This window comes from Rhinoderma darwinii, chromosome 10 (assembly GCF_050947455.1).
Source record: "Rhinoderma darwinii isolate aRhiDar2 chromosome 10, aRhiDar2.hap1, whole genome shotgun sequence".
Taxonomy (NCBI): domain Eukaryota; kingdom Metazoa; phylum Chordata; class Amphibia; order Anura; family Rhinodermatidae; genus Rhinoderma; species Rhinoderma darwinii.
In genome coordinates, this window is record NC_134696.1 from 97,359,362 (window position 1) to 97,420,309 (window position 60,948).

The following is a 60,948-nucleotide window of genomic DNA, read 5'->3' on the forward strand; positions in this document are numbered from 1 at the left end:
CTCTCCACAATGAACAAATAAAGAATCGGAGTAAAGCAACTGTTGATGCAGTTTAGACATGTCGATAATACTTGCAGTGATCTCAAGACGCTTTGCTGAATCTTGTCCTTCTCTGCACTCAATCCATACCAGATATGGTAAGGTGTCCAGGAGATGAAAAAAGATAGGATAGCAATTAAGATAATTCTGTAAGGTCTACTGGACCTTGTGAGATGTTCTTTCTTCATCTTGATAAATATTTTTACGTAACAAAACGTAATAATGGAGAAAGGAATCACGAAGCCTATGCACAAGCGAATACCGAATAAGACCCACTTCACCGTCTTATGGTCCCACTTCCCTGAGAGGGTGTAGTCATTGTAGCAGATGGTAATGTTGCTCTCATATCTGACTCGACGAAATATCAAGTATGGAGTCGTGAGGCTGAAAGCCAAAGCCCAAAACAAAAGGCACATAATGGAAGCAGAACGGGGGTTCATGTACCTTTTGTAGGCATATGGGTGAAAGACCAAGCAATAACGATCCACACTAATCACGGTCAGGAGAAACACTGACACGTACATACCCAGCGACACAAAAGAGTTGATGAGCTTGCACAGGAAGTGACCAAATACCCAATGTGGTTCCATGATAAAATATACCGCCGCAAAGGGAAATACAAAGGTAAGCAATAGATTGGCCAAAATTAGGTGGAGGAACAAGGTGGTGTTGACATTTCTGATCATCCTGAAACAAAGCACCCAGAGATACAAAGTGTTCACCACAAGTCCGAATGCAAATGTCAAAAATAAGAGTATAGCCGATGTTAAGTTGAGGTTCGAGGAGGACAGTCGGTAGGTTGTTCCATTAGTTGCACTGATGTTAAAGTTGGAGGTTGGTTGAGTTGACATCTCCTGTGAAGTATAAAAATGTCTCCTGATATAATAATCTTGACAAGTTATCAGAGGGAAAAAAAAAACAAATGCTAAGATCACACCAAGCCTAATGTTATGTTACTGTAAATAGAAGATAAGCTTTCCATGATTATTCCACCATTGGTCTGGGTGTGCCCGAAGTTACCGGAATTTTTGAATTATTAGAATTGTATTAATGATCTTGACAATGAACCTTGCTCACCCAAAGAGGTTTCATGTTTCTTGCCGTCACTCATGTAGACTCCATGTCTACCTCTCAATACCAGCTCTCAGATGTGGGACCGCTAGGAGCTTCAAGCTTTCGGGGGGTGTTTTCTAAGCAAATTTTGCATAATTTTTGCGTCTCGTGTTTTTTACACTTACAAATATTCAGCAGCACTCTATAGGCGCTAATATATATGCAAATCTTGAATATTTGAATCAATTAAAATAGCATTACTGATATCCCTACCATCCTTTAAAGGGGGGAAGTTCTTAGTGCACAAAGTGTGTGAATCCACTAGCCCGACTAGGAGACCTTAGTCAAATGGGTTCCTAGTCTAATATAATACTTGAATAACCGAAGACTTGTACTCAATATAGTTAGGAACAAGCTTCGTTCTACATGGATTAAATCCATGGATGGAGATGGAGACAATCACCACACTCAATAGTTCAATGCAAAAACAGATTCTGCACCTTCTAATGAACTAGGGAACTGACGAAAAATGGGGGTCTACAGATAAACAAAGATAGATTAATGAATCTATTCATTGTTAGGGCATATGGACTAATAGAGAGGGGGTCAAAGAGAGGGGGATGCTCTTCTTGGGAACCCCCACATTGAGCCAAAATCGAAGAGTTGCAATGTTATACTATATCTGCTCTGCAGTGGTCGCTGCAGTGGATATGTTTGGCTGGCTGTGTGGCAAAATTAACTATTTGCCCAGGAGGCAGCCATTTCCAATCTAAGAAGTGTTGACTCTGATAAGTCAAACCCTTTAAGTCAGTGGCGTAGCTCTAAGGGTCGCAATTGCGACCGGGCCCCTAAGCCTGTGGGCGCCCGTAGCCACACAGCGCTAACCGCGCTGGTCCCGTTTACTGAATGCTGGAGCAAGGAGCTGACGACTCCTTGCCCCAGCATTCACTCTGCCGTGAGCGGCTCGGTGCAGGCAGGCGCAATGTAGTGATGTCATCGCCTGCACAGACCGGAGGAGAAGGATCCGCCACGCGTCGTGGGAACGGAGATGGGTAAGTAATTATGTTATTGTTTTTCTATTAGGCACTATGGGGCATTATACTGGGTAGAGAAGGGGACTGATATGGTGGCAGCTTTAGGAGCATTTTACTATATGGGGGGCATTATACTGGATGGGTGGCATTATACTGTATGGGGGGCATTATACTGTGGGGACAGCTATGGGGGCATTATACTGTATGGGTGGCTTATACTGTGTGGACAGCTATGGATGGAATTATATTGTGAGGGCAGCTATGGGGGCATTATATTGTGGGGGCAGCTATGGGGGCATTATATTGTGGTGGCAGCTATGGGTGGCAATATACTGTGGGGGCAGCTATGGGGGCATTATACTGTGGGGACAGCTATGGGGAGCATTATACTATGGGGGCATTATACTGTGGGGACAGCGATTAGTGGCATTATACTGTGGGGACAGCGATTGGTGGCATTATACTGTGGGGGCAGCTATGGGGGTATTATATTGTTGGAGCAGCTATGAGGGGTATTATACTGTGTGGGGCAGCTATGGGGGGCATTATATTGTTGGAGCAGCTATGAGGGGTATTATACTGTGTGGGGCAGCTATGGGGGGCATTATACTGCATGCCACATCGATTGTCCCTCTTTGTGATATTTGAAAGTATAGCATTGTCTACAGGGGGCGCTGTATAGCACTGTATGGGAAGGCTGTATAGCCCTGTCTACAGGGGGCGCAGTATAGCAATGTCTACAGGAGGGGGCTGTATGGCACTATTTACAGGGGGGGCACTATCTACAAGGGCAGGCTGTGTGTGACACCCAGGGGAGGCGGGCCCAGTCAAAAGTTTTCTATGGGGCCCAGTATTTCCTAGTTACGCCCCTGCTTTAAATATTGCATGGGCACCATCAAAGCACCCCCAGATAAGTTCCTATTAGACCCCCTCCTGTTAGAAGTTCATGAGAGAATGGATCACTGGTGATTGTCTACTTGCTAGACCTTCCATTAACTCCTGTATATTAAAGTCTATGAATCTACAGGAGCTAAGTCACATAACTAGTAATATATGATAGTTATAGCAGAAAATACCATGATATAAGAATAACAGAACGCAGATAGAAGAGTAGACAATATTCTATATGACTTACCTGGAAATGTTGAGATCCGTTTTCTACTGACCTCAATATGTTCAGCATCGGAAATGCAAATGTTTCAGCTTTTTGTTTCTTTTATAATTTACGGTGTACAAAAAAAAAAAAGTGTTTACTCAGGAAATGCCGAAAATGTCATACCAGAAAATTACGTCTACACTAAGAACGAGATGTTTGAGTTTGTGGTTGACTTCAAAAGGAAACAAATACTAAGCACAAGACACAACCATGTATTGTATATAGATACATTTGTGTCCATGATGACCTAGGGTGTAAACAAAGCCCTAAATGACCCATTCTGCCCCTTCTTGCTCTTGCCAAAATTATTAAACACCGCTTAATTTATATATTTAATTTGGAAAATTGGGTCATTTCTTGGGCCAAGCAGAAGAAAGAGTACTAAAAAGGTAGCCATTCAAAAGAATGGGCCAACCAAGTGGCCTCCACAGAAAGTCGAGTGGAGCCAAAAGTAAAAAAAGTGGCGCTAGGCTATCCTGGTGTTGTTATCACTTTGTTCTAGTATTTTTGGGGTCAACTCGATTGCAAGAACATCTGGCGATCAAAGATTAATGGCATATTCGAACAATTAAACGGTTTCTCTGGGAAATAAACAGTGATGGCCTTCCTTAGGTCAGGCCATCAATGTTTGATCAGTGGGGGCCCATCCTTGGGGACCCCGGATGATTAGCACAATGAAGGTCGGAGATTGGGTCCACACCTATCAAATATTGATGACCTATCCTAAAGAAAGGTCAATAATGTTAATGCCGTAGAGAAACCTTTTAATGCCATCAATGTCTGTCTTGAGACAACACCATTAAGACAGCCAACCTTTGACGGGGCCCCTGTTTAGTTTCACAGATTGCACAAATGGTATGTTTGCCCCTAGTGGCTTGTTATGAACTAGCACCAGTACGAGGACACTTTTTTGAAATGGGTCTCCCTCTACACATCGCACATCCTTATCTATATGGAAAAACAGCCCTTTACAAACAATTTAGTGTCATTTTCTGTGTGATGATGTCATTCATAAAAATAACACATCTCTAGCGCAACCCCCCTAATATCTCTGGTCTAGATCAAATATTTATTTGTCAATTTATGAATTACTCAGCAGGGAGCGACAATAAGCACAGATTCAACATATACAAATTTCCTTTAACTTTGTGCACCATCCTGAGGCATGAGGAGAGTGAAAATCAGAAATAAATGTTACTCAGGCCTTTTCACATGGACGTATTTCTTGGCCATGCGCTGTCCATGGATGTAGAGTGGCCCATCACCAACGTGCAGAAAAGGCCTGAATTGTGGGACACTGGGGTTGATACCACGACCGGGTCAAAAAAGATTCAGCGTGGGAGGAGACCACCAAGGACCTATTCCATCAGCAATGGGAGAGAAGCAGGCCTCGAGAAAGAGCGAAGATTGGTAAGTGTAACCAAAGTTGTGTCAACTGAGAGGATGAAGAGAGTGCAGAGGGGAAGAGAAAATCTCACAACACCCCAGGGCAGGACTAGCCTGAGCAGGAAGACCCAGCACATCTGGGGACATCTCCATCAATAACTGTGTTCAGCCCTTATCCTGATGAAACCCAGGCAGCAAGAAGACCAGCCAGCTGGAGAAAAGGGAGGGCTCTTTCTGTTGCGAGTGTGGTGGACTCTTGGGTACTGGAGTACCTGAATCAGATCAGAGAAGAAGATGTGGCAGACACTTTAACCAGGAGCATCACGGCATATCTCAGGCACATCCCCAAGCAGCTGGATCTACAAACTCAATACTCATCCTCTTGGAGGTTGCTTCTTCCCCCAATGACACCCGGAATTTCTTCAGTGCACTTCTTCACACAGACCACCACAACTCCATAAACACCTCTATATCTACCTCCTAACCACTATCACCACCGGCAATATGAGAGCACCCCGCTCATGTTCACCCAAGATCGGCCACAGTACAGGGGCTTCTTTTATAGCCCACAGGAGCAATACTATGGCCCTCCAACTCCTGGGCTATCTTCAGGCCAACCTCCTTATCCCCCTTACTGGTCAGAGTCAATCATTGCTGGTAGGACCATATCTCCCCCCAAACATTTTTATTAATTTATTTATTCTTTTTAATTGTATTTCTGTTTATTTTGGCGCTTTGTTTGCTGGTGCATTTTTGTACATATTCTTTTTATTTGGTTCAGATCCAAAAATTCCATGTTGTGCACCATGCCGGCTTACAGCCTATCGGTGAGACCCATGCTATAGTTAGATAAATGTCCAGCACCTCCTAATAGTGTCACACCATCCTCCCCCACATGCTGCATCTGGCAAAATTAAAGATATACGTAATTCGATGATATTTTGGCCAAAATACGAAAGCTAGCAACCTACGTAAAGGGTCCTCATTGTCTTGCAAGTCCCTACACTAACCTAACAAAACAAAATCTATGAAAACAAACTGCAAAATTAGATGCAGAAACATCTGTAAACTGTTAATCAAAAAGCAGAACTAAATTATCTAGTTCCCTGGATATAATCCTGCTGCCAGGAAACAGCTCTCTCGGAACTTAAAGGCGGCATGTTGGGGGCACTGTCTACAAGGGGGAGGTGGGGGCACGATCTACAAGTGGGGACTGTATGGCACTATCTACAGGGGGCAGTACGGCGCTATCTACAGTGGGGACTGTATGGCAGAATCTACAGGGGGCTATATGGCAGAATCTACAGGAGGGGCAGTATCGCCCAATCTACAGGGGGGCTGTATGGCACAATCTACGGGGAGACTGTTAAACACTATCTACAGGGGGGACTGTATGACACTACACGGGGGGCTGTATTGCACAATCTACAGAGGGGGCTGTATTGCACAATCTACAGGGGGCACTATCTACAAGGGGGGCTGTGTGTGGTACCCGGGGGAGGAGGGCGGCAGTCAAAGGTTTGCTATGGGGCCCAGTCTTTCCTAGTTTCGTTCTGGTGGACATGAAGACCCTCCATTTATTGGCTAGAATACCAAAAGCGCATTTAACAAACTGACGGGCCCTGATGAGCCGAAAGTTAAGATGCCCCTCGTGCTGTCCAAACCTCATCTGGTGAATGGGCGCATGACATGGGTGGAAAATCCAAAGCCCTCGACAAAAGGAGCTGGTGGTCCATTTCTCAGTTTTTCGTGGCTGCTGAACAGACACGCTCGGGTGAATGAGGACTTAGAAATGAGGACCCTTTTTCAAAGTTTCTTTGGCTTTCAGCCACCACTATGGGGAGCTTACTGGAGACTGGTTAATCATTGAGATCAATAGGAGCTATTTAAGTTCTTCCTTAGTTAGCTCCCTCTAGTGGTCAATGCAGGCAGCCAGAATTTTATCATGGATGATAAAATAATGAAAAGATACACTTTACACTTGCACATATCAATAAGCCAATAAGCTTTTGAGGCTTTTTTTCTTTACGTGTGCTATTATGTGGCATTTCCCTATAATCAGATTAAGATTATTAAACAATCAAAAGGGTGAAGATGATGGCAAACAGTTTCACTCTAAAGAGCTTGTATAGGAGTGTTGTGTCTGGTATTCAATTGAATGGGGCTGAGCTGCAATACCACACACAGCCAATGGACTTGGGTGGCGCTGTTTTATGGGGAGGAATAAGGAGACCTCTCTTTCTAGTGACATATATCCCATTTAACACTTCGTTTCCCAACCCCACCTGAGAAGAGGAGCATTCTCATAGTTACAATTCTAGTATATTTGGGAATTATATAAATACCAATATAACTATTAGTCCATAGGCAGATTCCGGGCTTGGGGCCAATAGCAGATGTGGTAGAAGCAATAAGATTCAAACTAGTCCTTTAGAGATGTATAAGGACTCTTATAGACAGTGATGGGAGTGGGACATGCTATCATTGACTATAGAAAGTTTGGCAAGATATAAACCGTACGCCCTATCCCCAAAGTATGCTAATCTGTGTACCCATAGATGTAGACTGGGATAACATGGAGACATTTGGTAACATGTGGGAAAGCAGTAAAATTGTGGAATTACCACAATACGACCTCAATGTTTCCCAGTGATATCATGTTGCATCTTCATGATGCTCACAATGTCGCTTGTGACCTTGTTTTCCATTGAGGTTGCATTATGGTCATCCCAAAATTTTATTGAAACTTGTATGCGACCAAATGTAGCCCCAGACTTCATGTCCGTGTTGCTGGTGTTCTTGATTAAAAAATAAAGGGGTTTTCCGAGACACTGCTCTGCTGTTCTTCTGCTGGACTCTGCACTATCTGCTGCCCAGCATGTGAAACCCCATCTCTTTAGAGACAGGAAGGGAGGAAAGTAGATAGCAGTGGAGATAAAAAGTATACAAACTCTGCCATCCTATACTACAGGGAAGGGGAGAAGGGAGATAACCACATGTTCAGTGTACAAAGAGACTGCCTGCGAGACTGGCTGAGACATTTCAGCTACAGGCAGTATAGTAATAAGTGACTTATCATTCTGCTGTTGAACCCTCTGCAAAGATTGGAAAGCCCCTTGTGATAATCTCCAGTAATAAATATTCGTATAGGGTATGAACACTTTTGCAACAATTTTGTTATTAATCCATTGTATCTTAACTGAAAAAATGACGCTACCTTGCAAATAATTTTAAATTGTCCTTTTGTGTATACAGCTTCTATGCCGACTCATGTGTCTCCATAGTTACATACTACAAACCAACCCTGTCCCTGTGTGTAGTCTGATCATGCGGTCATGTGTTACTCCCCTCCCTCTGCTCCCTTGTCTACTGTCTGTGGGTTATCAAGAAGAAGGAGCAAAGGGAGTGGAATAACCCACGACAGTTGGATCAGACTACAAGCAGGATTGTTTTGTAGTCTGTAAACATGGCGACACATAGGTCTGTATAGGAGCTGAAGATATGAAATATTGTCGTGCGGTGTACTTCAGCCTGGAGTCCGAGCTCATTTTTTTCATTTTTTTGGCAAAATTGTTCGCTGGAAACAAAAAAAGAGGAAACTGTTCCAACATCATAGAAGTTACAATTAAAATAACACAAAGTGGTGATGACACGCAGATCAAGTCTGATAAGCCAAGATAAAGAAACATGTAACTGTGGGAAACCTCTAGAACGGAGGCTCAACAGGCAAAACATAACTCCAAACCCAAATTACAAAATGCAAACCATAATAACCAGGATCACAACAGGCACGATCAAAGAGATCAAGAGGGTAAGACAAGGGTGTCCTACCAGGGAGGGAAAGAGAGAAAAGAGGAAAGAAAAGGAGAAAAGACAAAAAAAAAAAAGATGGGTGAAACGGATTAGGCTCCATTCCAGGAGCAAGCCACATGAGGGAGTTAGAACAGAGTCCCGAGCAGTAAGGAAAGGATAGAGATGGCAGTCCTAGATTAGGGTGAGTATAGGAGATCCAGGCTTATTTTACACATAATCGACATAAGATACTTTACCAAGGCTTAAAAGAATTATTCCAATTGTATTGCTCCCTCCACTACTGAAATTGTATGTAAAGTATTTTTGATGATTAATTGATGATTTTTGGGGTAAAAAGTAAAGAAGGGCTCAACCACCTCTTTTGTGATGTCTATGTTGTATTTGCTGAAATAACAAGTGATGCTAGGATTATCTCTTTCCAAAAATATAAGACGTGAAATAATAGCATCTGCACACATAATACAGTGCTCAAAAAATACTGCCATACAATGCTAAAATAATACTGCCATAACATGCCCAAAAAAATACTGCCATACAATGCTCAAATAATACTGTCATAAAATGCCCAAAAAATACTGCCATACAATGCTTAAATAATACTGCCATAACATGCCCAAAAAATACTGCCATACAATGCTCAAATAATACTGCCATAAAATGCCCAAAAAATACTGTCATACAATGCTCAAATAATACTGCCATAAAATGCCCAAAAAATACTGCCATACAATGCTCAAATAATACTGCCATAAAATGCCCAAAAAATACTGCCATACAATGCTCAAATAATACTGCCATAACATGCCCAAAAAATACTGTCATACAATGCTCAAATAATACTGCCATAAAATGCCCAAAAAATACTGCCATAAAATGCTCAAATAATACTGTCATAAAATGCCCAAAAAATACTGCCATAAAATGCCCAAAAAATACTGCCATATAATGCTCAAATAATACTGTCATAAAATGCCCAAAAAATACTGTCATAAAATGCCCAAAAAATACTGCCATACAATGCTCAAATAATACTGTCATAAAATGCCCAAAAAATACTGCCATAAAATGCCCAAAAAATACTGCCATACAATGCTCAAATAATACTGTCATAAAATGCCCAAAAAATACTGCCATAAAATGCCTAAAAAATACTGCCATATAATGCTCAAATAATACTGTCATAAAATGCCCAAAAAATACTGCCATAAAATGCCCAAAAAATACTGCCATATAATGCTCAAATAATACTGTCATAAAATGCCCAAAAAATACTGTCATAAAATGCCCAAAAAATACTGCCATACAATGCTCAAATAATACTGTCATAAAATGCCCAAAAAATACTGCCATAAAATGCCCAAAAAATACTGCCATACAATGCTCAAATAATACTGTCATAAAATGCCCAAAAAATACTGCCATAAAATGCCTAAAAAATACTGCCATATAATGCTCAAATAATACTGTCATAAAATGCCCAAAAAATACTGCCATAAAATGCTCAAATAATACTGTCATAAAATGCCCAAAAAATACTGCCATAAAATGCCTAAAAAATACTGCCATATAATGCTCAAATAATACTGTCATAAAATGCCCAAAAAATACTGTCATAAAATGCCCAAAAAATACTGTCATACAATGCTCAAATAATACTGCCATACTGCCATAAAATGCCAAAAAAATACTGCCATAAAATGGCCAAAAAAAATACCGCCATACAATGCCCAAAAAATACTGCCATATAATGCTCAAATAATACTGCCATACAATGCTTAAATAATACTGTCATAAAATGCCCAAAAAATACTGCCATAAAATTCCCAAAAAATACTGCCATATAATGCTCAAATAATACTGTCATAAAATGCCCAAAAAATACTGCCATAAAATGCTCAAATAATACTGTCATAAAATGCCCAAAAAATACTGCCATAAAATGCCTAAAAAATACTGCCATATAATGCTCAAATAATACTGTCATAAAATGCCCAAAAAATACTGTCATAAAATGCCCAAAAAATACTGTCATACAATGCTCAAATAATACTGCCATACTGCCATAAAATGCCAAAAAAATACTGCCATAAAATGGCCAAAAAAAATACCGCCATACAATGCCCAAAAAATACTGCCATATAATGCTCAAATAATACTGCCATACAATGCTTAAATAATACTGTCATAAAATGCCCAAAAAATACTGCCATAAAATGCCCAAAAAATACTGCCATATAATGCTCAAATAATACTGTCATAAAATGCCCAAAAAATACTGCCATAAAATGCTCAAATAATACTGTCATAAAATGCCCAAAAAATACTGCCATAAAATGCCTAAAAAATACTGCCATATAATGCTCAAATAATACTGTCATAAAATGCCCAAAAAATACTGTCATAAAATGCCCAAAAAATACTGTCATACAATGCTCAAATAATACTGCCATAAAATGCCAAAAAAATACTGCCATAAAATGGCCAAAAAAAAATACCGCCATACAATGCCCAAAAAATACTGCCATATAATGCTCAAATAATACTGCCATACAATGCTTAAATAATACTGCCATACAGTTTCCTAACAATACTGCCCATATAATCCTTTAACACTGCCACCTAGAACTGGGTGGTTTTGTGGTTGATTTTAATATGCATAATAGTCTAGGTAGTTAAGAGGCTAATTGTAATAACCTTGTTGGTCAAAGGGGGAGAAGGGTCAATGGTCATATCCACGGTGGATCGGTGAATAGATTGAAGAATCACTATTAGTATAGTTTTTTTTATTTCTTATTCAAGTCTGATTATTTCTGTACATTACAAATACAGATGTTAAGACAATATTATAGCCAAACATTATCTGAGTTCCAGTTATAACAGATAAAAGTCAATGATCTCTATTCAGTTTCCTAAAGAGTCCATAGAAATCGGCCATCAAGTTGGTAGAAGGAACAAGTTTTTGGAACCATTTAAAGAGATTTTCTTCATACTGTCCGGCCTTCTGTTCGGGATTTCCGAATTCTTGATTGGACCATATCTTTATCTTTCCTTCTAAACATAAATGTATTTTCCAAAGAGCTGGGTCTTCTCATCATAATACCCCCAAAACAAGATGATCAAGCTTCAGTTTATTAGGGTGATCAGGGGTGTCGGTAGACTTTGAACCTGGGGTACCATGAGGTACCAGCGGAGGGGCACAGTCCATATACAATTGAATGTGGCAATTGGTGGGGCAAGCAGATCTAAAGCTCTGGGTGAAAGATCTGGGGCACGTTTTCCTAGTGCCAGAAACATGCCTGAGGGTGTATAGAAATATCTCCCCAAGGTCCTCCATCATCCTTTGAATATGACTGTTGTTCTTTATTTTCAATAAGAGTCTTGGTTGGTTGAGGTGAAGGTTTCGTTAAGGACTAACTCAATAATGTCCAGAACAGACTTTCTGAACATGATTTTGAAGTTATCCACAATGAACAGATAAATTATGGGGGTAAAACAACTGTTGATACAAGCGAAACAATTGGTTAAAAGCTGCAATGTATTCAGGAGACTCTCCGAGTACCTGGTTTTCTCCAAACTCATCCCATACCATGCGTGGTAGGGTGCCCAGGAGACAAAGAAAGAAACAATAGCAATGCAGATTATTTTATAGGGTTTGTTAGACTTTGCCAAGTTTTGTTTGCGTATCTTGAGAATGATTTTGACATAACATATTATAATGACTGAGAATGGGATTATTAGACTCAAAAACAACCGGGTAATGAACATAAACCACTTTACTTGCTGCCCGTTCCACTGCCCAGAAACCGTATAGTCATTGTAACAGATGGTAATGTTATTGTCATATTTCACTTGTCGGAATACAAGGTAAGGTGAGGTGAACAAAAGAGCCAAAAACCATATTAACAGGCAGATAAGAGTAGCATTTTGTGGGTTCATGTATCTTCTGTACCAGTGTGGGTGAAAAACCAAGAAGTAGCGGTCAATGCTGATCACTGTGAGGACAAATACGGTCAAATACATGTCTAGTGAAAGCAGAGAATTAATAATTTTGCACAGAAATGGTCCAAATACCCAATGTGGTTTCGTAATAACAAAAGCAGTGAAAAAGGGAATGGAGAGGGTAAAAACGAGATTGCCCAAAATAAGATGAAGAAACCAAGTTGTGTTTATGCTTCTTCTCATCCTAAAGCCAAGCACCCAGAGGTATAAAGTGTTCACAACCAATCCAAACACAAAGGTGAGGAGCAAAAACACCGCTGATGTCAGCTTGAAGGCTGAAATGGTCTGATGGGTCGGTCCATCGCTTGTGTTGAAATGAAAGCTTGATGAAATGTTAAGGGTCATTGTCTCCTAAAAGACAAAAGAAACATAAATGAATGATATAAAAATGATATAAAACATCACATCAAAAAAAGTTTTTTCTTCTCTCTGTAGACCTTGGATCCAAAGCCGAGTCTCAAAATAAAACCTTTATCCTAAATTGTATGCCCTGTGCGTTATCTACACTAGTTTTCTTGGCACAACCAACACTGGTTCCGTCAACTGTCATATCTCCTGTGATATAGACGGAGTAGCACCCCCTATAATGTAATCTGTACCCATAACCCCTCCATCTGTGATGTTTTGCTCCCCTATTACCCACATTAAATAGCACTACATAGACCTACTGTATGACTAATTAAATTTTTAGTAGTAGACTGTTGTACCATGTTACCCATCAAGGCTTTCGAGAAAACGTACATCTCTTCCTCAATCATTGTTTTCAAGACTATCTACTGTACATCTCCTAGATATTTTCCATGGGCATTGATTTTGAGAAAACTTATGTCTCGTAGGTCTCTTCTTCAGACATTTACGTCTTTTAGATCCCTTCCTCGGGCATTGTTGTCAAGACTACCTAAATTTCTAGATCTCTTCCTCGGCAATTGCTTTCGAGACCACTTACGTCTATTAGATCTCTTCCTCGGGTATTGCTTTCTAGAAAACGTATGTCTCTCTTTGGTCTCTTCCTTAGACGTTGCTTTCGAGACTTCTTACATCTTTTAGTTCTCTTCCTCAGGCATTGTTGTCAGGAATACTAACACTTTCTAGATCTCTTCCTCAGCAATTGTTTTTTGGGACTACTTTCATCTATTAGATCTCTTGCTCGGATATTGCTTTCTAGAAAACGTATGTCTCTTTGAGCTCTTCCTTAGACATTGTTTTTGAAACTACTTATGTCTCTTAGATCTCTCCCTCGGGCATTGCTTTCAAGGAAACTTACGTTTTCTAGGTCTCTAAGTCTTGCATTTTTGTTTCTGCCAATAAAAAGGTGTCATATAACTTCATTTCCTAATGAGATTCTTAACATTTGGTTTCTACTCACCATTTGTGCTCTAATCTAGGGTTTAACTGTTACACTTCTCATGGAATAGCTCATATGTGCTAGAATGTTTACCATCACAGATATAATGGACTTGGGAACAGTGGTCCTCCATTTTTCCCCCACAAAATCTCATCATAAGTACTATATACATACATATATATATATGTATATATATAATATATATATATATATATATGCATAGTATATCCACCTCAACCCAAGTCAATCACGAATCAGACAGGTATGAGTGCAAACATAGTGATTAAACCATGTATATAGCTTAATTCCAAAAATATTGAACAGATAAAAAAAAAATCTGATATAGTCACATGAAGATGATATAATGTCCCATTCCGGAGTAGTGGCTTTTATTTTTGTATTACGCCCAAAACGTAAGTAACAATAAGAGTATACAACCCGTACAACAAACTTTAGTCAAGCCTACAGACGGTATTGTCATCACTTCACCCTTAGGGTATGTTCACACGGCTTATTTTCCTGAAAAACGGATGAAAAATCGGAAGTTGAACGCGTCCAAACATCTGCCCATTGATTTCAATGGGAAAAACGGCGTTCTGTTCCCACAGGGATTTTTTTTACACGGTCGTTTTGAAAAATGGCCACGTAAAAAAACGCCTACGAAAAAGAAGTGCATGGCACTTCTTGAGCTGTTTTTGGAGCCGTTTTTCATTGACTCCATAGAAAAACAGCTCCAAAAACGGCCGTCAAAAACTACGTAAAATACGCGAGTTGCTAAAAATACGCCTGAAAATCAGGAGCTGTTTTCCCTTGAAAACAGCTCCGTATTTTCAGCCGTATTTTGTTAAGCCGTGGAAACATACCCTTATTCGAGGCAGAACAGATTGAATCCTTGTGAAACGGATGTTAAAGTCTCACATGCGCGTTAGGATATGTTCACACGCTTTCAAGGGAATACAGCTCCTGGTTTTCAGTCGTTTTTTAAGCAACTCGCGTTTTTCGCAGCGTTTTTTACGGACGTTTTTGGAGCTGTTTTTGTATAGAGTCAATGAAAAACGGCTCCAAAAACGTTTCAAGAAGTGACATGCACTACTTTTTCGCGGGCGTTTTTTAACGCTCCTGTTTTCCAAACGGCCGTGTAAAAAATGGCCTGTCGGAACAGAACGCAATTTTTCCAATTGAAATCAATGGGCAGGTGTTTGGAGGAGTTCTGCTCCCGATTTTCCGGCCGTTTTTCGGCCGTTTACGTCCCGAAAGACGTCCGAAAATAAGCCGTGTGAACATACCCTCACAAGTAGCATTGACGTTTTGTTGCAATTGTGAAATTTTTTTGAATTCTACAGGTTAAACCAAGATGTTATGAGTAGGGGGTTCCAAAAAGTTGAGCTCGATGGGTCGTATCACCCTTCCCATATTTCTATGTACTAGCGCCTCCATGACCTCCTGTATATAAATAGTTGATTATTTACAGCTGTTCTGTCTTCGTACTATACTGCCCTATATATACATACAGATAGAAGGCAGCCATCAGTCACTAGTGAGGAGGGTGGGGGAGTTAGGGGAGCGCTCGTTTACCAATACAGTGGACTCATAACTATAACGGTTGGACTCTATTACACAATATTTTTTGTGCCATTTGGGCTAATGGTGTCCTATACTATACTGCTCTTACATAGGAGACCATAGAATGATGACTGACGCGTTTTAACGTTTCTGCGGATATTTTTTTATTTATTATTTTTGTAATCGGTACAATACAATAGGGCTGTTTGCTTAGTTCCCCCATATCCAGAGCCCGTGAGCCATTTTATAACATTGCCTTTAGAACTTTAACCCCATAGGACACATAAAAAAATTTGTGATATCTTCGCAGATGAAGATAATTTTTTTTCAAAAATAGGTCCCAACAATAGACAAAAACTCAGTACACGATACCTTTCAATATTTTTTGGAAGCTTTACCTGCCAGTTTTCCAGGGTCATCTCCGCTTAATGCTTCATCACCATCGTGAGTGTCGTCTTCAAGATATAAGAGACTTGTTCCTTTTTTATATAAGGACGTTGCATTGTAACAAACCACACAATCTAAATAGGCACTGCCTCGATGATGAGAGTAAAACAGGAAATGATCAAACTTCTCTATTAACTATTAGAAGAAAAGATCTGACTGTGCAGGGTTGTTTTGTATTCTGTCACCATGGAGATACATAGGCCTGCATAGGAGCTGTATACACAAAACGGTTGGAGATTTTCAATCAAGACTATTTGCAAATTTGCTTAATTTTGTATTTTGGAGCAATGAATGAAATGTTTGCAAAGTTGAACATACAGTTTACAACTTTTACCGACTAGAGTGATATTATCAGGTATCTCTAGATTTATTTATTTTTAATTGTTTGTGGTAATGTAGTTTTTTAGGACTATAATATTGATGGCCTATCAATATTGGAAAAGTGGGGGTCCGCTTCCCAGAAACCCCTGCTGATCAGCTGACTCCCCTTCATTGGCGTTAAAGTCAGCTAATCGGCGGCGGTGACAGGAGTCTGACTTCCCATTGATCAGATATTGATCGCCTATCCTAAGGATGGACGATCAATATCTTAGTCCAATAATACCCAATAATTGCAGTCCTATGTAAAAGTTCCATGTAAACATTTATTAGTAACATGAATTTTACCACATGACAAACTCAACTCTGCTACATCTGTTTCATTATCGAAATGTAACTATACATAAACAACTATCTATACGTTTTTTCCTGCCTTGTGATCCAACAGTATGTTTTCAGTTTCTCTATGAGCAAAATGAATGATCTGATGTTATGCCCCATGTTATGATGTTATGTCCCATGCCGGCCCACAAATTCTTTTAGTTGACCAATATTATGCAGCCACATAATCAGATGTACAGATTCCCAAAAAGAGCCTTCCCCCCATCATTCATGTCTGGGAATAATTATTTCAACTTTGACCATTTTATGTCCCTATATTTCTATGCACGATTGTCCCATATGACTCTGAAATTAGTAAAACTTGTGATTTAAGAAATATTGTGTGACCAATAACAAACCACAAGCTCTAATTTTGCAAGTAAAAAAACAATGATCTTAAAGGATTGTATCAGCCGAAAAAAAAGATTTTGTTTATATCAGGTTTTTATGCTAAACATATTTTAATAGAAAAATATTTTTTTTAGTTTTTTTTAATTATCTACATAATAAATATTTTTTTTTCCATATTGCAATTCTCACACTGTCCACTATAGCAGACACAATAGGATAACGTTTCCAGTTTCCTGTAGCTCACATATCAGCTTTGCCGTATAGACTTAGACAGAATGAGCAGAGTCATCTCATTAGTTAATAACAGTTCTATTGTACTGATTGAGGCATAGATAAAAGAATAGTAAATCTATCCACACAGATAAGGCTCTGTATGCAGCTCTCCTGTCACTCCATGGTCTCTGGGGGGAGCGGCTGTACATCTCTTCCTGGAGAATATATACATTTCTCTGTCAATTCACTCCCATTCTTCGCAGCTGCCATAAAGCACACACCCTGCTCAATGTCCATACAGAGCATGCAGCAAAGAAGTGTGGGTCAATATGGATGCCGCCAAGGAAGTTTTCTGAACGGGATTCTTGAGATTGTAGATCTTGTGTACCCTCCATAACGGCTATCGTTTCCATTTGCTGTCCCCATATATAGTAGGAAGTGCAGCTGAGTGGCACAAACTACTGCTCACACAAATGAAATCCAGAGAACAGGAACGTTAATAAGCACATGACACGTTTCTTGTTTTGCAGTAGAGCTACATTGAAGTGAATGTGCAATACCGCACACAGCCTGTGGACAGGCGTGGCACTGTTTTTGGAAGTAAGCAGCCATGATTTTCTAATCCTGGCCCGCTCCTTTAATACTCATATAGTATTCTTGATGGAAACCACAACGGAACCATCTGCTCAGTAATGGGGTCCATTGGGCACCATTGGAATCGGTCATACAACGGCTGTGGGACAAGCCATACACATTCGGTTCTGTTCACATCCCATTTTAGCCATTCATCTGACATATACCTCCGACGGATGCTGCTGTATACCATACAGTGATAGATGTCACCTATAAGTCACAATTGTAAAAAAAAATACTGAGCGCTATACGTTTTTTTTGCGGCGCTCAACTGTATAGGAAACTGAAGCATGCAGCTCTTTTCTATGCATTGAGAAAAAAAGGTGTATTCGGCCAGGTTCCCACGCAGCGTAAACGCAGCGGAATTTCCGCAACGGAAGTCGGTGCAGAAATTCCGTAAAGTTTACAGTAGCAGCAAAGTGGATGAGACTTTCTAAATCTCATGCCCACGCTGCGGAAAAAAAACCGCAGCGAAAACGTTAATATATTGACCTGCGGTGCGGAATTTAATTCCGCAGCATGTGAATTTATGCTGCGTTTTAGTTGATTTTCCGTTGCGGGTTTTCCTCATCGAATTCAATGGGGATGCAAAACCCGCAATAGAAAGCCAAGTGCTGCGACTTTTGTGGCGTATTCGCATCGATATTGCCGCAAATATCGCAACTACAGAAATAGAAAAAAAAACACTTACTTACCTAGAAGTCTGCATCCCATGTTACATCCCATGTGACCGCTGCAGCCAATCACAGGCTGTAGCGGCGATCACATGGGATAAAACGTCATCCCAAGAGGCCGGCCTGGATGACATCATAGGGTCGGCCTCCTGGGATCACATTACATCCCATGTGACCACCGCTGCAGCGGTCACATGGGCTGCAGCGTCATCCAGGGAGACCGGACTGCACAAGAAGGACACGTCGCCATAACAACGGCCTAGGTAAGAATTAACGTTTTTTTACCGCTGCTTTCCACAGCGGAAAATCCGTACGAAAAAACGCACCACGACGTGGTGCGGTTTTTCGCGCGGATTGTACTGCGGGTTCCAGGTCGGATACGCTGCAGTTTTTAGGCACCGTATCCGATCCATGGGAACGCAGCCTTACTTATAACAGCCCGGCGGATATCAGAAGGCACTCCTTATGGCATCAGTCAGGCCCATAGGGATCTACAGACGCATTGGGCACGTGTGCCGTTTGTGTGTGCATGATGTGATTGGCTGATTACGGCCAATCATTTGTCTCTTTGAGTAAGGGCAGTCTTTTACCAAGTTTTTTTTACATACCATGTCGTTGAGCTGCCAGTACAGTCTGGCATGTTGTCAGAATCATCCTCTCAATTGATCAGCCGCTTGCACTGCTGCATGTTCGTAACTGTGTATGGGCAGCTTTATTGGTTGCAGTCGTCATATTGTTCTCATTTGTATAGATTTACTTTTGTAGTTGATTTGGATAGAAATTCAGATAATCAGATATTTTCCCACCAACCAAAGAGGAATGTGAGATTCTCATGACTCCTCTCATATGATGTGTACATGTGACGGAAGCAGTTTTGTGATCTATGGAGAATGTAAACTTAGTCATTGTCGGATAAAAAAGAGGTCTGCAACTTTCTTATAAACCCTGTGCTTCAAATTCTAATATGGAAACCAATCCTGACCTACAGTAGTCACACAGCTGAGGGTTTGTTACAATGCATCAGTGTGGGTCAAAGCAATCAGCTGAGAGTCCAGGACAAGAGAGAGCTCACACGAGGACTTCAGCTGCTTTGTTCTAGTGATTGGTGGGGGTCTCAGTGCTCGGACCCCCACCAATCCAAACTTCTGACATGTCACTTGATTTTTATTAAATCAATGTGTTTTGGTTTTTCTCGTTTTGGCTTTTCACTCCCTGCCTTCCAAGAGCCATAACTTTTTTATTTTTTCATCAATTGATAGGTAAACATACCATTTCGTCACATGTAACCCCTTAATGACCAGCTACATTTGTCCGTTTTTACCTCTGTGCATTTCAGCAGCCATAACTTTTTTTATTTTTTTCATTGACATGGCCGACTGAGGCCTTGTTTTTTGCGGAAGAAATTGTATTATTTTTTTCATCGTTTGGAGGTAGAAAAAAAATATTTTTACGGCCTAAATGTAAGAAAAAGCGATTCTCTGCATGGTTTTTCTTGTTTATTTTTTATCCCGTTCACGTTTCACGCTAAATAACCCATTAAATTAATTCTCCAGGTTATTACGGTCGTTTAGATACCTAATATGTGTAGTTTTTTTTTTTTGTTTTTATTCAGTGTAGGGGCAATAAAATATATTTTATACAAAATAATCACTTTTTGTTTTATTTATTAATTTTTTTTGTTACTTTTTTTTTAAATCCCATTAAGGGATAACTTTATTTCTAACTATATTTTTTACTTATAATGTATTAGCATACTCCTGTATGCTAATACATCATACTGTGTCACTATGACATCACATAGTGTGCCCGAACAACAGGCAAACTGAACAGACAGCCCTGGGGTCCTTTGTAAGTCCCCAGTGCTGACTGCAGAGGGAATCCCGGAAGTTCCCTTTGATCTTGCCGCGGTCACGGCGATCAAAGGGTTAAACAGCTAGGGTCCAAATGTTTTCCGACCCCAGCTGTATTCAGCAGGCTGCTCTGAGATCAGGAGCTGTAAGTTATAGCACCTGCTTAGAGGATGAGCGCTCATCAGCCTCTTCTACAGCGATGCCAAAAGACAGTGGGCGGTCGTTAAGGAGTTAAAAGCATTATTATTTTTTCAAACAGAGTTTATGTCCTTTTCTACTTCATGGCCGGTCACTTTCCACACAAACCAACATTAAAGTAATATCGAAAATGCTACAAATTGTTAAATGACCCAAAAATTGTTCCATCTAAAGATGTCAAAAAGAATTTCTGTTTCTGAGGACCAACGGCAAAGTGTTCATTCTGTTATATCTAAAGCTTCCAAATGTATTAACTATCTAGAGAACGGTAAAAATTTAATTATTTTTTGGTATTTGACACCAATAAAATTGAGCCAGATTTACCCAAGATTTTCAAACCTATGCTGGAAATGTAAGAAGGAGGTGGGAACATTTTATCATCTCTAATATCTGGTCCCGATTATTTCACATTTTATCCTAAATCGGCAAATACTTCCCAACCCCCAAATGGCCCTGATAGGCCTTGATTTAGACTCATTTCCCCCAGACCAGAAAAATATATTGTCACATGCATTCATTGCATCGAGATTAAAAATTGCCCAATTTTGGAAAGAGAATAACTCCCCACCACTGATGGTTTGAATTGATGTATACTAACGCCCGTAATAACAAACATTTTGTTCCAATTGGAGTCTTTGGCTCGAAAGCTCAACAACATTCATCAACATTCTGAAAGATTTGTCTGCACTTTGATTTCTAATGTATTTCTAAATTTTGTACGTTTTCTTCCGCCCACTTATGGTTTTATTGTTTTACTGTTAAGCAAGTTTGGATATTATACTGACTTATGACTCATACTCTTTATATTTTCATATTGCGCTTGTATAGCTTGAAAAATTTTGAATAAAAATCAATGTTAAAAAAAATAAATAAAATAGGTCTCAAATGCGCATTCTGCTCTTTCACTCTTGAATCCTGTCATATGTCCAGGCAAATTATAAATGCCTTGAAGGGTGTAGTTTCCAAAATTGGGTCACGTCTCAGGGCTTTCCACTCTACTCTGGCACCTCCGAGGCTTTGTAAATGAGACATGGCGCCCGAACAACAATCCAGCAAAATCTGCGCTCCAAAAGCCAAATGGCGCTGCTTCCAATTTGAGCCCTGCCATGTGCCAAAACAGCAGTTTAGGGTCACATATGGGGTATTGCCGTACTCAGAAAAATGTGTATTATAAAGCAAATCATACTTCCCGTTGGCTGGATTTGGTCTCTCCATCTCCTGTTCCCATACATGTAGATATAGAAAAGAGCTCTTAGGATCACGAGCCGTCCCCTTTCTATGGAACTCAAAATTAAATCCCCGGAAACGGGATGCACTCTGTGCTAGGACTGGGGCACGATTAAGGTCAATTTAGACCTGACAAAATCTTTTCGGAGGTTCCTGCCTCTTACAACTTCTCCACTTAGAAATTTGAATTGGTTGGCGAAACTCCTTGACAATACTTCACCTCGAGCCACATCTATCCCATATTTACTCTTTATTGCTATTACAGAACTCTGCCTCAAAACCACGCGATGTAAGGAAATGGGAAAACGAGTTTGTTAAGCAATTCCCAGAGTTTGAACTTAAAACCATCCCGTCTAACTCTACACAATTTCTCGAGGGGTGTTAAGATTCAAGAGAGTTCGCTGGTATAGAACGCCGCTATTTTTGCACAAGATTAGTCTTTGAGACTCTAATCTCTGCTGGAGATGTTATTCTGCACCAGGTACATTATCTCACATTTGGTTAAGCAGCCCTGGAATAGTGGCTTTCTGGGAAGCAGTTAAGAAGGAGATAGACGGGATCTGTGATGTTAACTTTTTTCTTAGTCCTGAAACGATCCTCCTCTGGGTCCCCTCCCCGGACTACAAACCGTCCACGCATTGTTTGGTCGCCTGGCTGGTGCAAGCAGCTAAACTGCTTATTTCCTTACACTGGAGGGACACAGAACTTCCTTCGATCCAACATTGGTGGGAAAAGATCCATCAGTTATACAGTTTCGAAGAATTTTTGGGGTGGGAATCTGGTAATAGACAAAAGTTCCTCCGCACATGGGACAGATAGATTAAGTAGAACAATTTTCATAATGGGACCCCTCATGCTCCTTCTCTCGCTGTCCAGGCTGATTGTTTTATAACCTGTATGCCACACTTCTCACCTACTCATATATCAACATTAGATGATATATTTTTGGGTATTCTAATTCTATGTTTATTGCCTCTACATATTTACCTTCTACTACTTCTAATAATCTTCTAAAAAAGAAAAACTACTCCTTGATTGGTGGTAACCCTCCATCTTTTTATTTTGCATTTGTTTCTTTTCATTATGTTTTATTAAGCGGTCTGGTCTCTACCACATTTTGTATTTTGTCTTCTGTACTATATAAAATATATGTCTATACAATTTTGTTTTTTTGTATTTTTATTTTTGCTTTTGTTCAGCTACTGTTATTGGTACATTAGATTTCTTACCTACACAGGCTTTTGAGATATAATTTGTTCTTTAAGTGGCCCTGCGTAGTCAGCAATTGGTTTTGTGCTCGATTGTTTGTCTTTTTATCTGTTATAAAAAACTTCAATAAAAATAGAATTGAAAAAACAAACTTCTGTAAACTTCTGAGCCACCGGGAATGAGATTAAATAAATCATTATCTCTAGGAGTATTCTGACATGTCACATTCTTAAAATCCAGTAGTGATCCTAACTGACCTAAGGGAGGGACATGCGCTAACACTGAAGCGTTTCTGGCTTAAAGAGGCTCTGTCACCAGATTTTGCAACCCCTATCTGCTATTGCAGCAGATCGGCGCTGCAATGTAGATTACAGTAACGTTTTTATTTTTAAAAAACGAGCATTTTTGGCCAAGTTATGACCATTTTTGTAGTTATGCAAATGAGGCTTGCAAAAGTCCAAGTGGGTGTGTTTAAAAGTAAAAGTCCAAGTGGGCGTGTATTATGTGCGTACATCGGGGCGTTTTTACTACTTTTACTAGCTGGGCGCTCTGATGAGAAGTATCATCCACTTCTCTTCAGAACGCCCAGCTTCTGACAGTGCAGATCTGTGACGTCACTCACAGGTCCTGCATCGTGTCGGCCACATCGGCACCAGAGGCTACAGTTGATTCTGCAGCAACATCAGCGTTTGCAGGTAAGTCGATCTTAGTTCAGACTTTTAAGGACTTTTTTTTTCCCTAGGGGACTTGAACCAGCGATCGTTAGATCGCACAATACTAATGTATTGCAGTATATTGTCATTTCTACAGGCTCCTGTTTTGCCCTGCCAGAGACAGAGCTTAACAGGAGATATAGGCAGGCAGTCCTAGGGGCCTCCATTAGGCCTCTGGGCTGCCATGACAACCCTCGGCACCCCACAATCGCCTTGCGGTATGGCCGATGATCTGTCAGAAGTGGGCGCCCCCTCTTTTTAACGGCTTAGATGCTGCAATCGTGATTGATCGCAGCATCCAAGGGGTTAAACGGCCAGGAACGATCGCTGTTCCTGGACGTTAGTCCTGGGTGTCAGCTGTAAAACACAATTATAAGCATTTCATAAGTTTTTACACTTTTAACGACAAATACATCTTGTTTATGCAAAGACTCAATATTTACGGTGTTGACCCTTCTTTGATTTGCCCTGGTGTGCTGGATATCATCTTCTGGGCCAAATCCTGACTGATGATAACTCATTCTTACCTAATCAGTGCTTGGAGTTTATTTTTGTTTCTGTTTGTCCACTTTTTGGGGATTGACCACTGCTTTCCTTGCCTGTAAAGCCCTTTTGACTACACGCGTTTCTTTGGAGGTAACCATGGTTAACAGAAAAAAGACAATGATTTCAAGCACCATCCCCCTTTTAAAGCAGCCAGTCTGCTGTTGTAATTCAATCAGCATGACATAGTGATATCAGCTGCCTTGTCCTCTGTAACACTTTCTCCTGAGCTAACAAGACAATTACTGAAATGATGTCAGCAGGTCATTTTGTTGCAAGGCTGAAATGCGGCGGAAATTGGGTTTTTGTGATTAAGTTAATTTTCATGGCAAGAAATTAATTTGTAATTCGTCTTATCACTCGTGATAACAATCTGGAGTTAATGCAAATTAAAACTATGAAAACTGAAGCAGCAAACTTTGTGAAAACAAAAATCTGTACCAGTTTCAAAACTTTTGGCCAGGACTGTGCACTGTACACATGAATAACCTGGGACACATGCCACACATGTGCCACTCACACATAGAACACATACCGTACACATGCCACACACACATACAACACATGCCACACATGTGCCATACACAGATAGAACACATGCCACACACACATACAACACATGCCACACACACGCCACACACACATAGAACACATATTGTACACATGCCACACACACATACAACACATGCCACACACACGCCACACACACATAGAACACATACCGTACACATGCCACACACACATAGAACACATACCGTACACATGCCACACACACATAGAACACATACCGTACACATGCCACACACACATAGAACACATACCGTACACATGCCACACACACATAGAACACATACCGTACACATGCCACACACACATAGAACACATACCGTACACATGCCACACACACATAGAACACATACCGTACACATGCCACACACACATAGAACACATACCGTACACATGCCACACACACCACTGAAACCTAGGACATTAACTTACAATGAGTTTTATCGGGCCATAGCGTGGTGCAACAAGTAGCATTGCTTTTTTCCGTCAAATCTGATAGAAACAGCGACAGACGCTCTGACGCAGATGACAACAGAACATAACTTCTCTGCAGCTACTGGGGTGTTGGTTTACTGTAGACAATAGTAAAGAGATTGGCAGTATTGGGCAGCTGTTGTATCCCAGGTCCAGTGGCTGCTTACAGCTCTTACTAAAAATGTCTGAGAAATCTACCGATGCGACTCCACCCTCATGGACGAAACAGTGGAGTAATCAATGCTGGGCTGATGCGCAGACTCTTCACTTCTGGATGCATTGCTGCCTCTTTACCACTTGATTGCTGCTGGATTATACAGAGGCAGCAGATTTCATCCCACTTCTTCCCCTTGGCATCTCTCTGAGTATTAGCAGCCGCTTACACATAAGTTTGATCGGACACCCAGTCCGTAACTATAATTAAGGGGGTTTTCCCAAAATCATAAATTATCACCTATCCCTAGGATAGGTGTTCATCTTCTGATCGCCGGCAAACCAACCACTGGGACCCCCACCTATCATGAGAACATGTGTTCTGAACCCCCAGATCCTCCTCACTGCACCTCCGTAGTGAAAAGCTTAAATGGAGCGGCAGTCGAGCATGCGCCTGCCGCTCCATTGACTATGAGAATGGCGAAAACAGCCGAGCGCGGTACACGGCCGTTTCAGTCATTCCAATAGACAATGAATGGAGTGGAAGCGCGCAAGCTCGACCGCCGCTCCATTCAATGTCCTCCTCACTGCGGTCGAGCAGTGAGGAGGATCTGGGAGTTCAGGACGCTCGGTCTCACGATCGGTGGGGTCCGTAGCGATAAGCAAATTGGTGATCATTTATGATTTTGGGGAAAACCCCTTTAAAAAAAACAAAAAACTGTGGGTGGCAGCCAACCAGCCCACTGTACACCAGCCCATCTGACAGATGCCAGAACTGCAAGTCTGGCTCTGCGTGTGAGTTTTCACGCAGCGAGCGTCCGTTGCACGAAACTCACTGCATGTCCTATATTAGTGCGTTTTTGCAGACGTTGTCGCCCATTGTAGTCCGTAAAAATCACGGACAGCACATGGACGACCTCCGTGTGCTGTCTGTGCTTCACGCATCAATTATTAAAGAAACACAGAGGAAAAAAAAAGGATGTACGCACCGTTTTTTGCACACGCAAATCAGTCACGCTCGTGTGAATGGAACCTAAAGTAGCGTAAAGCTGAAAATAAATTTCCCCCAGAGTATATTATAAAGTTGCAGAACTTTTTCATAGACACATTAAAACTTCATCTGTCAGGGCTTGCTGGGAGTTGTAGTTCTCGCTGTGTCTGGTATTGCAGCTCATCCCCAATCACAAGAATAGGGTTTAACTGCAATACCACACACAGCCTATGGACAGGGGTGGCGCTGTTTCTGGAACAAACAGACCCTTTTTCCTAATCCTGGACAATCCATGTAATTTTTTCTCAGTCTTAGGCCTCATTTACACGAGCGTATTATACGCGCGTGCGACGCGCGTGCTTTTCACGCGTGTCGTACGCACCTATAATAGTCTATGGGGCTGTTTAGATGATGCGTGAATTTTGCGCTGCGTGAGTGCGTTGCGTAAAACTCACGACATGTTCTATATTCTTGCGTTTTTCACGCAACACGCACCCATTGACTTCAATGGGTGCGTGAAAACAACGCATGCCACACTGACGGTCCTGCGTTGCATGCGCGAAAATCACGCAAGAGCTGTCAAACTCCTGAATGTAAACAGAAAAGCACCACGTGCTTTTCTGGTTACAAACATCCAAACGGAGTGTCAAATTCGAGATGAGCGCACCGAACTTCACCGGGTTCGGCCAAACTCGTTTTGACCGAAACCGGTAAAAAATGTTCGGGTACGCGACGTCAGGAGACAGTCACTGTCCACGGTGCTGAAAGCGTTAAACTGGTTCAGCACCATGGACAGTGACTTCCGCTCCGAAAATCCATGAACCTGTAAAAAAAAAAAGACGTTCTGACTTACCGATAACTCCGGTCCGACCTCCCGGGATGACAGTTCAGTCCAAATGACAGCTGCAGCCAATCACAGGCCAAGCACAGGCTGCAGCCAATCACAGGCCAAGCACAGGCTGCAGCCAATCACAGGCCAAGCACAGGCTGCAGCCAATCACAGGCTGCAGCGGTCTCATGGACTGCGGCGTCATCCTGGGAGGTGGGGCCGGATGGCAAGAGAGGGACGCGTCACCAAGGCAACGGCCGGGAGCCCGGACTGGGGGAAGCAGGAAGTTCTTGGTAAGTATGAAAGTCTTTTTATTTTCACAGGTTGGTGTATATTGTGTTCGGCATTCACTGTCGAGGGTGCTGAAAGAGTTACTGCCGATCAGTTAGCTCTTTCAGCACCTTGGACAGTGACGGGCCTCGACTACCTCATCTCTATGATGGCGGCTGCGTGAAAATCACGCAGCCGCGCATCATGACACACGGAGCTGTCAAATGCCTTTTGCGCGTTTAAAACGCAACAAGGCTGCGTATACGCAGTGCATACGCCATGCATACGCGCGCAAAACGCAGCGTTTTTTGCGCGCGCAAAACGCATACGCTCGTGTAAATGAGGCCTAACTGATTAAAGTCACAAGAAAAATATATGAAGTTGCGGGAGTATTAATTCTAAGAAATTGGGTGTGTCTTCTTATAACTCATTTTTGTTTCTATAAATAAAATTGCGGTAAACACTTCTAGTATTTAGACTCGGACACTTCCTGAGAAGTTGAAAAATATAATCGTATCTTTGAGATAGTTCTGCTTTCAGATCTTACCTTGCATTTTGATGCGATGTCATCGAGATATTTTCTCGACCTGTTCATTGCACTCGGTCGCCATATTCACACATCACCTAGCTTAACTGGATGTTCTGCCCAGGTTATGAGGCAGATGGAGGCCTAAAAGGGTAATAAAGGCCTTCAAGGGTTATTCCTATCAAACAAAGTGATGGCATATCGCTAGGACATGTTATCACTTTGTGATCAGTTGAGGTTCGAATGATGGGACCAGGGCCGCCATCAGGGGGGTATTAGGGGTACTGGTGTGAGGGGCCCGGCCAAACCTAATTGAAAGGGGGGCCCGCAGCTCACGACATTCTTTTGGTGAAAAAAACGGGCCCCATTGCAGGGGCCTGTTTTTTTTCTACCAAAGGCAAGTCGCGGCAGTTTGCCGGGCCCCCCTTTCTATTAGGTTTGGCCGGGCCTCTCACATCAGTACCCCTAATACCCCCTCTGATGGAGGCCCTGGGTACCATGATATAGTGCTGGACGGAGTACCGTTAACAGGCGGTGCCACGGTAGGGGGGCCCAGAAAATTTAGCTGTAGGGGACCCTGAAATTCCTGATGGCGGCCCTGGATGGGACCCTCATTGATCCTGAGATAGAGGTAGACGCAGAGGAGCAGTTTTGTTCTGACACTCTGATCGGTCGTGGGTCCTCAGAAAAGGTCAACTTCGGTCTTAGTCCATCGAATGGGAGTTATGGAAGCCGCCCATTGCTCTCACTCAACAATTTTAGTAACTTCCGTTAATTTCAATGAAGAACGACTGCCCATGCTTAGCCATTGATGACCTGGATCGAGCATCGGGGGTAGTTTCAGAGATCAGATCATCACTATCTGTCTGATAACATGTCCTGAAACCCAAGTTTGAGAAACCTTTTCAAGGAAGGGACCAGAGAACATAATTATTCTATCATCAACACAATATTAAATAGATTTACTGAATTTGGACATATCTGGTGGCGATCCCTCACCGGAGCACGAAGCTGATGAGATGCTGCAATAGTTTCCTGAATTTTTTACTAAAACGGTTCACAATGAAGTGAAAAAGTTTGGGGTAAAGCAGCAGTTTCCACGAGTAAAGAAGGTAGTAAGGATTATCAGTATCTGTAAGGTGTCCTCTCGAAATCGGCCCTTATCCATTTTGAACGTCGTAGGGGGTCCAGCAAATTAAATAGGAGGCCACAACTAAAAAAAAAACATCAAAAAAACAACCAATTTGAACGGTTCTATGGACTAATTTTGAGGCCGATCAGGACATAACAAATACCCAGGAACCCAAGTTCCTGAAAGTTGATTACAAGAATTGGTTGGGGACCACTGGCCAAACAGACGTTATTCTACACAATCATTGTTAATAGTCATTGTTTGGACTCGATGTGTCTAGGTATGTTACCATCTACAGCTGAAATATCATATTGAATCTGTTGACGTCCTGTCCATTGATTATAAAATACACCATTGTACAAACAATACATGCTATACCACCAGTGTAAGCTGTGATATATGATTAAAGGGAGAAAAAAAAAATCTCATCTCACATCAACAGTATTTTGAATTTTTTGAATTTTGATGAGCTCCGGATTCCTTTATATTTACTATGTATATCCCATAATGATATTATAAGCAGCTATTTATTAGTATTTCATGTTTTTAATGAATCAATACAAAATTACTTGATCGAAGGGGGCATAGCTTAAGGCCTTATTCACACGACTCGAAGGGGGCATAGCTTAAAGCCTTATTCACACGACTCGAAGGGGGCATAGCGTAAGGCCTTATTCACACGACTTGAAGGGGGCATAGCGTAAGACCTTATTCACACGACTCGAAGGGGGCATAGCTTAAGGCCTTATTCACACGGCTCGAAGGGGGCATAGCGTAAGACCTTATTCACACGACTCGAAGGCGGCTTAATTTAAAGCCTTATTCACACGACTTGAAGGGGGCATAGCGTAAGGCCTTATTCACACGACTTGAAGGGGGCATAGCGTAAGACCTTATTCACACGACTCGAAGGGGGCATAGCGTAAGGCCTTATTCACACGACTCGAAGGGGGCATAGCTTAAGGCCTTATTCACACGGCTCGAAGGGGGCATAGCGTAAGGCCTTATTCACACGACTCGAAGGCGGCTTAATTTAAAGCCTTATTCACACGACTTGAAGGGGGCATAGCGTAAGGCCTTATTCACACGACAGGGATAATCAGCCGGATGACTACAGTGTTTTTAATGGCCGTCACACGGCTGCTTTAAAATCAATCTATGTCTATGAGGCAATTCAGACGGCCGTGAAAAACGGCCGATTTGACACCCGGTCATGTGAATAAAGCCTAAGACTATCCCATCTCGGTAAGACGTGTAGAATTGTTTGGTTGTCTGATCAGCTAAACTTCACTGTCTGACTAATGACCAATAGTTTTGCGAGTCAGGGGTACATCAGTGTTAACCAGTTATTGGAAAGCGGCCCCAATTTAAATCTTTGCAATGCAACCATACAATCTAATGTTCGATTTCGACATATTCAGATGGTTGTAACTACGTAAGGAATGAATCGATCACTTGTTTCTTTTTGCATTAAGCTTCATCGTACATCAAGAAACGTCCACGCTCATTCCCACGTCTGAGCATCAAAGCAATTGTCTTTAAAGTAAAATAATTTCCAGATGGTAAAAAACTCCAGAGAATTTACTCCAGAAGGGGGAATTGCACCGGCCAGCTCTTACTCCACATCCGGGGCTATGGTCAAAAAAAAAAAAAAAGTTTCTAAGACAATTTCAAAGACAATCTAATCTGCCACCTCGGTTACTCCTGTTCTCCACAGATGGCTTTACTTTCCTTGTCCCCCGCATTCAAACAAAATCTCAAAATCAGCGTTCAGTCCCTTTTTATCCATTGCACGTCTATTAATCTCCTGCCGTTGGTTCACTCTATAACCTCTCCCATCGACAGAACACTATAATGGTTTCAGAAAGGTCTCAAAACACATACCACCTTTATAACTGGATAGCATGGCTTGCCTAAAGTAAACCAGAGCTAAGCAAACTTTTTTCTCCAGTGCGAGTTCTGCCAATTTTCCGGCCATTAGGAAGCAGTGGTGAATTGATACGCGAAGTTTCAGATTCATTTTTGACTAATGTCTGACAATATTAGACAAATTAAATACCCTTTTTTTGGTCTGGTGACCATCATGCTTCAGGTTACGTTCCTTCACCCCCCTCCCTTATTTTTTTTACCTCCCTTAGGCTGGATTCACACGAGCATGTTCGGTCCGTAAAGGACGGACCGTATTTCGGCCGCAAGTCCCGGACCGAACACACTGCAGGGTGCCGGGCTCCTAGCATCATAGTTATGTACGACGCTAGGAGTCCCTGCCTCGCTGCGGGACAACTGTCCCGTACTGTAATCATGTTTTCAGTACGGGACAGTAGTTCCACGGAGAGGCAGGGACTCCTAGCGTCGTACATAAGTATGATGCTAGGAGCCCGGCTCCCTGTAGTGTGTTCGGTCCGGGACTTGCAGCCCACATACGTTCCGTCCTTTACGGACCAAACATGCTCATGTGAATCCAGCCTTACTGTAACCCTCCGACCGGTACACCATCCATGTACAAGTCTTTCCTTTTCACTATATCTATATAAGATAATTACGGTCTCTATGCTCAAAAAGATTATCTTGTAACGCTTATTTGACCGGGTCATTCGTTCTTGCTTCACTTTAAGAAAAATTTGGAAGTGACAAAAGGTCAACACAATACAAGGTAGTAGGTAACTTACAAAGAAACAGAAACAGAAAACCTCCCCAAACTTTCCCGATAGGTTAAAATCGCTCTCGCAAATTGTTAAGTTGTTCTTCCGGTGAATGAAGAAATGGGAGCTACACCAGGCTAAAACCCATAACCCAAAATAAATAATGGAGGCATAATGGAGCTTCACATGTCTAAGTCCAATGGAACGAGTAAGGCTGACGGCCGTGATGAAGAAGGCACATGCATAAATACACAGAGATAACATTGAGTTGACGAGTTTACACCAAAATTTTCCAAATATCCATTCAGGCTCCGTCAATATTTGTACTGCTACAAAAGGCAGCAAAATCGGTGATGAAGAGATGGAATAACCAGGTGTTGCTGATAGTTTGGCTTATCCTGAACATTACGATCCACAAATAAAGAATATTCACCACTAGTCCAATTACGAAGGTGATGAACAAGACGACTGAAGGAATTAACTTGGACGTTGTGATTTCTGAATGTTACGCTTTTCTAGGATCATTCAGAAGAACGTCGGCAGCAAAAGTTTCACCCATTGGGTGTTCTGTGAAGGATAAACATAAATCCAGTCATCCCGATTTATTTTTTTTATACATCCTATTGGAACGAACTCCTGTACATTCACGTCAACATTTTTGAATTTTGGCTACTCTGATTATTTATAGCTGGAACGGCGTAGAGAATTTTTTTTTAATGGAGGTTAAAACGAAGGGGTCGTCTCATCAGGCCAACCCTGGTCTTTGGGCCGTATTAGGATATACAGAAAGAACCACTTCCGTTTCCCGGAGGAATCAGCTCCAACATTTGAATGTAGCCATGGAATACCAAATTTTATCTGCAGAACGGGTGGCTGCAGTCAGGGCCGCACCTACCATGAGGAGAGTTGAGCCTCTGGCAGCACCCTGTAGAGTCTCAGAGGGGGCGGCGTTACAGAGCTGCTGGATGAGGTTCCCTCCACTAAGCAGCTGCAAGATGTGCTGCCACCTTAATAACGCCCCCTGCCCCCCACTCTGCTGTCATTACAATAGCAGAGCTTCTATAATAAGATCCTGCTCAGTGTCAGGACGGAGAGGGAGGTGGGAAGGGGTCTGTTCTGCACTTGAAGGGAAATCCTGCCATGATGGACTCACCAACGCTTGCTAGCGGTTTCCTCTGGAGTCTCCCTGCACAGCAAGAGAAGATCCATATGCACTAAAGGTAAGTGTGTATGTGTATAGTGCATTTGTGTAATGTACATACTGTATGTGTATATATGTACTGTATGTGTCATGTATGTACTGTATGTGTAATGTGCATATGTGTGTAATATATGTATGTGCTGTACATTAGTTTCCTTCCCTGCCATTCAGCACTTTTCAATGACGCAGGCCTGCATTGCTAGAGGATGGCGCAGGAACAGAATAAGGCGAGTATGTAAAGTTGTTTTTTTTAAGTTAAGTGTGAGTGGCATTATTTACAGGGGGTTCTATGGTGGGCTGTCTACAGTGTACAGCCAAGCTCTATAACCATAGTTCCAAAAATTATACTAAATGAGAGAATATAAATATCTTCTTTATTAATCCATACACACTTGAGACAATAAGAATCAACAGTGTAGTAGGACAGTGAGGGATGCAGCAGGTTTGATATGTATGAATACAATGCCCAAGAGCAGTATATACTGACACAAATACAAAGATATCTCATCCCATGTGACCGCTGAAGCCAATCACAGGCTGCGTCGTCACATTGCCTGCAACGTCATCGTAGGAGGCCAGAGTGGACAGCAAAGCAGGGTGGGGGTAAGTATAAGCACTCCATGCGTTTTTTCAGATGGAGTGTACTGCGGTCAGACACGCGGAGTGATTTTCACGCAGCGTATCCGACCCGTGGGAACCTGGCCTAAAGGTAGACAGGGTAAAACGAGGCAGAAACTGTACCAAATTGATCAGTGGCGCACACTGTATGATAAAATTTGGTGCAACTTCCTAGACGTGTTAGACACTTTTATTCCTTACATCACCTCACGGCTGGTGCACTTTACGCCGAAATTTTGCAGCAAAAAAATATGGCAGGGTGTTATTAAATCAGGCACATTTTGTGACTCCTCTTAGCAACGCCCTTTTTTTTTGGCACCCAAAATTGTTTCGGAAGGTGCAAAAAGTGTCTTAAACAACAAATATGGCGCACGCCATGTACATCACTCTTTTGGTCCAATTTGTGCCGAAATCCATACACACTTAGTAAAACCCCCCAATGTATCAGTTTTGCCTCAAATGTTTCTTTAACCAGGTATAAGTAGCAGTTCGGTAATATAAAATGAACAGTCTTACCTGTGACCTGTGAAGTCTAAAAAGTTTTGCAAAATCAAAATGAAAGTCCCCGTTCACTATACAAGGCAATGAGTCATTTTAGAAGATATCGGAGCAGTGGTTTCTTTTAAAATGAGAATTCTGGCTGCTACTTTCTCATTAATAAAAGGGGCTGGGTAAAGTAAGAAGTTAGAAAGGAAGTGCAGCTATTGGGTAACTACCAAAAAGGCAAAAAAAAAACACATCTTAAGAAAAAAAAAAAAAAAAAAAAAAAAAAGCAAAAAACCTTTAGGCCTTTTATTTTTAGTCTGAATTCACACACTGTGTATTTTGTAATATCGCACGTACACGTGATCTTATGCAACCCCATAAGGATCCATTACGTGTGATTTATTGCTACGGAGCCCCGGCCATAAAAGGAGTTTTCTGATCCTTGAAATCCAGAAGATGCAAAACAACATTTCTAATCCACTGAAAAGGGGTTTTATAACTTGTATAGGATTAGAAGAACACGACCGCTTTCTTCCAGAAACAGCTCCACTCTTGTCCACAGGCTGTGTCTGGTATTGCATTTCAGCTGCATTCACCTATGATACCAAAGCTCAAGGTCAGACATGAACGCTTTCTTTCAGATAAAAAATAAAAACTGATGAGTGCTCCTTGTCCATATATGAACAGCGACCCCAGGAGAGCTAGTAGATGCTCTGCCCCGGGACCCAAGCCCTGAGAAAGCTCCCCAACCTTACTGTCCATATAGGGATAGTGACTTTACGAGTTCTCCCAAGGGCCGGTCACCGGGCGACATATACACTGTATGCCATAAAGTGAGATACATTTAGGCCTTCGTCGGAGTATATGTATGGGGTCTTCCCGATGTATACATCTGACAGAAGGCCTAAAAAGCGATGTGAATGGGGCCTAAGTGACACACCGAAGCCAGATTCAGACTGTAGCGATGCATCCGTCCCAGAGTGTTAGACTTAACATCTAGTAACAGAAGCCGCAAGAAAACATACCAGACTCCTCCTTAAAAGGGGTCCCGTTTATTTGGGGGCAGACACGGTAATCAGCAGATTGTCGCTGTGTCCGGCTCTTTGCGCACAAAAGATTTTGCTGGAAGCCATGGCCAGATGAATGGCCGTCCACTCGATACATGGACGGGTCGAGTCTGCCACAACGGAAGCTGCGCGAACGGCTCTGCCTATGGTCCCTAGCACGTGACCCCGCTCTACAAAGTTCACACCCCTTTAATGGAGTATTGGGGAAACATTTAGCTTTGTTTAGTTTCCCCTTTTTAAAAAAAATTTGAGATGAAGATTTTTAAAGAATACACAAAAACAACATCTATAATCAGTACGAGTGGATTAAACCGGATGATTTCCATTAAACTTTATTTATACAAATTGAATTTACAGGTCATCATTTCATCCAAGTCACAAACTCAAAACACCGATGTTAAGACATGAAGCTCAGTCACCGGACGCCGGGGCCTTTAATACGGACAAGACGTAACGAGCAGCGAGCAAAGTTAAGCTGAATATTAGACTTCAGACATGAAGAAGATCGAAGCCGAAATCTAAACTTTTTTTGTCGAGGAGCTTCGGTCTCGGAGGTTTCGTGCCATGCAACAACTGCGATTAACAATGTGTTAAAACAAGGAGCATCCACTGTGAATCTACATTCAATTACAAATTCCAGTTCCGATTTGGCAACGGACTGCAACGTAACACAGCCTGTAACAGGGAGTATACAAGATTAAAGTCTCTTAAGAAATTTTTGTTTCAAAGACGTGCTTACAAAAATTCTCATTTCGAATTCACCATCTCAGATTGTAGGATATACTGGAGTAAAAATTCTGCATATTTTAGATTGGTTGCGCCCATTTCCATTTGATACCAAGTTTTGCCATTGGTTATATATTTTTAAAGAGTCTCCAAAACACCACTCCTGATCTAGACCAAAAATTTTCCGGTGATGGATATTCAATTCCCTCACACCCTATGTATACCAGTCGTCTTCGAGGTGACCACTCCTTCTGAAGAGTGGTTACCGTATAAGATTCATGTGGTGCAAAACGCGCTAGGAGGTTCATCCACAACCAAGCCTACGGGAGCATTTTTGAGCAGAAGACTTGAGTAATCTCAGGACAGACTGGTTGCTATGGACTCGTTGCCTGACAACCCCATAGAAAGATGCAGCAAGCAGACTGCCCGGTTGAACTCCGTTATTCAGCCCAATCTACCAGCCCGTAGAATCAGTCTGTTCTATTTGTGAACCTTGAACCGTACAGTACTGATTCGCCCAAGTCTAGTTCTGTTCTTCCGAGACATAGAAGCCCTCCAAGTCATTGTATAAATCCTAGAGGCTCTAAAATAGAAGAAACGCGTCATGTCAACCAACATTTCCCTTCCAGCTTCTACATTAGTGCCAGCAGCAGCAGTCTTCTTTGGTAATAACGATATGGCGCTTTCCTTCTAAGTCTCTTTAAAAAGGTGTTGACCATGGAGTCAACTTCTTAAACGTGGTCTCAGGCCACGTTTGTCGTAACGGATGCAGCTCTTCTACTTAGGACCCTGACCCAAGCAACATCTCTAGCTAGAAGGACTCCACGGGTCATGACCTATGGGCAGCAACCAAGTAATCTTGAAGTTGGAGGTCGGGAAGCTTCATTAGTTTCCGGTCTGATACGGTTACAAAAATTCGCTCAACAAAACCAAAAAATAAAACCTCGACAAATGGTTGTATTTTTATTAATGTGATTTGACAATCAAGGCATCTTCATTGATAAACCATCAAATAATTCACTGAAGTTGGACGGCTGGCTAGGGGTTTGGATAGAAACTCATTTTTCTCCTATCGCAGATGTTTTTGAAACGCGTCAGTTTGAAACCAATTAAAAACTTTACTACAATTTTATTTTTTTCCCACCCAAGGACAGACACAGTAGCTTGAATGTGGAAGGTCTATGGTAATAGTTTTGTCAGATAAAGGAAGAGAAAAAAGAAAAAAGGAAGCGTCAAGAAGCTCCATTAAATTGCGTCAGTTTTTGGCATCCCTTTGTCAGCGCAGCTGATGCTGAGCGAATACAACACTGCAGACCACATTACCCCGGGAGCTCAGCACCAGCTGCACCGACAGAGTGCGTCCAATAATTTACACAATGTTAAAAAACGAAACAGCATAGCATAGACATAATTGCAAGGATCTGAAAGCAATATTTCACAAAAATCCTAAGCTGCCATATTCCCATCCTGGTATACCTAGACTACTCCTTGCGCTAAAAACAAAGCACCTGGTATGAACGTAATGATCCCCTTCGGAGTCCTTTTGGACAGAGTAACAGCATATTGAGGGTTAAAAGCCACAGATTTATTTGAAGTAATGTTCAGCACTATAAAAGGAAGGCCGCAGAGATCCAGGAGGCTCTGGGCGAGACCAAACACCATCGGGTGGGATGTGATGGAGAGTGGGGTACAACGTGGAGCCAGGAGCACAAACAAGAGTGGAAGTCGTGCAGAAAGAAGAACATAAAGCGTCACCCCCAAGGGTGGCAGAGTCACCACGGGCTTCCGAAAATGGATATTCTTATGCCAGAGCCAGCACTAGACCAAAGACAAAAAGAGAACAAATCAAACATTAATTCTTTCTGCGACAAACACAAAAGCCCAAGCAGAGGGGGATCGTAAAAGCAGCGTCAAAAATATAATATCGAAGTGCAACATCCCATACTATTAGAATCCCAAAACAAGGGGCGATAGGAAATATTTTTACTCTGACTCCATTAGGACACCGTTCTGATCAGCGACTCCAGCTCTGCTGCATTGTCTAACGGGAGTCTCAGTCCCGTAAAACAAAAACATTATTTTTTTTTAATTAAAATTTTAATCAAGATAAAGTCCGTTCTTACTTTTCTGCCGTTATGATCGCGACAGCTCCTTGTTCACACTGCTGGCTTTCTGGGATGACATTTCATCCCATGTGACTGCTGCAGCCAATCGCAGGCTGTAGCGGTCACATGGGCTTCAGGTTCATCACAGCAGGCTGGCTGCACGGAGAGGTGGGGAGCAGGGACGCGTCGCTATGGCCAAACCAGGGAAGGCAAGTATTGACGCTTTTCTGCTCTGCTTTCCGTAGTGACGATACCGTTTTAAAGTCTGCACCATAATTTGTAGCGGGATTTTGGCCGGGATTCCCTGTAGGTTCTAGGTCGAATACGTTGCATACTTTTCACTTAGCGTCTCTTACCTTCAGTTGCGATCTCCCTCCCAACCTGCCATTAAATTAAAATAGGACCTGTGCACGATCCGCTCTAGGAGTCATACAGTTGCCATGGCAACTGTAGCGCCCAGCGTGCCGCAACGCCTCGCCACACCCGATGTCAAGTCAAGAGGGAGAGCAAAACTCTGAGGACATGGATATAAGTGAACAAGCCACTTAACCCACTCCCACTAACAAACTCCACCTCTGCTTTCCACTGCCCCCTATGGACAAGAACACGAATCTGAAAAGATAGGAGAATTCTCCTTTCTGACCAGGGTTGCAGGTTAATGTGAGGAACGCATTAGACGGCGGGGCCACATACCTGTAAGCGCTTCCTGTGCAAAGTATTTCACGTCTACATCTTGGTCTTGAGTCAACTTCTCCAGAACGGGCTTCACATCATTCTGCAAGGTTCTGCAAAAACAGCGATGGAGAAACATTAACGAAGCGGATATTAGGAGACTATTACAATTCATTCATTGGGACTTAAGCTTTAGATCTGGATATGCAAGGACCAGTCCAGTCACCATCAGAACCAACCTATGAGAACCTACGTGCAAGTGCTTTCCATCACTCTGCCTGGCATAGACTTAGAAATGATGACAAGCCACTCAACCATCACCCGGGGATGCAGATCTCATTTCAAAGTGTCCACAGCAGTACCAGGAGGCCCCAGGTATTGCCAAGGCTTAGGAACAATTGGTACAATCAAGCAATGAAATCTCTAGGAGAAAAGCTGGAGATGTAAGTAATAGGGCTGCACGATGCATCGAAATAGATACGATTTTGATGCCGTGCACCCTCAAACTGTTCAATACCGGTAATTCATGTATTTCGATACCAAGCGGTGCGGCCGCACAGCTTATTATTGTAACGCATGAATGTAGTCAGAGCGGGGCTGCGGGTGTGTAATCCAGCCATTGCCCCGCTCCTGACAAGTGTGAACGCGGTCAGCATGATGTGATGCGGCTGGCACAGCACTAATGTGCGGCGGCACTCAAGACAGAGAACATGACAGGCGCACTGCAAAACACCCCCATGTTCAGCCTTCAGTGCCAGCACTGCCACTCATTGGTGCAGCGCCAGCCGCATCCCCTCATGCTGACCGCGCGCTCACACTTGTTGTCAGAAGCGGGGCAATGGATGTATTACAGCCCAACTCGAACAGTGGTGATCACAGAAACCTCATCTCTGCCGCTATTCCTTGAATGCTGCAATCAAAGTTGACCGCAGCATTCAAAGGGAAAATAGGAAGGGCGGGGGTGCCGCTTGGATTACATCACAGGGAATCCCTGTGACTCGATGGAAGGACATACCATATATGGGCAGACAGCCCAGGGTCCATTGAAGGACCCCAGGGCTGTCCGACCATATTTCCTGTTAGGGCATACCTCTGTATGCCCTAACAACTGCTTGTCTACATATACACACATTTTATACAATAAACATTAAAATAAAAGGCTCAATATATAAAATACACACATATTTGGAATAGTCGCAGTCGTAATAACCTACACAATAAATTGATAGCGTCATTTATGGTGTATGCTGTAAAAAAAATAAAATCTGCTTTTTCACTTAATGTGAGGCACGAGGGGTTATGAATTTAGACCCTCCACGTGCCCCCCATTAATTATAATTAACCCCATCATGTACCTCACACATTAACACAATGTTGTCTATTATGACTGAGAAACATGATGGGGTTAATTACCGCTATTAATGAAGGGCACAGGGAGGGTCACATTTCATCACTTCACCTGCCTCATCAGAAAATGGAAGCACTTTTTTTTTTTTCTATTATTGTTGGCAAAGTATCGCTTTGGTATCGAGAATCGCAATACTACACAAAGTATCGGTATCCAAGTCCAAATTCTGGCATCGTGATAACCCATAAAGAAAAAGGGTCGGCAGGATTCCCGCAATCTGCTGCTCTATCCAACAAGGGAGTCTCAAGCATATCCTGCCGAGGCTACGAGAGGCTCGCTGCCACCACACCGCCCTGTTCTGAACACTACCGGGTCTAGTTTCACACTAATATCATTTCTGGAGGAACACTCTAAAGGTAGATTAGCAAATCTAAACAAAAGCAGCCGATGCTCGATGTAAACTTTTTAATTAACAGCTATGACCAGTGACTTCCCCTATGCTTTACACTGCAGCTCTGCTTTATCATACATTCTTCAGTGTATAGTCTACGTATGGCATCGTGCTACCAATCTTACCCGTTTTCCAGCGTGGGTCCTATTTTCTGCAGAGACTTGGCAACGTTAAAACGCACATTGGCCACAGCATCGCCGGCCATCCGCACCACTGTCGGCAGCATGTGCTTGGTAGTGATTTCCTGTCCACAAACCTCTGATAAAACCTGCAGATAGATTCAAATCAGAGTCCAGGTTAAAAGACACGAACATATAATAGGAACATTCCTTACAACCAAGTTACCCCGGCGGTGCAGTACACAGTAGATCGTATATATGTATAGCGTGTAATATAGAACACGGGGCAGGGGGAGCTTTAGAGCAGATTTTCCAGTTGAATACGCTTCCCCAGGTAAGAGCGGAATATTACAGGGACCGGTCTGTGCTCTTATTAGACAAAATGGCTCAAAAAAAATAAAAAATAATAATTTTTGTTATACCTTTTGGCTAATGGGAGGGATTAAAGAATACAGCGAACTCCTAAGTCTGGTGTATTCATGAGGGGAGCGCTACCCCCCGGCCCCTCATCGGTGACTGACTTTATACACCGCTGACCGTCAATCACTGACGGGGGTGGGGGGGGGGGGGGGGGAGTCTGGTGTATTCTTCTGCATTTTTTTGGCCAATAGGAGAATGGACCGGTCCCTGTAATAGTCAGCTGACAGATTCCCTTTAACATGTGAGTTGCTGCACTAAGCATAGTGGAAGAGACGCCGTGCCACCTGATCGCCACTTGGCTTTCTCCAGGGGTCACATGGTTGGCACATTTATAGACAATGGTTCACCATGTGGCCACTTGAGGAAAAAAAGCAAGTGGGTCCAAGAGGAGACAAAGTGGTGCTGAACTGTTCTAGTGACTTCAGTAAGAATCTTGCTAACCAGATATTGGCGGCACATATCCTAGAAATAAATCAGTGTCACGAGGAAACCCCTTCAGGCCCTGTTCACACTGAGTATTTTGACGAGCTTTTTGGAGCGGAATCCGCTCTGCAAAAAGCGTCCGAAAATGCCTCCCATTGATTTCAATGGGAGGCGGGGGCAGTTTTCTCCCATGAGCGGTAAAACCGCCTCGCGGGAGAAAGGGCCATGCCCTATCCTCGCGCGTTTACACCTCTGACCTCCCATTGACATCAATGGGAGGCAGAGAAAGCGTATTTCGCAGAGTTTTTTGCCCGTAGCACTCAATGGCCAGGGGCGAAAACCGCGCAGGAAGGACAAAATTTTCCTCCTGCAAAAAAACTCCTTAAAGTAAAAAACACATAATAAAAAAAACGTTGCTGGTTATAAAGAGTTGATAAGCGACATCAGTGGAAATGGAGAGAAGCCGCTTATCACTTACGTTGATGCAGAATAATGTGGTCATTCGGTGCAGGTAGTTTGGGTCATTGGACATGGCCAGCACTTTGGGGATGATGGTGGCCTGAGCCCAGTCCTTGCCAAACTTCTCCACCAGCTTCTTCAAATTGCTTGTTGCAGCCTCTCTGATGGCGTACACTGAAAATAGAAAAAGTTGAAGCAACAGAATGAATCAGCAATGCGGTCCTGGCCATGTTACACACAGAGGCGTAGATCCGGGTAATTTGTACTGGAGTGCGGCCGACCAGAAACATCGGGGGGCTGCACAGTCACCACACCCCAATATCAACGCTAGACTAGGACATCCTAGCACAAGGGCCCGAAACAGTACCAGTCTTGGTCTGGGTTTACACTGCTCTTCCGCTTCCATCGGGCCCAACCTACAGATCAGGCCAGGACAGGGGAAGAATGTGACGTGTAAGTAAGAATAATGATCAGCGCCAATTTAAAGAGCCACGACACTGACTAAGGCTTCGTTCACATCTGCGTCTGGCTCCGTTCATGGGTTCCGTCAGGGGAAGCCATGAATAGAATTCCAAATGGAAACCGTAGGTTTCCGTTTGTATCACCATTGATTTTAATGGTGACTGATCCGTGCAAATGGCTTCCGTTTGTCACCGTTGCGGAAGGGCTGCTTCCCAAGACCTAGAAACATGCGGATAAGATTACTTACCGTGATCGACGAGCCACGCCATGCATAAAGAGTTTAACTTCTCATCAAAAAACTCAACACCCTGAAAGAAAAGAAAAAATAATTGCCGTAGCAGGAAAAAAAAAAATAGGGAATAAGTTATAGTGCACAAGAGCTCCCCCTACTGGTAACAGCAACTGTGGCGGCACAGAATTAATGTGTGTGTCACGGTGAAGGTCTGATGTAGGGCTGCAGCCCGGCCGGTCGTTTGTTTGCGTCTCCATTTAATTACGTACGACAATCTATATCCCAGACAACTAAATATATAGAGTAATACTCCCAACAGCCTCAGCTCCAGTCTCTTGGAGGAAATCTCCACTGCCGGATGGGTGACATTTTACCAGAGCAAAAACAGAAATCTATCCAAAAAAAGTAGATCATTTCAAAACCAATGACAAGTCTGTATCGGGTGCCGACTCCACGGGCTATGGTAATTGAGTACTCCTTAATACCCACGGCCCAACGCTTTCTATTGTACAGAGTCTGTCGGAAATACAGGCCTAACACTGTTTCTAGAAAAACAGCCAGAATAGCCGCAGACCCAAGTTATGCAATCACACGGACTAGAGAGGTGTTGCTCGTTTCACGGATTCCAAATTAGCATACTTTGCCTCCAGCTAAGCGGCCTTGTCTACTGGATGGTAATGTAGTGTGAAACCCGTCTGTCTAAATCAGGAAATTAAGCTGCAGTTCTGCCCGCTATGCTTTATGCTGCAGCCCTGCTTACTCAGCCTGATTGCAGAATAAAAGCTCAAGATCCACAGGAAGTCAGAAGAGGTGGAGCGTGGCAGAGGTGGAGCGTGGCAGAGGTGGAGCGTGGCAGAGGTGGAGCGTGGCAGAGGTGGAGCGTGGCAGAGGTGGAGCGTGGCAGAGGTGGAGCGTGGCAGAGGTGGAGCGTGGCAGAGGTGGAGCGTGGCAGAGGTGGAGCGTGGCAGAGGTGGAGCGTGGCAGAGGTGGAGCGTGGCAGAGGTGGAGCGTGGCAGAGGTGGAGCGTGGCAGAGGTGGAGCGTGGCAGAGGTGGAGCGTGGCAGAGGTGGAGCGTGGCAGAGGTGGAGCGTGGCAGAGGTGGAGCGTGGCAGAGGTGGAGCGTGGCAGAGGTGGAGCGTGGCAGAGGTGGAGCGTGGCAGAGGTGGAGCGTGGCAGAGGTGGAGCGTGGCAGAGGTGGAGCGTGGCAGAGGTGGAGCGTGGCAGAGGTGGAGCGTGGCAGAGGTGGAGCGTGGCAGAGGTGGAGCGTGGCAGAGGTGGAGCGTGGCAGAGGTGGAGCGTGGCAGAGGTGGAGCGTGGCAGAGGTGGAGCGTGGCAGAGGTGGAGCGTGGCAGAGGTGGAGCGTGGCAGAGGTGGAGCGTGGCAGAGGTGGAGCGTGGCAGAGGTGGAGCGTGGCAGAGGTGGAGCGTGGCAGAGGTGGAGCGTGGCAGAGGTGGAGCGTGGCAGAGGTGGAGCGTGGCAGAGGTGGAGCGTGGCAGAGGTGGAGCGTGGCAGAGGTGGAGCGTGGCAGAGGTGGAGCGTGGCAGAGGTGGAGCGTGGCAGAGGTGGAGCGTGGCAGAGGTGGAGCGTGGCAGAGGCGGAGCGTGGCAGAGGCCGAGCGTGGCAGAGGCCGAGCGTGGCAGAGGCCGAGCGTGGCAGAGGCCGAGCGTGGCAGAGGCCGAGCGTGGCAGAGGCCGAGCGTGGCAGAGGCCGAGCGTGGCAGAGGCCGAGCGTGGCAGAGGCCGAGCGTGGCAGAGGCCGAGCGTGGCAGAGGCCGAGCGTGGCAGAGGCCGAGCGTGGCAGAGGCCGAGCGTGGCAGAGGCCGAGCGTGGCAGAGGCCGAGCGTGGCAGAGGCCGAGCGTGGCAGAGGCCGAGCGTGGCAGAGGCCGAGCGTGGCGTCCATCAGGAAAGATGGATCGGATTCTGTGTACATGGCTGCAGAATGCGTTGGCACCTTTTAAATAATGAGAAATATGTGCTCATGGTTTCATCTATCATTGGCTTTAAAGTGATCCTCCGGTCCCAGGGAAAATTATAAAATGGGATGGTGTATATGGAGTAATGTTACCTGGTACCCTCCTCAAGTTGCCCCCCCTCTGCCGTGGATCTGCCTTTTTAGGGTCCCCTGTGTGATCCCAAAATGGCTGCAGCGCTTCTCTGAATAAATCTAAGACACTACCTCTGTTCACGGATTGGATGGAACTGCTCACGTGACAGTGGGAGTGCCTCAGACTTGTAATCTAAGAAGCGTGTCGGCCATTTTTGGAGAGCACGGGGGGACCCTAAAAAGGCAGATCCGCGGCAGAGGGACACAGCCGGAGGGCATCAAATATTATTACTCCGTATACAACATCACATTTAAAATGTTGTCCAGGGACCGGCGGGTCGCTTTTACACATTCACCCTTTCATTCAGACGTCAGACTGCTATATAAACACTAACCTATACTCTGCTGAAGAAAACGTGAAGATCCCCAGTCAGCCGTGCAGGAGATGCGGATCTGCAGCTACACAGGAGCAACTGCACTAACGTTCATTGAGACTTGCTATAGATATATATGCGCGCCTATTGATCTGTCCTAGATCTGTGGCCTTTTCCTGCATTTCTCCAACGAACGGTTTCCACGCTTGACGACGGACAAGGTTTATTTCATTAGAGGCCAAACCACTAGTACAACATGTTTGCAGAAGCACCTACCAGCTGTCCGGCGAGGAGAGGCATGTACTCTATGATGGCCAGACGCACACGCCACTTGGCATCTTCCGCCAGCTCCACAATGGCGGGCAGGAGTGACTGGGAAAGCTGCCGGATGCCGATAACCTCGTTGACGCAGTCCAGGTTGGAGATGATGTTGAGCCGGACTTCTGGGCACTGGAGGGAGAGATGAAACAGATGTGACACTAATCACCGAGCGCAGCATTACAGACCGGCAATCTGAAGCTCCGCAGGAACAGAAATCACAGCCAAGCTGTAAAAACAAACAAACATTGAGGCAAAACCGTATACAAGATACAAGCTGCATCTATCTCATGAAAGCAGCCGGTCTGATCGCCGCAGGTCCCGCCTCTCGAACCACTAGCGATCAGTTCTGGTCGGGAGCAGCAGATAAATGGCAGTAACGTGCCGGCTCCACCAGAGCCGAGTCTTTTCCAGTGTGCCTCACCGTTCTGGCACAGAGAAGGGGGTCCCGAGCGGGGACGACGACCCTCCCATCCTCTATGACCTTCATGTGCCTTAACAGGGGCTGTCGTGGTGAGACCTCCCCATTAAAGCTTTCCTAGTTCTGCGTGTACATTTTTTAACCCTTTCCCGACAGCACATGAAGGAGCAATATCTGCGACTCACAATCCACATCCAGCAGCAACGGTCGGGTTCATAGAGAACTCTGATCCGACTACTCAAATGTTTATTTTATAGCGAGACATTTTTAGGTGTCAAAATATCCACTAGTCTTCTATAGTAGATCTGTAGCCGGATGATGGGGCATTGCGAGCAGAGCGTCCCCAGGATATACTGCGGCAGATTTATTGGAGATTCATACGCCAGCCTTCGCTTTCTGCTCCCCTTGAGTAAGGGGTTGACAAGATTTCTTAAGAGGCGCAAGCTATTGTATCGTTATGCTGGCCGTGCACCACAATTGTGACAACCGCGGCCGTGCGCCATCCATTTCCAAGTCCCCACAGCTCTTCGCTTTTTCGCTCCAGGCCCCCCCAAATGCTACGTTTCAGACAAGATCCTGACGTTGCCTGGCGCCAGGACATTGTAGGAGCCGTGGATAGCAGTGATGGGACCTGGAGGGGAGAATAGTTTATTTACTTAGTTGTTCAACGGGGGAGGATTTCTGCTATAATTTTGCGTAAATTACGATAAATGTCTGGCAGCAGCGGCCCTGCCGCCTTTTGTAAGCCACGCCCTTCAACAAGTGTCAAGGGTTTGGTAAAAAGGCCATAAGTCAAAGTTTTTAAATGTAAAGTATCAACTTTTGGGGCTTTGAGACTTTAAGCCAGAAAACTGCAATAGAAAAGTTGATAAATACCCCCCCCCCCACCCCCCGTAGCTGCTCCTGTTTGGTAAAGACCCGTGTGTGCGTCGTCTGAAGTTTTCATTATCATTATATTCATGCATAAAGCTCCCCCAAGTGGCTAAAAGAGGAAATGTAAAAATTTATTTTTTTAAAGGGGCAAAGCAGAGAGCACCTAAAATGCGTCATCATCATTCAAAACCAAAAGCGAAGGGCTGTAAATACAATTATTGTCCTATGACGGGCCATGTGCACATGATCTACAGGGATATATACACACACCTTGGCTGAATACATCGTTCAGTACAACCAATATACAGGTGGCAGACACCACCCATCTTTACTATGGCCTATCCACTACATTTGGTGGAAGGATTAGAATAAACACTGGTGGACAGATCCACCTGATGACAAAATACATTGATGTATGAAGGCTCACAATACTTTCAGAGTATTGCCTTACAGATCAAATGCACACAATAGAGGCACGTACTGCAGACAGCTCGATAAGGACTACACACTCACCTCAAATGCACACAATAGAGGCACGTACTGCAGACAGCTCGATAAGGACTACACACTCACCTCATCTTTCAGCTCAAATGCACACAATAGAGGCACGTACTGCAGACAGCTCGATAAGGACTACACACTCGCCTCATCTTTCAGCTCAAATGCACACAATAGAGGCACGTACTGCAGACAGCTCGATAAGGACTACACACTCACCTCATCTTTCAGCTCAAATACACACAATAGAGGCACGTACTGCAGACAGCTCGATAAGGACTACACACTCACCTCATCTTTCAGCTGGGCCAGGAAAAGAGGAAGAAGATGCTCAACAGTGTTGTCCTTCCCCAGGATAGGAGACAGGCCCATGATGACCGAGGCCAGGGCAGACTTCACATGCTGGTTGGCATCTGACACCAACTCCTGATGACAGAAAAGAAAAGCATAAAAACACAAGTCAGCGACACGTTGCCCATTTACAAATTGCCCAAGATCTGTGCAGCTGCACCCGCTGGGACAGGCCACAGGCGGTTCGATCGACCGATTGATCTCACCTGCCAGCTGCTTTACCTAGTGATCAAGTGTGATCTGATGATAGCGGGGGCCTGTGAGATGTAGAGGGGGTGTTCAGGCCTCACACAGTAACCCTTTACAGGTAGAGTTGACTACAATTACCTTGATGCACGGCAGGATCTGCGTCATAATCACGTTCTCGCGACATTCAGCCGACAGGTTTTCACAAAATTCTGCAACAAACGAAGAGAAGATTTTGTACCTGATGATCGGTGGGATAGAAAGACTTCGGGAAGAAAAAGTGTTAATGTCGGAGCCGTTCGCTCCTTATATATTACGGCTTCTCTTAGAGACCCCCGCAAGCCTTAGCAAGGGCAATGGCACCCATAGGATGACACTACAAAATCTGTGCAATGGTCATGATGAAATCCTCCGCGGCTGCCAAAAATTGCGCTAAATATTTATTGGGTGACGCTCGATGCATTCCTGTGGGAAAAGTCTCTACAGAACTCAGGTTTATTGCTGAACAGATCAATTAGTTTAGTCACAAACCCAGATTTCACCAATCTAGAGCCAAGGCAATGGCGTGACCAGAGAGAGGAGATCATAGTGGACTTCTTGGCTACGCATTGAAAAAAAAAAATTGGAAGCGGCTACAACTTAAATCACGAGGAAATAAAATATTAAGTTTGTTTGATGTCTGTCTGGAGGATTGTTCCGGGCCCTCCAGCTTCTCCCGTCCTCTCAGCGGGTTCGCTCGTAGAACCAGGGCTTAATGACCTTTACCAAGAGGAGACATCCTAACGAGCCTCCCTTTCTGGGGTGAAGAAACTGGCAACGTGTCATAATGGACATATGACTGCACCCCGCAGGGCGTCACGCTGGTGAAGGAGCCTGAAGGGGCAGAAACGTCCTCTCAGTTCTATCTTTTTGAATAAATGTCAAATTAAGATTCAGGATCTCAGTGTGAGACGGCTCGGCTCGTCTTTCCTGGGGACATCTTTTGTTATACTCTGAGAAAGAGTCCCCAGCAGATTTAACTATAACATTTACATAAAACAATGGCCAACAATGAATAAACATTACCTCCAGCCAGGATGTGATGTGTATTCAGAATCCTGACAAGTCTGTGTGAGATTTACAGCAGGGTAAGCATAATCTCGTTTGAAATGACAGGTTACATCGTAATCTCACGAGATTCTGAATACACATCACGTCCTGGCTGGAGGTAATGTATATTCATTGTCCAGACAATGCAGTAACATTATAGTGTGTTTATGTGACTGCACATAGCGGTATAGCTATATCACTATGTGCTGTGTAAATGAATGGAGAGAAGTGTATGACACTGATTGGTCAGCGTCATACACTCTGTACAACGCCCACTTGGCCAAAAAGTAAAACACGCCCAGTTATCTATTGAGAAACTCATTAGCATAAATCTAATATAGGTCATAACTCCGTCAAAAATGATCGTTTTTCTAAATAAAAAACACTGCTGTGATCTACATTACAACGCCGATCACATGTACAATATAGGGCACTTATAATGTGGTGACAGAGCCTCTTTAAGGCCCCATGTACACTACCGTAAAAATTCTCCGTAATTGTGGACCGTAACAAGGTCCACAATTACGCACCCTTTCCGTTCTATTGGCCGCGGACACCTTTTCGGTATCGCTGCGGATAGGTGTCCGTGCCATAGAAATGTACCACAAAAGATAGGACATGTCCTATCGTTTGCTTTTTACGGGCCGTGCTCCCATACTTCGTATGGGAAAACGTGACGAAAACACGGACTGCTGCCCACGGCCGTGCCCGCAATCGCGGACCGTGATTACGAGCACGGCCATGTGCATGAGGCCTAACAATAAGAAAAGATCAAATAGACTGATAATAGTAGGAGCCGAAACAACGAGGATAAAGAGGGAGGGATGAAATCCACACACAGAATTGAAGATCTGTCCAGAAGCAATAAAAACCAAAGCAAAACTACAGCCAAACTTTTTCCCACTGTAATATAACCCACTCCATGAATGAAACACTCCATGAATGAAACCAGAGCGGTGTTGCACTTTTTGCATTATTATTTAGTAACAGTGGGGGTCATTGAACATTGTGACCACAGACGCTCCGTCTCTCTCCCCATCCCTGTAAATGGAGAGTCAGTACTATCTGTACTGAAGAGTGAAGACTGCTCCACATGGCCGTGTTCGGTCCGTAAGATATGAACCGTATGAAGGCTGCATCTCCCGGAGCCGGACTCCCAGCAACATAGTCATTCATACTGCGGAGAGTCACCGCCTCGCCACTACTGTCCCATACTGTAATCATGTTTTCAATACGGGACAGTAGTCCTGCAGGGTGGCAGTGACTCAGCAACATGGATGACTGATACTAGGAGTCCGGCTCCCTGAACGGTGTTCAGTTTGGGAAAAACGGTGTCTCACGGACTGAACTTGGCCTTGTGAAGCGAGCCTAAATGTGTGCCCAGACAGCACGGCCTCCTTTCCTTTCCCTATAAATAACGCGGGCAGTTAGTATTGCCTCCCTATATATAATGTGGGCACAGGTAGTACTGCCTCCTGGTCTCGCCCTAAATAGTGTGGGCACAGGTAGTACTGCCTCCTGGTCTCTCCCTAAATATAATGTGGGCACAGGTAGTACTGCCTCCTTGTCTCTCCCTATAAATTATGTGGGCACAGGTAGTACTGCCTCCTTGTCTCTCCCTATAAATTATGTGGGCACAGGTAGTACTGCCTCCTTGTCTCCCCCTATAAATTATGTGGGCACAGATAGTACTGGCATCTGGTAATTCGGCATAGATCGTATAGTCCTACTGCAGCGTCTCTCCAGCACGAAGCAGAAATAGAGAAATCACTAAGGAAAAAAAAAACACATTGCTGCTGGATATGAAAAAACATATCAGAAAGTAGATTTGATAGGATCAGGGATTATATATCGGATAGCTGGCAGAATTATGGGAGTCGTCAGGAGTTTTTCTTGTAGTAAATCCTTGGCGTTACCTTTGACCTTGTGGGAAGCTGCAGCTCGCACCTCAGCCTCACAATCCTTCATCAGATTTTGGAAAGCAGGAACCAGGTCGGTCTTGGTGATTTCAGGGCCAACGGCTTTCTGGAGCTGAAAGAAAAAAAAGAGAAGACACAACATGGAATTAGAAACGGTGAAGGCAATAAAGTGTAACACGAGGGCGTCCGGTACAGAAACAAGGGTCAGCAAAACAGCCAAAACCCGCCGTGTATCATCTACCTCCGTGAACTTGTCCGCCACCATATAACGAACGCGCCAAGACTTGTCCTCGGCAGCCTGTCGCAGCGTCGGCATCACCAGCGGCTCCAGCTCTTCCTGAGGTAAAAGCTGCGCAATGTTGACGCAGGCCTCCACGGCCAACAAACGCACAGAATCCTGGGAAAGCAAAAATCAGCTCAATGAAACCCTTTACGTGAGGTACGGGGGATATATTGTATTACAGTCACCAGAATAAATACCTGTTCATCAGATGCGAGATTGGAGAACATGGGGATTATTTCACTCTTCACATTTTCCAGCTCCAAAACTTTTGCAAATTCCCCCAGTTTAGAGGCGGCGGCTCGTCTGACCATAGGAGTGTCATCCGAGCACAGATTACGGAAATGTCTAAAGAGGAAGAAATAGAAATATAAAAAAAAAAAAAAGAAGACGACGACACCCCATGTAGTAATAACCCCCTTCCTGCAGCTCAATTCCTCACCATATTCCATATTCCTGCTCCTCTATCTGTCCCATTTCACACTCACAGGAGACCAGGAAGCAGAGATAGGAGGAGCTGTTTGGCGATTTAGCTGCCACGGTGACTGTCTCTTGCAGTTCTACAATGCAAGCACCAAACTGCCCCCCATATCTCAGCTTCCTCAAACCACTTGTGTGTGGGATGGGGGCAGATATTGGGGTTATAGGGAGTCATAAGTGAATTTTCAAAATTTGTGAAGTTAGGCTTTAAAAGAAGGGTCCCTCCAGGACTTCGATAGTGATGACATCTATACCAGATCATTGGGGGGGGGTCAGACCCAGCAGCGATCAGCTGATTGTCGGAGCTGTGGCACTCCGGCCTCTTCATCGTTTACCAGGCACAGCGTCATGTATTTGGTAGTAACTGAGCCTGGGATTGCAGCTTACTTCTGTTCAAGGTTAACTAAAACTTTTAAAATACATTTGACATATCAGAAGTTTTGATCAGTGGGGGTCCGAGCAGCCAGACCCGAAACCCATAGCTAAAACTAAGCACTCGGGTGAGCACCGCGCCGCTTCTGATCGTACGCACTCGTAGGCTGTCTATCGAGCCGGTACACGGTTCCGAAGAAAGTTGATCAGAAACGAAGAGACACGGACTCACGCAAGCGCCACGTTTTAGTGATTGGTGGGGTCTCAGTCCTTGGATCCCCACCGATCAAAGGTTTAATTACCCTTTCACCCCAATTGAAGTGATTGGGACATAGCTGCAATACCAGGCACAGCCACTACCAAAACGTACAGCGCTGTGCCCAGTAGACAATGAAGATGTAAGGGCTCCTTCAATCAGTTGACCGGCGGGGGTGCCGGCAGTTGAACCGCCATCCATCTGATATCGATGACCTATCTTAAGGATCGGTCATCAACATTGAAGACCCAGAAAATCCCTTTAAGGTACACGTACTGGTGATCAATACAATTACTCACTGTCTGAGTTCTGCTTTGACGGTGCTGGAGACCCGGGGATAGCAGACGCTGAACAGACCGCAAGCGGACGTGCGGGAGGTGAACCAGTCTCCGCTGGCCAGGCGCTTCGCTAGGGGAACAAAGTGCGCCTCGAGGTCTGAAGGGGAGTGTTCGTGGGATATGACCCGAAGAGATTCCACAGCTTTATCCCTCACCACGGTCTCCTCAACTGTGGCCAGGCTCTCGAGCGGGGGCTGCAAGACAAGAAACGGTCAGAGCGGCCTTCTACATCCACCGGTGGAAAGGGTCTATCATCAATGGTTCAATACAAAAACCTACCAATAAGCAATGCACAAACTCTGGTCCTCCAACCAGCGTCGTAAAGGTCCCCAGCTGTTCAGCCAAGGCCAGCAGCACTTCATCCTCATCGTAGATCGTATCTGCAAAAGTCAAATGACACGATTTACTGGCGCGTCCACCGGAAATCAACGGCATTACGGAGACTTATTTGCAGCCCTACGGCATTAGTTCATTTCATGCGGTGACCACAACACTTCTCGCTGTGTGCGGCCTAAGGGGATAATAAATGGACGGTTCCTGCAAATACAGAACGAGGAGATCCGTCTCCATCTTCTCCACACGTACCTGTCAGGAAAGGAAGGAGCTCGCTGCGGGTCCTCTCCACACCCAGGGCCAGCGCAATGGTGGAAAGCTTCTTAATACTGTTCAGACGAAGCTGCAAGAAAAACAGTTCACATTCAGAAGGCAAGAAACTGAACCGATCACTACCTGGAGTATATCAGGTCCAGCACGTTAAAGAAGAACTCCAGCCGGAAGAAGAATGTACCCATGCTGGTCGCCAATCCCTGAACCCGCTGCCATCTTCATTACCATAAAGCCCTAATTGTGGTGGCCACAGAGGACTTCTCTCAGAGAGAAGCGGCAGGAGACCAGGTGACTGTGCCGGTAAGGCCATGTTCACACGCTTAACAAAAAACGGAGCAGTATTCAAGGGAAAGCAGCCTCTGATTTTCAGCAACTAGCGTTTTTTGCGGACTTTTTCGAGCTGTTTTTCTATCGAGTCAGTGAAAACAGCTCAAAAAACGGCTCAAGTACTGACATGCGCTCCTTTCGAACGAGGCTTTTTTTACGCGGCCGTTTTTAACCCCTTCCCGTCGTAAACAACTTTCATATTTTAATCTTCGTTTTTTTTCCTCCCCGCCTTCCAAAAGCCATAACTTTTTCATTTTTCCATGGATATAGTCCTAGGAGGGCTTGATTTTTGAGAGACGAGTTGTAATTTTTCGAAACGCCATTTATTGTGCCATATAATGTACTAGGAAATGGGGAAATTATTATTTGTCCGGTAGAAAATAAAAAAAAAAACCTGATTTCTCCATGGGTTTTTTGCGCTTCGTTTCTATGGAATTCCCTGTGCAATTAAAACAACATGTTCACTTTATTACGATTACGGCGATACCAAATATAAATCGTTTTTTTTCTAGTTTTTTTCACTTGTAAAAGTAGCAAAATATAAAAGTGTAAAAAAATGAAATTAATTTTGTGTCGCCAAAGTCGGAGAGCCAGAACTCTTTTTTTTCTGGCGATTAAGCGGTATGAGGGATTATATTCTTGCGGGATAAGCTGTCGTTTTTAATGCTACCATTTTGGGGTACATGCCACGTTTTGATCACTTTTTTATTACATTTTTTGCTGGAGATGAGGTGACCAAAAAATAGACATTCTGGCGTTTATAATTTTTTTACGGCGTTCACCGTGCGGGTTATATAACGATATATTGTAATAGTTCAGACTTTTACGGACGCGGCGATACCAATTATGTTTCTTTATTTATTTTTTTACTATGCTCTAGGGGGAAAAATGTATTTATTTTTTTTTGTAATATTTATATATTTTACAAAAACTTACTTTTTTTATTAGTCCCCCTTGGGGACTTCAACCAGCGATCATTAGATCGCTTTCACTATATACTGCAATACTAATGTATGGCACTATATCGTCTTTCTGACAGGCCAGAGGCAGCGGTTAGTAGGAGCACAAAGATGGTGGACCTGAGGGGTGTTCATTAGGCCCCCAGGCAGCCATAGCAACCATCGCCCCCCCCCCGCTATTGCATTGCGGGGGGGCACGATGAGCTGCTAGAGGGGGTCGCCCCCTCTTTCTAACGATTTAAATGCTACGGTCGCTATTGACCACGGCATTTAAGGGGGTAAATGAGCGGGATCCCGCTGGTTGCTGTGAAGTGTCGGCTGTTACATATAGCCGACACCCGCATCGTATGGAGCGGGTTCACTCCGTGAGCCCGTTCGATACTTCCCCCTACCCAGCTAGGACGTAACCATACGTCAAATGTCGGGAAGGGGTTAAACAAGGCCGCGTAAAAAAGGCCCCGTGCTTCCGAATTTTCAGCCGAAAATAGGCCGTGTGAACATACCCCAAAGGTGTACCTGCTGAATACTTCTATACCCATGTCGTACACGCCACATCCCCTCTACACATCATGCATTCATATTGACAAATTGTTTGAGGGGTGCGCTGTGCAGCTATACCTTTAATTAAAGGAACAGTCCAGGCGAAACCGATGCCCTGTGTTAGACCCTAGTGCAGGACTTAGGGGGCGGAGCGAGACACAGATCATCTCTTTGGTTTTCTTTTGATCTCCCCCACTGGTGTAAACCAATCAGACTTTACCTTTGATACACCGCTGTGTAAACGAGCCAGCGAAGAAACCATTGTGTACTAATGTATCAAATAGATACATAATAAGAATAACAGATCTGTCAACAGCAGCTTGTTGATGGTTTCCACGTAAGAATGTTTACATTGCAGAGCATTCAGGAACTAAAAAGTAACTATAAACTAACTTTGATGGACATTTGCTCTATAATCAATGCGTAGCTTTCCCTTTAACATAAAACAATCTCAACCCCGAAACTCAACGGAAGAACAAAAAAAAAAAGAAGTCAGCAGTCCCTGTTTGCCACAAGGCTCCTTAGAATCATCCCCAATCCATGACAAGTCAGAGTTTAGAAAGCGAGACTAGGGAGAGCTGGTGGAGAGCGGCAGAGTCGTCTTCATTGTTTACAGATACACAGCGCCATAGATTTGGTTGTGGACGTGAATGGTACTGCAGCTCTTTGCAACTCAAGTCTTATTCAAATGACTAGAACGGAGCTGCAGCACCAGGAACAGTCAACAATAAAGAGGATATGGTTCTCCGGCACTGCGGCTCCTTCAGTCAGCTGACTGACAGGGGTGCTGAGAGTAGGACCCCCACCGATTTGATATTGAGGACCTACCCTAAAAACAGGCCATCAACGTTACAGTCCCAGAAAACCTCATTAGGCTTCATTCACACGTAGCGTAATTGCTGTGGATTTTCCGACCAGAATTGCCCAAAAAAAAAAAATCTGCAGCGTATTATAGCAGCAGCCGAGTGGACCTCATTCACACGCTGCAGAAAATGTGTGCAGGAACTGACCTGCCGGGCACCTCTTCTGGTCTCAACGCAGCCGGGCTCCTGGGATGACATTTCCGCCCGTGTGATGGTCACATGGGAGAATACGTAACCCAGGAGGCCGGCAGCGGACATCATTTGTGGGAGGAGTCATGTGTCGCTAGATCTGAGCAGGGGAGGGGAGTGTAGCCCCCCCCCCCCCCCTCATCCGGTGTCCACAGCAGCAAATCCAGCTGAAAACCTGCACAAAACCAATGACTATTTGCTGTGGACCTTCAGATGGAATTCCCAGCAGAACCTGGTTCGGATTTGCTGTGGACTGTGTGAACAGAGCCTTAAGGCGTAGCTTACATGGGACGGATGCGCTGTATAAAGCACGCAGCGTATCTGCCCTGTGCGCCGCAGGGAATTCCGGGCGAAAAAGCGCAACAAACCTTGGCGAAAATCTTCACCACAAACGTCCGCTGCGGAAAACCACAGCCCTGAGCCGGCCTCCTGGGGTGACGTTTCATCCCATGTGACCGCCGCTACAGCCTGTGATTGGGTGCAGCGGTCACATGGGATAAAAAGTCATCCCGTGGGCCACGCTGAAGGGAGGAGCACAGACTCCTGGATAAGTAGATCATGTGTGATACTGTCTGCTGAGCTGTGTATCTAATCCTATCATGTGTGATACTGTCTGCTGAGCTGTGTATCTAATCCTATCATGTGTGATACTGTCTGCTGAGCTGTGTATCTAATCCTATCATGTGTGATACTGTCTGCTGAGCTGCTGTATCTAATCCTATCATGTGTGATACTGTCTGCTGAGCTGCTGTATCTAATCCTATCATGTGTGATACTGTCTGCTGAGCCGCTGTATCTAATCCTATCATGTGTGATACTGTCTGCTGAGCCGCTGTATCTAATCCTATCATGTGTGATACTGTCTGCTGAGCTGTGTATCTAATCCTATCATGTGTGATACTGTCTGCTGAGCCATTGTATCTAATCCTATCATGTGTGATACTGTCTGCTGAGCCGCTGTATCTAATCCTATCATGTGTGATACTGTCTGCTGAGCCATTGTATCTAATCCTATCATGTGTGATACTGTCTGCTGAGCCATTGTATCTAATCCTATCATGTGTGATACTGTCTGCTGAGCTGTGTATCTAATCCTATCATGTGTGATACTGTCTGCTGAGCTGTGTATCTAATCCTATCATGTGTGATACTGTCTGCTGAGCTGTGTATCTAATCCTATCATGTGTGATACTGTCTGCTGAGCTGTGTATCTAATCCTATCATGTGTGATACTGTCTGCTGAGCTGTGTATCTAATCCTATCATGTGTGATATTGTCTGCTGAGCTGCTGTATCTAATCCTATCATGTGTGATACTGTCTGCTGAGCTGCTGTATCTAATCCTATCATGTGTGATACTGTCTGCTGAGCTGCTGTATCTAATCCTATCATGTGTGATACTGTCTGCTGAGCTGCTGTATCTAATCCTATCATGTGTGATACTGTCTGCTGAGCTGCTGTATCTAATCCTATCATGTGTGATACTGTCTGCTGAGCTGCTGTATCTAATCCTATCATGTGTGATACTGTCTGCTGAGCTGCTGTATCTAATCCTATCATGTGTGATACTGTCTGCTGAGCTGCTGTATCTAATCCTATCATGTGTGATACTGTCTGCTGAGCTGCTGTATCTAATCCTATCATGTGTGATACTGTCTGCTGAGCTGCTGTATCTAATCCTATCATGTGTGATACTGTCTGCTGAGCTGCTGTATCTAATCCTATCATGTGTGATACTGTCTGCTGAGCTGCGTATCTAATCCTATCATGTGTGATACTGTCTGCTGAGCTGCGTATCTAATCCTATCATGTGTGATACTGTCTGCTGAGCTGCGTATCTAATCCTATCAGGTGTGATACTGTCTGCTGAGCTGCGTATCTAATCCTATCATGTGTGATACTGTCTGCTGAGCTGCGTATCTAATCCTATCATGTGTGATACTGTCTGCTGAGCTGCGTATCTAATCCTATCATGTGTGATACTGTCTGCTGAGCTGCGTATCTAATCCTATCATGTGTGATACTGTCTGCTGAGCTGCGTATCTAATCCTATCATGTGTGATACTGTCTGCTGAGCTGTGTATCTAATCCTATCATGTGTGATACTGTCTGCTGAGCTGTGTATCTAATCCTATCATGTGTGATACTGTGTGCTGAGCTGTGTATCTAATCCTATCATGTGTGATACTGTCTGCTGAGCTGTGTATCTAATCCTATCATGTGTGATACTGTCTGCTGAGCTGTGTATCTAATCCTATCATGTGTGATACTGTCTGCTGAGCTGCGTATCTAATCCTATCATGTGTGATACTGTCTGCTGAGCTGCGTATCTAATCCTATCATGTGTGATACTGTCTACTGAGCTGCGCATCTAATCCTATCATGTGTGATACTGTCTGTTGAGCTGCTGTATCTAATCCTATCATGTGTGATACTGTCTGCTGAGCTGCTGTATCTAATCCTATCATGTGTGATACTGTCTGCTGAGCTGCTGTATCTAATCCTATCATGTGTGATACTGTCTGCTGAGCTGTGTATCTAATCCTATCATGTGTGATACTGTCTGCTGAGCTGCGTATCTAATCCTATCATGTGTGATACTGTCTGCTGAGCTGCGTATCTAATCCTATCATGTGTGATACTGTCTGCTGAGCTGCGTATCTAATCCTATCATGTGTGATACGGTCTGCTGAGCTGCGTATCTAATCCTATCATGTGTGATACTGTCTGCTGAGCTGCGTATCTAATCCTATCATGTGTGATACTGTCTGTTGAGCTGTGTATCTAATCCTATCATGTGTGATACTGTCTGCTGAGAGGTGTATCTAATCCTATCATGTGTGATACTGTCTGCTGAGCTGTGTATCTAATCCTATCATGTGTGATACTGTCTGCTGAGCTGTGTATCTAATCCTATCATGTGTGATACTGTCTGCTGAGCTGCGTATCTAATCCTATCATGTGTGATACTGTCTGCTGAGCTGCGTATCTAATCCTATCATGTGTGATACGGTCTGCTGAGCTGCGTATCTAATCCTATCATGTGTGATACTGTCTGCTGAGCTGCGTATCTAATCCTATCATGTGTGATACTGTCTGTTGAGCTGTGTATCTAATCCTATCATGTGTGATACTGTCTGCTGAGCTGTGTATCTAATCCTATCGTGTGTGATACTGTCTGCTGAGCCGCTGTATCTAATCCTATCATGTGTGATACTGTCTGCTGAGCTGTGTATCTAATCCTATCGTGTGTGATACTGTCTACTGAGCTGTGTATCTAATCCCATCACGTGTGACACTGTCTGCAAGTTACATTACAGCCGTTAGAGGGCGTGTTGTCATCACAAGCTTATAGATATAATAGGGGCGTGGCGGGCCCTTACTGTGCGGTACTACAACTCCCAACACGCACTACATAAGAAGCACAGAGGTAACAAGGACCGGCAGGGAGGAAAGGCCGGGTGGAAACGATCTGCGGCTGGAGTCAGGATGATACAAACCATCCCCGGGCCGCAGGCCACCCCGTACCCCCCGAACCAGCGGCCAGGACCCGCAGGCAGTACACAGACCCCGGCGATGGCCGCCCCTTCTCACCTGCACGTCCTCATTGCGCAGCTCATCAATAAGCACGGCAATAGGATACAGAGAATCGTCCCCGTCTGCCGCCGCCATCTTGATTCTTCCAGTCAGGGCGAAAGTGAAGGGACGGGGGCTCCCAGGCTTTCATGCAGGGGTAGGAAGCCCCGCCTGCTAGGCATACGTCACTGCCGTAATGTTTATAGCAACGCGTCTTCCTATAGGAAGCTGAGGCAGTGTTCCCTGGAGACGGTTGCCAGGGCGCTGCTTCTTCACGTCAACTCTTTGAGGCTTAATCCGCCATTTTGGTGAAGGCTTTATGGGCAGAGCAGTTTATTTCCATTTTAGTATTATGCGGCTTTACTATAAATGACATGACTGATATAAGTTATAATATGTGAGGAGATCAGGATTTTAGACCCCATCCTCCTACTTCGGATATGAAAACTATAAAACCGATTTATTAAGGCTGGCGATTCATAGGTGACGTCTGGCAGCATCAGCACCTTGAATAAACCACGGCAATGAAGAGGGAGAAGAGAGTGGTGTGGGGAGTATGAATTTTTTTTTTGTGTGTCCGATCGGGATGTGGGAGAGGGTAGACAGATCGGGGGGCGAGGTAGGAGGCCCGGCATGGGCCTCTACCCAGCTACAACCTGCAGACTGAAATGTATGCCAGCTATACCGGATTTCTGTTTTAATTTGCGCCAGTTTTCCGGTGGAGGCCCCGCCCCTTCATCTAAGCCTTGCCCCTTTCTTCGTCGCTTTTGGGAAGTGGTGAGAAAAGTAAAAGATGCAAATTTAACGCAACTATGATGTGCGCCAAAATCAGCAACTTTTTTATGCCTGAAAACTGGCATAAATCCATCGTTATATATACCTCCCAACCGTCCCGGATTCAGCGGGGCAGTCCCGGATTCCGGGCAGTGTCCCGGGCGGCCGGGGGTATGTCCCGCTGTCATATGTATCTGCGTCCTGAGGAACCACCAGGTCCCTGCTTCAGAATTAGTTCAGAGTGGAGGAGCAGAGGGAGCTCCTCCGAGCGTTGTGCTCGGGGAAGCCCTTGACAACACTGTCCATATATGGACAGTGACGTCAGTAGCTAGTGATTGAGCGAAATCCCTGTTGCCGATGATCTGGCTGGGGATTCCGCTCCTAGAGGAAACCCCTGAGGTCACTGTCCATATATGGATGTTGACATCAGGGTCTCCTACTGGAGCCGAATTGCCGGCCAGATTCGGTAACGGGTATTCCGCTCAAGGAGTAGCCACTAACATATATGGACAGTGACATCAGAGCTTCCCTCTAGGAGTGGACTCCTCGGCCTATGCTCTGGCTGAGGATTCTGCTCCTAGAGGGAGTCCCAATAGCGCTATCTTCAAGGGACTATCAACATGGACACTGTGGCACTAAATAGGGGAACTATCTACATGGGCACTGTGGCACTATGTACAAGGGCACTGACACGTTATATATTGGCATTGGCAATAGGAGCAGCTTTGGGGGCGTTATACTGTATAAGGGCAGCTATGGGGCATTATACTGCATGGGGCAGCTATAGGGCCATTATAC

The 60,948-nt window shown here is 44.1% G+C and overlaps 3 protein-coding genes across 3 annotated transcripts in view; all 3 read right to left on the reverse strand.

Annotated features, from left to right (window-relative positions):
* The window catches only part of LOC142662663 (putative G-protein coupled receptor 33), a 975-nt gene extending 85 nt beyond the window's left edge, over positions 1 to 890 (reverse strand). The window contains exon 1 of the mRNA XM_075840874.1: positions 1 to 890. This exon is cut by the window's left edge and continues 85 nt beyond it. Within this exon, the coding sequence (XP_075696989.1) occupies positions 1 to 890 (890 nt within the window).
* Positions 891 to 11,356: 10,466 nt separating this feature from the next.
* LOC142661606 (putative G-protein coupled receptor 33) lies at positions 11,357 to 15,807 on the reverse strand. The gene is made up of 2 exons (XM_075839027.1): positions 15,787 to 15,807; positions 11,357 to 12,831 (listed from the first exon to the last, which is right to left on the reverse strand). Exons 1-2 carry the CDS (start codon positions 15,805 to 15,807, stop codon positions 11,848 to 11,850), a joined length of 1,005 nt encoding a protein of 334 aa, XP_075695142.1. The 3' UTR covers positions 11,357 to 11,847.
* A 20,970-nt stretch (positions 15,808 to 36,777) lies between these two features.
* LOC142662253 (uncharacterized) lies at positions 36,778 to 59,505 on the reverse strand. Its single transcript, XM_075840380.1, has 15 exons — positions 59,395 to 59,505; positions 52,903 to 52,993; positions 52,597 to 52,697; positions 52,279 to 52,511; positions 51,072 to 51,219; positions 50,833 to 50,988; positions 50,589 to 50,703; positions 47,725 to 47,795; positions 47,338 to 47,472; positions 45,213 to 45,386; positions 42,534 to 42,594; positions 41,844 to 41,998; positions 40,529 to 40,671; positions 38,626 to 38,717; positions 36,778 to 37,645 (listed from the first exon to the last, which is right to left on the reverse strand). The coding sequence occupies exons 1-15, from the start codon at positions 59,470 to 59,472 to the stop codon at positions 37,629 to 37,631; spliced, it is 1,770 nt and encodes a 589-aa protein (XP_075696495.1). The 5' UTR covers positions 59,473 to 59,505; the 3' UTR covers positions 36,778 to 37,628.
* Between the last annotated feature and the right edge of the window lie 1,443 nt (positions 59,506 to 60,948).

What these genes read in the sequence shown, in the direction of transcription:
- LOC142661606 (XM_075839027.1), bottom strand. Translation starts at nt 15,807, where the DNA reads ATGACCCTGGAAAACTGGCAG. An exon ending in TGACCCTGGAAAACTGGCAG is followed by an intron (nt 12,832 to 15,786) that starts GTAAAGCTTCCA and finishes TTTGTCTTTTAG; the next exon opens with GAGACAATGACCCTTAACAT.
- LOC142662253 (XM_075840380.1), bottom strand. Translation starts at nt 59,472, where the DNA reads ATGGCGGCGGCAGACGGGGACGATTCTCTGTATCCTATTGCCGTGCTT. An exon ending in TGGCGGACAAGTTCACGGAG is followed by an intron (nt 50,704 to 50,832) that starts GTAGATGATACA and finishes TTTTTCTTTCAG; the next exon opens with CTCCAGAAAGCCGTTGGCCC. An exon ending in GGCGTGGCTCGTCGATCACG is followed by an intron (nt 41,999 to 42,533) that starts GTAAGTAATCTT and finishes TTCTATTTTCAG; the next exon opens with TGTACGCCATCAGAGAGGCT.